Source organism: Lolium rigidum, unplaced genomic scaffold (assembly GCF_022539505.1).
Source record: "Lolium rigidum isolate FL_2022 unplaced genomic scaffold, APGP_CSIRO_Lrig_0.1 contig_14241_1, whole genome shotgun sequence".
Taxonomy (NCBI): domain Eukaryota; kingdom Viridiplantae; phylum Streptophyta; class Magnoliopsida; order Poales; family Poaceae; genus Lolium; species Lolium rigidum.
Window position 1 is genome coordinate 145,153 of NW_025899851.1, and position 72,089 is coordinate 217,241.

The following is a 72,089-nucleotide window of genomic DNA, read 5'->3' on the forward strand; positions in this document are numbered from 1 at the left end:
AAGAAGTTCTTTCTTTATAGCCGTTAAGATGGGCTCAGCAGTTTTAATGATGCACTCGCAAGAAACAAGAGTAGAGGTAAAAGAGAGCATCAAAAAGCAAATCCAAAACACATTTAAGTCTAACATGCTTCCTATGTAAAGGAATCTTGTAAATAAACAAGTTCATGAAAAGCAAAGTAACAAGCATAGGAAGATAAAACAAGTGTAACTTCAAAATTTTAAGCATATAGAGAGGTGTTTTAGTACCATGCAAATTTCTACAACCATATTTTCCTCTCTCATAATAATTTTCAGTAGCTTCATGAATGAACTCAACAATATAACTATCACATGCAGCATAATTTTCATGATCCACAAACGTATAATTTTTATCAAGCTCAAAAATAGTGGAATTAAAACTTTCGAACACACTTTTATCAATAATATAGCAAGATGAATGATCAATCTCAAGAGATATGGGACACATAGATAATGTCAAGAACTCTCCAATCCCATTTTCATTAGTAGTACAATTAATATTATCAAGTAACATAGGACCATCATCTAGAGCTTTATCATAAACATTTGCTAAGCAAAATTCTTTAGTACCATGCATTTCGACATCGAGGCACAAACAAAGCATTATCATAAGATTTATCAAAGTAGCATGGATTATCATATATAACAGTAGCATAATTATTCTCACAAGTTTTACTTATAGGAAATATTTCAAGAGAATCCACAGGAACATAACATTCAACCTCTTTCGGTAAGCATGGAGGACAATCAAATAGTGTAAGAGATAAAGAGTTACTCTCATTAGAAGGTTGGCATGGGTAGCTAATCCATTCTTCCTCCTTTTGTTCATCACTCTCCTCTTCTTTTTCATCGAATGAGCTTTCAGGTTCATCAATTTCTTCTTCCACCGGTTCCTGCAAATTGTGAGTGCATTCTTGTGCATTAATGTGTCTCTCTTTATAATCAAGGATATAAGGATTCCTACTGTAGCATTCTATACAAGAATTAAGGATAGTAGAGACATAATCTTTAAGGTCCTTACAAATAGCACAAGTTTCATAATTCTCAACCATGAATGATTCTATCTCGGAGGCTCCCATAAATAAGACAAATTGTTCTACCTCTTCGAACCCATAATGAATATAGCAATTCCGATTATAGTTCTTAATTAAAAATTCCTCACTAAAGCCACATTGAAATTTAAGATGTTTAGTATCCTGTTGAGAGCAACAGTTTATATCATGGCGTCTAAGCAAGATTCTAGCCATTGTATTCAATTTTTCTATCATAGCACTCATTATTTTACCAGTTCTTGATTCTCTATAATTATTATAACATTCTATAAGCTCCAAGTAGTTTGTTGGTTCTCCCATAACAGCAGTTTTTAATTTTTAGGTTTTTCAAATTTTTATGGATTTTTGGGTATATAGGAAAAGTAAAACAAGACAGAAAGAAACTAAGCAAAAGTAAACTACGGAAAATAATACTAGACAGAAATAAACTAAGCACAAATAAACTAGACAGAAATAAACTAGCAAGACAAAATAAAATAAAAGCAGAGAGAGAGGTAGAGTGTACTCCCCAGGTGAACTTATGAGTAGAGCTATGCCTCCCCGGCAACGGCGCCGAGAAAATAGTCTTGATGACCCACAAGTATAGGGGATCGCAACGAGTCTTCGAGGGAAGTAAAACCCAAATTTATTGATTCGACACAAGGGGAGGTAAAGAATACTTATAAGCCTTAACAACTGAGTTGTCAATTCAGTTGCACCTGGAAAAGCACTAGTAACGAGGGTGATGTGAAAGTAGCGATGATATGAGAGCAGTAGTAACGAGTAACACGGCAGCGAGTAATAGCAATATGAGAGCAATGGCACCGAGAAAATAGTTGATACTACTTCCAATGACATGTAGAACGAGTATATGATGATGCGAGATGGACCGGGGTTCCCAGCTATCTACACTAGTGGTAACTCTCCAATAACAAGTGTTGGGTGAACAAATTACAGTTGGGCAATTGATAGGATTGATAAGGCATTAAGAAAGAACATCAATTCATTGATCATGTAGGCATGTTTTCCATATTTAGTCGTGCGTGCTCGCAATGAGAAACTTGCACAACATCTATTGTCCTACCAGCCGGTGGCAGCCGGGCCTCAAGGGAAACTACTGGATATTAAGGTACTCCTTTTAATAGAGCACCGGAGCAAAGCATTAACACTCCGTGAAAACATGTGTCCCTCACATCACCGCCATCCCCTCCGGTTGTCCCGATTTCGTCACTTCGGGGCCTTTGGTTTCGGACGGTGACATGTGCATACAACTTGTAGATACAATCTAAGCAATAATTATAGAGCTCAAATCTAAGATCATGCCACTCGGGCCCTAGTGACAAGCATTAAGCATAACAAGATTGCAGCAACAATAACTTCACAAACTTTATAGATAGACTAATCATAATGTATCATCCATCGGATCCCAACAAACACAACACCGATTACATCAGATGAATCTCAATCATGTAAGGCAGCTCATGAGATCATTGTATTGAAGTACATGGGGGAGAGATACCAACTAGCTACAGCTAGAACCCGTAGTCCATGGGGGAACTACTCACGGAGCATGATGGAGGCGATGGCGTTGATGGAGATGGCTTCCGGGGGCACTTCCCCGTCCCGGCAGGGTGCCGGGACAGAGACTTCTGTCCCCCGAATTGGAGTTTCGCGATGGCGGCGGCGCCCCAGTAGTCTTTCTGGAGTTTCGTCAAGTGGTCCGGTGTTTTTAGGTCGAAAGGGATTTTATAGGCGAAGAGGCGGCGCAGGGGGGCACCTGGGGGCTCCTCACCACAGGCCGGCGCGGGCCCAGGCCAGGCCGCGCCGCCCTATGGTGTGGTGGCCCTCTGGCCCCTCTCCGACTCTTCTTCGGTGTTCGGAGCCTTCCGGGAAAAATAGGAGGTTTGGTCTTCGTTTCGTCGAATTCGAGAATATTGCCCGAACAGCCTTTACGGAACCAAAAACAGCAGAAAACGAGAAGCGGCACTGTGGCATCTTGTTAATAGGTTAGTTCCGGAAAACGCATAAAAACATCATAAAGTGCAAGCAAAACATGTAAGTATTGTCATAAAACAAGCATGTAACGACAGAAATTATGGATACGTCGGGGACGTATCACATATTAATTAGGAAATAATAAGTATTTCAAGTAGAAACTATTTTCTTTTATGTTTTACTATGGTTCTCAATTGAATTTGCTATTTAAGTATTATATGAATCATAACAAGGTTGGATTGAGTTCCTAGTCATGTAGTGGTTGCATAGTTTGGGTTAGGCAAGGTATATTAAGCAATTAATTATAAATGGTGGCTACCATGGTTAGTTATATCTTACTGGTGATAGATAGCTAGGGTATATAGGTCCTATCAGGTAGGGTTGTTGATTACTCTATATCTACTTCAAAAGAATAACTTTTGAAAAACATATTACTTAAGTAGTAAGAAGTATCTCAATTAAAGTTTATGCGTCCTATGGTTTGCTATTGGATCCACCAAGTAAGGAATAGTTGGGTCCTAAATAGGATGGTTCATAATTATTTAGTGCTTGTAGGGTTTAGTTGGGTATGGTTATGTGACGCAATATATTGGATATGGTTGTTGTTAGAGTGGATCATCATGATGTGATTCTAAACATGGATGGTTAAGGATGATAATTTGGATAATAGGAACTAGGGTTGATCCTATTTGATTATCTAGGTTTTATTATGATGAGTACATGAAATACCAACTTATTAGTAAGAAGGCTTCTATTATTTTATGAGGACATGAACATGTACTTAGTTGTTAATTATGGATCTACAAGTCAAAGGAAAATAGCATGATCATATTTTATCATTTTTAGGGTTTAGGATTAGAAGCAACTCAGGGTTCACATATAAAATTAAGGATTTAGGGTTCTGACATAAAATGATAAGGTTGAAGTTTTATTAAATATGGAATTAGGGTTTCCTATTTGTGATGCAATTCTTAAATTAATAACTTGATTATGAAGTTGAAGTTATTAATAACTTTGAAATGGAAATAATAATGGATTTAGCATTTTAATATTTTTGGAGGATTAATAATTAAGATAAATATTATTTAGGTTTTAAATTCCTCTAATAAGGATTTAATAAGTTAATGATAAAAGAAAATTATTTTTAGTGTATTCTTTATTTAATTAATGTTCTTTATTTAATTTAGAAATTTTTCCTAATTATTGAATTTTATTGGTATTTAGGATAAAATAAAAGGCTTAAATAATAAGGGTTAAATAATTAATCTTTTATTATAAATAAAAATTTCATTTTATATTTTTATTGGATAGATTTTAATTTTATGAGCATTTTGATATCTTATTTAAATTTTTCTGAGTTGAAATGAATTTTATATTTATGTGCAAAATTTCAGGTATTTTCTGGAATTGAAAATAAATAGAACTACTTGTTGTACCCGGGTGGAACCTAACCCAGTCGCAGACATGTGGGGACTGGTCCAGGTCAGCTGCCTCGTTGGCAGTTGACTGGGTCAAACCATTCTTCGGGACGCACGACCACGTTGGCATCATCGACGGCTCAACGCCGGCGAGCCAATGCACGGCGGCGACGCCGTTCTACGGCCTCTCAGGATGTGCTACTAGGTGTTTCCACATCCTCTCGATGTTCTGAGAACGATGGTGGTATCGCCGCTTCCAAAAGGTCACCGGAGATGGCTCCGGCGAGCACCTCTGTGGCGGCGCAACCCCGGCCACCTAGCTACTTCTAGCTACACGTGAGTAGAAACCAGGATAACGAGCTCTAGGGGTGCGCAAGCTCACCTGGATGCTAATGGAGGGCTCAAAGGGCTTGATTGAAGATGGAGGCGATGCCAATGTCTACAACTCCGGCGATAACCGTCGGAAGGGAATCGGCCGATTCGGGCGATTGAAGCTTCCCCTTCCCGATTCATGATATGGGATGATCTACTCGACGTGGCGGAGCTCCTCGTCCACTCCATGGACTCCGGGGTGGTCCTAAACGGTGGCTTCGTGCTCGACTCTAGTATCATGACACATAGGGTTTCTAGGTTTACCGTTGTCCCGATGGCACCCTTTATAGCTCCCGGCGAAGTTGATGGCGGGAGACATAGGTGGTTAGAGAGGGATTGGGGTGGCGCATAGGGTTTCTAGGTTTACCGTTGTCCCGATGGCACCCTTTATAGCTCCCGGCGAAGTTGATTTCGATGGCAAGCATCAGCAACGTGTGGACAGGATACGGAGGTGGTTTGAGGTAGGGTATCGGTGCCCAAATCTTGATGGTCCGACTGGCCGCGGACTTCACGATCATGCGTTAGGATTCTGGGATGGTGCTTGCATCCGGCTCGTCCTTATCGGCGTCGAGGACATGGAGCTAGCCGTCGCGGTAGCGGCCTCGCACCAGTGGAGAAGACGAAGAGGACGACTTCGTCCTCGTGATATTTCTGAATCGGGAAGTGGCGCGGGCTGGTTCTAGCGGTGGGCTTGGCCTTTGGTGGGCTAGTTCGTGGGTTGCTGTGATGGGCTGCTACGGCCGGAAAGCCAGGTATACCCCTTTCCTTTCTTTTATTTATTTTGTATTTTGTATTTTTTATTTGAATCTGATTTGAGTTTCATTTTGAATTCAATTTTATTTAGTTATTTGGAGTGTGTATTATTCAGTCATCTAAAACATTAACATGGAGCTATAAAACATTATGTATGTGTGTTAACACGTTGTTTTTATTACTTGCTATTAGGGTTTGGATTAAACATTCATATGGGAGGAATTTGAATATCACGTTTGAAATATTCAAATTATTTTAAAAAGGATTTTTTACTTTCCTATTGGTGTGAAGGGTTTTTTTATGAAAGAATTTATTTGCAAGGTAAAGCTTATTATCTTGGATTCTTATTTAATATGATGATCTCAAGGACATGATTTCATGTGTTTATTTCTCAGGGCTTGGAAATTATGTTCGGTCTATTTCAAGGTTGTATCTTTTGTTTTCCAAAATCTTGGTTTGAAATGATTAAGATAAATCTTATGTATTTACTCATCATTGATATTTTGGAAATATAACATGTTGGTGTATTCATTATTGATTTTATATTAGGATCATGTTATACTCACCAGATGAAGCATAAACATAATTGAGACATGGTTTAGGGTTTTATTGTGATCACTAACTAATACGAAAGTGAGATTGAGATATGTCCTATGTATGAGTTGACACCATGTTGAATTGACTGTTTTTAGTACCCTCACCACTCATAGGATGGCTCCATCAAGGATCACTTAGGTTGATATAGAGGCTGAACTATACAAAGGGTTGTTACTATTTATTTGTTTCTCTAATTAAAATATTGGAAATGGTTTAGGGTTGCTAGCTAGTAGTCTCCCTATGATTTTATGTGAGGGTTGATGTCTGCTTATCATATTAGAATTTAACTTATCCTCACATATCTCTAAAGCATGATCATGTATTAGACATGATCAACTTATTCTTAATGGCTTCTACTTCAAGTTCTTAAGGTTTATGATCATTACCCAATGTTGATGATCATGCATGGTATGGGCTTCCCAAAGTATCTGTAGAAGTATTTGGATATGGTTATAAAAACTACCTCTCTCACTCCACAAGGACTTGGATTATAATCTAGGGTTCTACTCAAGGAATGATGGTGTGATTATCTAAATATGTGGTCTTCCTAAGAACTCTACCTTGCTATCTTCTGTAGTTTGTTCTTCAGGAATTCTGATAAACCTGCATCTAGTGGCATGCCTCCACCTCCTAGCTAATTCATCTTGATCCTAACTATTTTATGGAGTGGATCAATGTGTTGGTTTCCTTGCATCATGGTACTAGATGATCAAATGGATGAAGTGTGAGGCTCCTTTTATAGGCTTGAGCAAGCTCTAGTATCATGACACATAGGTGGGTGACTCTTGTTTTGATTTGATGAGTAAGGTGCTTGGTTGTCATGCTCTCATCCATAACAATCCTTTAAGGATGAGGTGGCATAGCTTAGGATTTAAGCTATGTACATATTTTCATCCTATGTTGCATGGTTATTATCCTCTCATGTGATTTGTTTTTGGATAGCCAAGTGGCGTTTGTTACTAAATATCTTGGGAATGATTTTATGCTTGTGGTGAGTCACTATATCATATGTGATTGTACGTATATTATAATTGGAACCAAAATGTCAAACCTAAGGATTATACCCCAATTTTGAATGGTGATGTTTGATTTCACCAAGGCATGATCATATGAGTTTCAAAATACTCATAGTTAATTTTATTCAAATATTTTGAACTATAATTCATAATGTAAACGAATTTAGTTTTGTGATATTCCATATATTTAATAAGTTATGATTTAAATAAGAATATGTGGTTTTTATGCATTTTAGACCCTGGGTCTACCATATTTGGTAATAAGTTTAAAATTGAACTAGGTTTAACACAAATGTAATTTCTTAACTTTTAAGTGTTAATGACTTAGAGTTTGAGTCTTATCTATCTGATGATTATAGGCCTCTCCCATCTCCGGGGTTTAATGATAAGCTTGTGTTGGTGTTGAGTTCGAGAGTTTAGTTCAAGAAATACCATGAGGTTCATGGTAGGGATATTTATTAGTTTAAGATATGTAAAGGATAAGTCAAGAATAGTTTCTCCATTTTATTGTTAATTGATTTGTAGTTGAATAGATGTTCATATGTTATGGCAAGTAATACCATATTATGATCTTTTATAAGATCAAGTAGTTGATCCTTGAGTAATGTGTTATTGGGTTAGTTTTAGTTCCATTTGATCTAACCCCTTAGATCAAATCATCTCTACCCCAAACAAGTTTTAGCAAAGGTCACATTGAGGTTAACAGCGCTTGACTTGATGAGCTACTTCAATTCCATCAGGTCAACTGAAACTTCAGTTACCGTGACATGTTTTATGTGAAAGCGCGAAATTTCCCCGGATTTTCTATGCATGAATGCAATGCACACATCTGTTTCCTCTATTTTTGTAACCCCAAATCCTGGGATGTTACACCTTGCCAGGGAAATGGATGGCCAGGTTATTAACTTAGGACGGTATCTGGCAGCAACTATTACGGAAAAAGTATGTGGGTTCAAAAGCAATATCTTAGGTTATTTGGAAACCGAGGGATTCACACTTTTCGGATGGCATTATGGCGACTAAGAAGAAATTTTCCCATATAGTTCTTTCTCCATCAGGAATGGGGCGGACATTAGGTTCTAAGAGGATAAATAGTTGCGAACAACCACTCTTCGCGAACAATATCCAGCCTTATACAATATTGTTCGTCATAAGGGAGATACCTTGCAGAAGGTCATGGAAACTACGCCACCCTCTGTGACGTTTAGGTGTGATCTTATTGTCCCCCGTCTAACTAGTGTGAATGAATTGTTACAGAGGTTAGCTTCAATACAACTAGTTCAAAGGAATGATGAATTCCGATGGAGCCTCGCCAAGACAGGGGTTTTCTGGGTGAAATCCATGTATAAGGCTCTTACTATTCCCAGTCAACTGATTATCAACAATAAATCCATCTGGAAAATGAAGATACCCCTGAAAACAAAAGTCTTTGCGAGGTATCTTCATCGGGGTGTGATACGTCTCCAACGTATCGATAATTTCTTATGTTCCATGCTACTTTATTGATGATACCTACATGTTTTATGCACATTATATGTCGTATTTACGCATTTTCTGGAACTAACCTATTAACAAGATGCCGAAGAGCCGATTCTTTGTTTTCTGCTGTTTTTGGTTTCAGAAATCCTAGTAACGAAATATTCTCGGAATTGGACGAAATCAACGCCCAGGGTCCTATTTTGCCACGAAGCTTCCAGAAGACCGAAGGAGAGTCGAAGTGGGGCCACGAGGTGGCCAGGTGACAGGGCGGCGCGGCCCAGGCCCTGGCCGCGCGGCCCTGTCCCCTGGGCCCCTCGTGCCGCCTCTTGACCTACCCTTCCGCCTACAAATAGCCTCCGTCGCGAAACCCCCAGTACCGAGAGCCACGATACGGAAAACCTTACTGAGACGCCGCCGCCGCGAATCCCATCTCGGGGGATTCAGGAGATCGCCTCCGGCACCCTGCCGGAGAGGGGATTCATCTCCCGGAGCACTCTTCATCGCCATGATCGCCTCCGGAGTGATGAGTGAGTAGTTCACCCCTGGACCATGGGTCCATAGCAGTAGCTAGATGGTCGTCTTCTCCTTATTGTGCTTCATTGTTGGATCTTGTGAGCTGCCTAACATGATCAAGATTATCTATCTGTAATACTATATGTTGTGTTTGTTGGGATCCGATGGATAGAGAATACTATGTTATGGTGATTATCAATCTATTGTTTATGTGTTGTTTATGATCTTGCATGCTCTCCATTATTAGTAAAGGCTCTGGACAAGTTTTTGCTCTTAACTCCAAGAGGGAGTATTTATGCTCGATAGTGGGTTCATGCCTTCATTGATACCTGGGACGTGTGATGAAAGTTCTAAGGTTGTGATGTGTTGTTGCCACTAGGGATAAAACATTGATTCTATGTCTAAGGATGTTGTTGTCGATTACATTACGCACCATACTTAATGCAATTGTATGTTGCTTTGCAACTTAATACTGAATGGGGTTCGGATGATAACCTGAAGGTGGACTTTTTAGGCATAGATGCAGTTGGATGGCGGTCTATGTACTTTGTCGTAATGCCCGGATTAAATCTCACTATATTTATCATATCATGTACATGCATTGTTATGCCCTTTTCTATTTGTCAATTGCCCGACTGTAATTTGTTCACCCAACATGCTTTTATCTTATGGGAGAGACACCTCTAGTGAACTGTGGACCCCGGTCCTATTCTTTACATAGCATACAATCTATCGCAATACTTGTTTACTGTTTTCTTGCAAACAATCATCTTCCACTCGATACGTTTAATCCTTTGTTACAGCAAGCCGGTGAGATTGACAACCTCACTGTTTCGTTGGGACAAAGTACTTGGGTTGTGTTGTGCAGGTTCCACGTTGGCGCCGGAATCCCTGTTGTTGCGCCGCATCACATTTCGCCACCATCAACCTTCAACGTGCTTCTTGGCTCCTACTGGTTCGATTAAACCTTGGTTTCTTTCTGAGGGAAAACTTGCTACTGTGCGCATCATACCTTCCTCTTGGGGTTCCCAACGAACGTGTGAGTTACACGCCATCAGGGTGTGATTCATATGAAAGGCAACCTTGTAAAACGCAACTGCCAGGGCTTTAAGAAATGCGTTTTTTGTTATGAAGATGAGATAATAAAACAACTTTTCTTCAACTGTCGGGTCAATCATTCAGATGGGTACTACCTTACACCCACCTCGGAGCACTGAAAAAATGATAAGGGGTTGCCCAATCTTCTCAGTAAGCACGGTGGTGATGATGATCACGCGATGAACACAGCGGAGATAATACGATGATGACGTAGATGATAACTTGTATGATGCAACGAAGTCTCTCGATTGGTCCCTGTCGCCAATGCAACAGCTCTCAACCCTGCAAGATATTCGCAACTACACACACTTGCGCAAGTAGCCGCCGACCACGAAGCGGTAAGTTGCAACCGTCTAATTCCCAATGGAATAGCAGATCACACAAGACTTTCAGGGTATACACCAAATCAATGCAATATGGTGTAGAAATTCGATAGAGTTGCAAAGCAATCAACTATGAACTAGGGTTTATCTTAAATGTGGTCTTAACCTAATTTGGGGGCATCCTGGGCACTTATATAGGGGTTCAAGACGACTAGGAGTCGAAAAGATACATAGAAAACCAACCCAGATTCGATCTAGTCGAGACAGACTCGGACTCGACCGTTCTGGGGACCGGTCAACCGGGCCAGGGACCGGGTGGTCCGGTTTCAACCGGGCCAGGGACCGGGTGCGGGTCGGGTGGCTCAGTACACCCGCCTGGATGGCATCAGTTGGAGATCCGGTTGGCGCCGTGCTGAACCGGCGTGGCATCCGGTTGGACCGTGCTAGGGACCGGGCGCGCCGGCGTGGCGGCCGGTCAGACCGGGCCTGGCGCCTGCACTGGACTTTGTCTTCTTCCCTCACGCATGCCTCCCTCTCCTCCCTCGCGCTTCCACGGGATGTCTTCATGTCCAGCTTCATGTCTAGCTCCATGTCCAGCTTCACGTCCAGCTGCTCCTCTTCTCCTCGTGCAATATAAAGTTCTCATCGATCAAAGTATCACTTAGGAACAAGTCCACCTGTTGTTTGAGTAGCTTCGCACGAGTCCTTGTAATTGGTCCAATCCTGACTTCATTAGACTTGAGCTTCACAGCAGCATCGTCTTCATCTTGCAATGACGGAGGTAGTAGTGTAGTAGGGATGTCCTCATCATCTCCCCCCCTTCAAAACGCGTCGACCTCGACGCTCCAAGGTCTTCTCCGTCATACGGTGTCAAATCAGCCACATTGAAAGAATTGCTGACACCAAACTCATCAATTGGAAGATCTATCGAGTATGCATTATCATTGATCTTGGCAAGCACTTTGTAAGGACCAGCACCACGAGGAAGCAACTTGGACTTCCGCAGCTTCGGGAACCTATCCTTGCGAAAATGTACCCAAACCATATCACCAGGCTTGAACAACATCTCTTTGCGCTTCTTGTTCACCCTTGCAACATTGTTCTTGCCTTTCTTCTGTATCAACTCTTTAGTCTTCAAATGTATCTTCCGTACAATATCTGCCATCTTTGATGCCTCCATATTGACTCTCTCATGTATAGGCAAAGGCAACAAATCAAGTGGAGTAATGGGTTTGAAACCATACACCACCTCAAAGGGACACAACTATGTGGTAGAATGTACCGCCATGTTGTAAGAAAACTCCACATGCGGCAAAAATCTTCCCACTCCTTCAAGTTCTTATTGATCATGGATCTCAATAGTTGTGACAATGTTCTATTCACCACCTCAGTTTGACCATCAGTTTGGGGATGACAAGTAGTGCTGAAAAGTAGCTTTGTCCCCAGCTTTCTCCATAGTGTCTCCCAGAAGTAGCTCATGAACTTCACGTCACGGTTAGAAACAATAGTCTTCGGGACTCCATGTAGACGTACAATCTCCCTGAAAAACAGGTTAGCAATATGCGACGCATCGTCGCTTTTGTGGCAGGCAATGAAGTGTGACATATTAGAGAATCTATCCACTACCACAAATATAGAATCATGGCCTCTCTTAGTACGCGGAAAACCCAACACAAAATCCATAATAATATCCTCCCATCGTGTAGTAGGTGTCGGTAAAGGAGTATACAAACCGTGAGGCTTCAGCTTGGACTTGGACTTGTTGCAAGTAATGCATCTCTTCACATACCTGTCCACATCCCGCCTCATCTTTGGCCAATAAAAGTGATCAGCGAGCATGAGTAGCATCTTCTCACGCCCAAAGCGACCCATCAAATCTCCAGCATGTGATTCCTGCAATAAGAGCGAACACACAGACGATTCTGGAACACATAGTTTGTTAGCTCTAAACAAGAATCCATCATGTATGTCATATTTCTCCCATGCTTTACCAATAGCACACAAGCGATATGGTTCAGCAAAATCATGATCAGTAGCATACAAATCACATAGTATCTCTAATCCAGGAATTTTAACATCAAGGTGAGTTAATAGCATAGTTTTCCTAGATAGAGCATCATCAACAATATTATCTTTTCCCTTCTTATGGTTAACAATGTATGGAAAAGACTCAATAAACTCAACCCACTTAGCAAGACGCCTATGCAAGTTAGATTCAGCTTTCAGATATTTTAAAGCTTCATTATCAGAATGTATGATTAATTCATTTGGCCACACGTAATGTTGCCAAACCTCAAGAACTCTAATTAAAGCATACAATTCTTTATCATATATAGGATAGTTCAACTTAGCACCAGATAGTTTCTCAGAAAAATATGCAATTGGGCGACCCTCATGCATCAACACACCACCAATTCCAATACCACTAGCATCACATTCAATCTCAAATTGCTTATTGAAATCAGGAAGTGCAAGCAATGGTGCAGAAGTTAACAATCTTTTTAGTTCATCAAAAGCATGATCTTGGGCTGCGCCCCACTCTAATGCAACACCCTTTTTAGTTAATTCATTCAAAGGTGCAGCAATAGTACTAAAATTGGGCACAAATCTTCTATAGAACCCAGCTAGACCATGAAAACTTCTTACTTGACTAACATTCATGGGAGTAGGCCAATTTTGAATGGCTTCAATTTTAGACACATCAACTTCTACTCCATGCTTAGAGACAACATAACCCAGAAATATGACCTTATCTTTGCAAAATGTGCACTTCTCAAGATTACCATAGAGTTTATTATCACGCAACACTTGCAAAACATGTCGAATATGCATAGTATGATCAGATTCATTGCGGCTGTAGATTAATATGTCATCAAAGTACACAACCACAAACTTGCCAATAAAATCAAGCACAACATGGTTCATCAGTCTCATGAAAGTGCTAGGTGCATTAGCTAAACCAAAAGGCATTACTAACCACTTATATAAACCAAATTTTGTTTTAAAGGCTGTTTTCCATTCATCCCCCTCTTTCATCCTAATTTGATGATAACCACTACGCAAATCAATTTTAGAGAAAACATCAGCACCACTTAATTCATCTAACATATCCTCCAAACGGGGAATAGGATGACGATATCGAATAGAAATGTTGTTTATGGCTCTACAATCTACACACATGCGCCATGTACCATCTTTCTTAGGAACTAAAATAACATGAACAACACAAGGACTAAGGCTTATGCGAATATAACCTTTGTCAAGTAGCGCTTGTACTTGCTTTTGTATCTCCTTCATCTCTTCTAGGTTCGTTCTATATGGTGCCCTATTGGGCAGCGAAGCTCCAGGGATCAAGTCAATTTGATGCTCAATACCATGCAATGGTGGTAATCCAGCTGGTACGTCCTCCGGAAACAATCGCTGAATTCCTGCAAAACATTAGAAAGACCAAGAGAAATAGGGGTCATATCGTTAGAAACCAAAACCTCACCCTTGTACATGAGCACAATAGGTATGGCTGTAGGATCCTCACTAAATTATCTCATGTCCTCTTTGGTGGCTAATAAGACTAAGGAATTCACTCTCTCACTTTTCGTTATATCACTCACGGCATTACAATTCTCTCGCCTATCTATAGGTGCACCCTCCAAGTTTACTTCAACTTTTTGACGAGTCCCATTGACAATTTGCTATGGTGATATAGGCTGCAAGTTGATTTTCTTGCCCTTGAACTCCAAGTGATATGTATTGGCACGGCCATTGTGTTGCACAGAATGGTCATAGAGCCATGTCCGACCCAATAGTAGGTGACACACCGTCATAGAAACCACATCAAAATCAATGGAATCCTTATACGGTCCAATCTCAAAATCAACACGCACCATGTGGTTTACCTTCATCTCACCATTTTCGCTCAACCACTGAATATAGTATGGATGCGGGTGCGGTAGATACTTCAGTTTTAGCTTGGTACACAACTCCTTTCTTGCTAAATTGCGGCAACTCCCACCATCAATAAAAACCTTGCAAGCTTTATCAGGACCAACTAGTGCCTTTGTTTGGAATAAATTGCAGCGCTGAGTAGATGCACTTGGCAGCACATTAAGAGCACGCTGAGACACTACAATAGTGCAAGCTTCATACGGATAAGCATCTACACCATCACTGTCATAGTCATCATCTTCTGGAGCATACGGATCAGCATCATCTCCAGTCTCATATTCATTGTCCTCATTAATAATCATGACCTTGTGGTTAGGACAATCTCTCTTGAAGTGACCCTTGCCACCACATGTATGACAAGCCATATCACGGTTACGTGCAGTAGACATGCTAGAACCACTTGTACTTGCAGCAAATTCAGACTTCTTTGTGTTGGACACATTGGAGACCGGCTTGCTAGACGAAGTAGGAAAAGGTGTGGAGCGCGAAGATGGCGCCGGCGCCGTAGATGGAGGCGCCCTAGGCGTGTAGCTCCCAGCTCCCGTAGCACGACCTTTGATTTGTGCTTCTTCAGCTAACTGTGCTTCAGCTTCTCTTGCATGATGTAGCAACTCATTCATAGTAGTGTAACTATGATAACGAACAATGCCTTTGATATCATACTTCAAACCATGTAGAAAACGCTGCATTGTCATCTGAAGTGACTCATGGACACAGCCACGCTGCATAAGCATCTCCATCTCCATGAAATAAGTATCAACAGTCTTCACACCTTGTCTCAAGAGGGTCAACTTATCATATATAGATCGCAAATAATTAGTGGGAACAAAACGAGCTTGCATAATGGCCTTCATCTCGCGCCATGTAAGAACTAGCAATTCGTTCTCTTCCCGACGAGCACGTGTAGCTCCATCCCACCAACGCAATGCATAGCCATCAAATTCAGAGGAAGCAAGTTTAACCTTCCTATCTTCAGTATAGTCATGTAGACGCCACAACTTCTCAATTTTCAGCTCCCAAGTGAGGTATTCTTTAACATCAGCACCTCCTTCAAATTTGGGTATTGAGAACTTTGGCTTACCCAAACCATCGTCTTGCTGTTGTGGATAAGCATGGCGAGCTCCGAGTTCAACAAAACCACGACCACGGTTACCACGTCCAACACCACGACCAACACCAGGTGCTTCATCTTGAAGCTCAACATCTTCATCTTCCTGTTGTTGTTGTAGGGTCAGATTATCAACAGCTAGAGTTAACGCTTGAATACTACGCTGAATATCCGTCATTTGATCTTGCATTTTGTTGACGGTATCATTAGTAGCATCTAGCTTCTGGGCAACCTCCCGAACGGCCCCCTTAAGTTCTTCATCCTGAGTGCGGAATTCACGTCGCATCTCATTACGAAGAGCTTCATACTCCCTCCATGTCATCACATCAGCAGCATCCTTGTTTTTCTGGTTAACAATTTTTCTCATCACTAGAAGACATGGTTAGTAGATTAGTGCACTAAAACAAAAATCTTGGGTGGTACTCTCACAACTCACGCAAACTGACAAGAAAAGGAAATCTTACCGCTCCAAAGTGAATTAGTGTTGCTTACCACTTGTAGTGACAACTAGTGCACGTATATAGCGAAGCAGATATCAAGGGTATAAGAACAAATCACACGACAAAGCAGGATATATGTGGGGCTGTAGGTGGGCTACCTATTTGCACCAATAACAAGGTCTAGCACTGACCGTAGACAACCAATGATACTCACACAAGGCGATAAATGTGGCAATGCAACTATATGGATGAAAAGGTTGCAATGCACTCGAGAGACACTAGCAAAGCTCAACGAAACAGGCACAAGATTGCTCAACTACAGGTGCAGAAAAGTAAACTAGGCCTTCACTTGAATCTTACTAGCACTTTACTTTTTGTTTTTGGATTTTCTCTGTGTAACACACGCAGCTATGAGCTCTTTTTGCTTCCTTTCTATTTTCTTTCTCTTTTTTTGATTTTATGACTCAACTCCTTGATAACACGGCCAACAGAAATTGCAAAGCACCAAAACCCTAACGAGCAGTCTGTCGAGTGGTAAAACTAGTCTCTTCAGGGGAAGTTCCTAGCCACTTATATCGAAAGGCTGTGTCTATGGTTGGGACAAGCACATTGTACGCTGTAACATCCCAAGTTTCAACCAAATAAATAAAGATATGGAATTTCAAATACTCAAAATTCACAACTAACAAAAACTTTTATCATGCATCAAGTGCTACATATAGTATTATGCATATTGTGCATTCTTTATTGTGAGCCATTGCCATGATGAGTGTTTATGTGTTGATCATTTGAGCTTAAACCCTAGTACATGATCAAAGAACCCCATATAGAGAAAAATAAAAGAAATGGAATATTGCACATATCACTCACATACACATATAGCTCAATATGCAAAACTCTAACCAAGGCCATCATTGCTTGTGCCATTGATTGTGAAACACTTATATATCAATAACAAACACAATTGCATCAAAGAAACAAAAATCAAATCAAAGGAAAATTCCATTTTCACTTACATAGGATAATGGTCACTTTGCCCCTTTTTAATATCATGTCCACTTTGCACCCCTGGTTTGGAAGATTCCTAAAATAAAACCCCTCACTTATTTCCACCTCATCCAAGACCATGTCAAGGTGAACATTTTTTATGTTGACCAGTAGTGTTGACTCTGCCTAGTTTGACCATTATAATTGAGACAAGATGCAACATGAGAACAAAGTGTAGATCACCTCAATTTCGAAATCTTGCAAACTAGCACCAAAATGCACACCACCACCACCATTCTACTATCTATAATATTTGAATCAACTTCACCAAAAGAATTTCAAAATTCAACAAAAAGCTTCATGCGGCCATTTCATCGAGCACTTGGCAGTCAACTTTCTAGATTACACACACATCCTTTTATCCAGAGGTTTTTCGACTAAACCCCTTTCCAAAAGAGATGATCATCACTCCTCTGTGTCTCCTGCATCAAGCCATGTACTTGCCCTTGCTGATTAAAGTGAGGAGAGAGCACTTTCCTCACCATGTCGTGCTCATGCCGGCCAACATGCCCCCTCTTTCTCTGCTCCTCTCCTCTACCTTTTACCTTGTCCTAAAGAATCCCCAGACCTTGCTGATCATCACGGTGCACGGCCCTGGCACGCAAGAGGCTGGCATTGGCCAGGCCAGAGCGCGCCCAGACACCCAGAACAGTGCACGCCAGCACACGCGCTCACCGCGTACTGGACGCGCCAGAGCGCCGCTCGCCCCATCGCCTCAGTACTTCCCTACCCCTCTCCTTCTACATCAAGCGACACCACTACACCCTCTAGCTCGTAGAGATCCTCAAATGCACGCGCATGCACCATCGCCGTCGTCCTCGTCGACTTTCCGCCGCCAGTACCGTGGCAGTCACTGCACGCTCCCGATCGATCACTTCATGCTTTTGCTACGCTAGCTAGCCGTTGAGCATCGCCATGATGCCGCCTCCACAACGCCGTCCTTGCCTTGCCCCTTCGCGCCTTGGAACCGCCGCGCCATGCTCGACCTCCACGGGCACCCGCCAGTCACCTCCTCCGCTATAAATAGAGCAGCCCCGCACCCCAACTCTTCACACCATCAGCTTCTCCTCCCTTCCCTGCTTCTCCTCGACCCAGTCCCCCACTCAATCGTCGCCAGAGTAGCCTCAATTCGTCGCCGGAGCCCGCCAGTACCCGGAGATCATCGCCGTCGATTGGAGCTTCCCCACGCCTCACCACTTGTACCAGTCGCCTCGTCGTCATCACCAACGTCGCCGCGCACCTCGCCGTCGACCGCGGGAACGCCGGTAGGCCCTCCGACCCCCTAGGCTCGCCGCCAGAACAATGGCATCTCGTCGGAGACGACGATGCTCGTGCACCGCACGATCGCATTCTAATCCAACGCCTCCTGTCCCTCGTACCGTTTCGCGTTAAGTTAGCCACTGACAGCGGGCCCCACTGTCAGGCAGCCCACCCGCGCGAGATGCGCAGATGGGCTGGCCCAACTTCTCTCCCCCGCTGTGGCCTAGCTTCTTTCCCGCCTAGGCCCGCTCGTTTGAATTCAAATTTCTGGATTTGTTAGAATTTCAATACTGGCACTGTTTTCAAATTTGAATAGTTTCAAATCTACTGAACCAAATCCAGCAAATTTTATATATTTGGAAAGCTTGTGAAATTATCTAAACAATCCCACTGGCCTCACCCTCAGATTCACTGCACAATTTAAATAGTAAAAATAACCAGGCAGGGCCTTTTCAAACATCAAACATTATTTAAAATTCAACCATAATTGATTTTGAGTTGATTCCAACTCTCATACATCACATTTGATGTATTCTAATTGTTTATGCAAAAAAGATAACATAGTTGTTTTGTATGATCATGGACTAGAGCAAAATAATGGCTATGGAGCCATTTCTAGTCCATTTAACTCATTGGAATCAATTTATTTAAATAGTATGAGAGCTACTCTCTCATTTAAATCTTGATATGAGGTGTTGACCTTGGTCAACATATATTCATACCTTATTATTATTTGAAGAGATTAAATCTTAATAGGATTCAATGAGAGGAAATTATTTTCTCCAAAGAATTAAATAGCAAACCAAAGAAATATTTGTAATGAGAGGAAACTATTTTTCTTTAAAAGAAAACCAAGTAAACTCCCATGCCATGAATGATGTGATGCTAGAATAAGCTTGTGTGAACCTTTGGTGTGTTTTAGCCTAGCATGTAAGTTTGGTGTGGTGATTGTATACCTCGTATTCGTGTATAGACGCTAGTACCGAGGAGTACCAGGAGGAGTAAGTCTACTCTCAGGAGGAAGAAGAGAACTTTGATCACTACGCCACTCAAGGAAAGCTAATATTCTAGCAAGCCGCCCTAATGAAAAGCTCCACAAGAGCAAGGCACCATTACATATTACTCTATGTTTAATGATCCTACCCTATGTTTTTACCTTGCAATTATTTTTGCTTTGTATTTCAAAGTTTACTTTTTGATTCATGATTCACTTGGTCTAGAATAGAACAAGAGCATCAAATTTAGTCTAGAGCAAACAAATCTAGATAGCACCCCTCATGACTAGTTGCTATTGCTAAATAAATAAAATTGACTACTCTAGATGGGAACATGTGAAAAGAAATGACTTCGAAAGATTTTGAAGGTGAATGTGACATGAATGACTTGGTGAATTTTGATGAAAACTGATGATTGGGTTCGGATGCGATACCATTCCAATTATACAAGTACCCCCACAATACCTGATTATATATGGGTAGGGCTTAACTAGAAGCTTGTGTAGTTTAGTATGGGTTCCCTCTAAACAAGCATCATAGGGGCTATGCCGAGGCTGCCTTTGTAGCAAGTGAAATGATGTGAATATGAGGTGAATGTACGACCCAAGCCCTGTGCAGTTCCCGGGTTGACGGTTTGTCTTCACTGGGAGGCCAAGCTAATGGGGAGAGGTGCCTATACTAGAGTATATAAGTGAAGGGTTATGGTTGATGATCCGCGTACTGAGTTACGATGATTCAGGGTTATCCCTGACGGATGTAATAAAAAGTTGTGGCACACGAGTACAACCTCTGCAGAGTGTTAAACCCATTCGAATAGCCGTGTCCACGGTTACGGACGATTGGCAAGGCCATACTGTTCCGTTGTCAGAACTTTGTCTTAAAAAGGAATGTTGAATTGAAAGGTGAATTGACTTGAATCACAACTGAGTTGTGGGAATGACACTAATGTTCCCACTTGAGTTAGTCTATAAAAAAATGAGGAGTCTTTACTAAATGTTTATGAACTAAACTTGGCTTTATGCAAATAAACCTAGAGCTTAGCACCCTTTATTAAAATTGATAAGTAATTACATTAGTATTAGTTTGCGAGTACTTTAAAGTACTCATGGCTGTGTCCCTGGCTATTCAAATGCCAGACTACAAAGAGGAGCAGCAGTATCAGGATGACGGACAACAAGACGTCTACGATAACTAGGAGCATCTTCTAACGTCAAGCGTTGCCTGTGGAATAGATAGTCCACTACTACTACGCTTCCGCTACTTGTTATGTTTGTTGATCATGTAGATCAACTATTTGTGTAATATTGGATCATGTGATCTATTGTTGTAAGACGATTATGTGTTGTAATAAATTATGACTCTATGCTACTTAACTATTATGTCTCGCAAAAACAATTATCCTGGGATTGCGAGGTATGGCATAATAGGCATCTGGACTTAAAAATCCGGGTGTTGACAAGTTGGTATCAGAGCCATTGGTTGACCTTAGGAGACCCTAGTTAGAATGGACATCTGAAAAACTTAGTTTCAAATTCAATAAAGTGAATAGTTACGAAAACCTATTCACACCCTTATCTTTGAGATCTTTTCAAAATAATAAATTCATGATTTTCCTTAAGTTACTTAAAATTTTGAACACTTGCACTTCTCTAACTTACTCATCAAATTCCTCTACAGATGGAGCTGTTCATCCAGACCGAGGTTTAACAGCTAGGGAATGGCGGAGACATGATCTTCGAAAGGGACCTTCATGCCCTCTCGGAGATTCTTGGACGCTCGCCTCCTGAGTTCTACGGGGGTCAAGTCAACGACCAGCCCAGAGGAAAGCTGCAGTGGGTCATCATGGCCGACCTCCGCGGGAAGCCTGAGTCCCCCATGTTCTGAAGGATCCAGTTCTCTCTTAGGGAGGACAACTGGGCGGACGGACTCGCACGCGCTCTGCAGGAAGCACTCGTCCATCTGTGCGGGCAGAACGCGATGGCCATCCAAGGGGAACGCTTTGCTCACCTCGCAAGGCACAACTCCCTTGGAGTACCCCTGAACCTGCCGTTCAACCCCGTGCTGAGGCATCATGTGGACCACCTCGACTTCATGCTATGCGAGACTCGCACAGAGCTGGACAACTCCCGCGCCTACGCCAACCACACCTACCTCCAGCTGGCTCAGCAGGCCGAGACCATCAAGTTCATCGCGAAGGAGCGCAGGACTCTTCGCCGCCTGAACGCGAAGAAGGACTACACCATCCACCGCCTCAAGGCAAAGATAGCCTCACTGAAGGAGACTGTCGAAGCCCAGGCCGAACAGCTCCAGGAACTGGAGGGAGAAGGCGAGGGAGAAGACATCCAGGGAGATGGATACTCCTATGTGAGCAACGATGATGACTATGAAGAAGAGGAAGACGAAGACCTGGCCTTCCACCCCTACGTGGATGGCTATGAGCACCTAGAAGCCGGGATGGATAATACCTTCCCAATCAATGTTGATGAAGAGTAGTTTCCCATGAGCACTTGAGTAGGCGTGAGTTGTATCGGTCCCTTGTATCGTAGAACGGTGAAATGGTTCTTCAAACCATCCGGTGTGTTAGTTTGTAATGTGTGCTCCTTGAATGAATAAAAGTGTGTTTATTTTCATCATATCAAGAACTCAAGTTTTAAACTTTGATCTTTACCCAAAAATAAGCCATAGAAATTTCCCTCTCGTTTCATGATCTATCCCCATGTTCAGATGGCACCTCCAACTCGCAGCACCAATCAGGATGCAATAATGCAAATGTTGCAGATGATGATGACAAATAGAGAGGTTGAAAGAGCTGAAAGGCAAGCCAATATCGCCGCGCTGCAACAGATCGCTCAGAACAACGAAGGCCATGGAAACCATGATCACCCGGGATCCAAACTGAAGAACTTCCAGAACACTAACCCACCTGTGTTCAGCAAGACTGAAGAACCCCTTGACGCTGATGATTGGCTCCAAACAATGGAGAACAATCTTGAAGTGGCCGGAGTGGAAGCCAATGATAAGGTGCTGTTTGCTACGCACTACTTGGCAGGACCTGCACGAGCCTGGTGGACGAGTGCCCGTGCATTGAATGCCGGACAAATGATGACTTGGGCAGATTTCAAGCTCAAGTTCAGCAAGTATCACGTGCCACCGGGTCTGATCAAGAAGATGAGGGACGAGTTCAGGGAACTCAAGCAGGGCATAATGACCGTGGTGGAATACCACGACAGATTCCTCACTCTATCAAGGTACGCCCCGGATGAGACCGACACCACCGAGAAGAGGAAGGAGAGATTCCTGAACGGACTGCACGATGAGATGCAGACTGTGCTGGTCAACATTCCTTTTGCTGACCTTGAAGCCCTGGTTGACTCAGCCATCCAGATGGAAGGGAAACTCAACCAAGCCAATGAGAACCGCAAACGCCGCATGATGCACCAGAGTGGGCCCAGCAATACCCCACGGTATCGCCCCAGCTCAAGCGGAGGGTTTGCCCCAAGAAACAACAAGCCCCAGATGCAGATGCCACGTCCGGGTTTTCAAAACCGGAGTTGAGGACACCCTAGGCCAGGAGGCCACAACAACAACCACAACAACCCCCACCATGCCAACACCAACCACTTCAACCGCGCCCCGATGAGAGCCCCCGGCAACAGCAACCCCAATAACTCCAACACTGCTTCGAGGACTGGGAGCAACGCTATCCCCATCACTCCCAAGGACAAGGCCGCAATCAACTGCTACGAATGTGGAATTGTGGGACACTACTCCAACGAGTGCCCCAAAAGGTTAGCCAAGATTGCTGCCAACACCGCTGCACCTGCTTAGCAGCAACGCCGTGTCACCAACGGCAAGAAGTTTGCCCCCAACAACCCCAACAACCCCAACAACCGAAGCGGCCGCCTCTTTCACATGAGTGCGGAAGAAGCCCAGGAAGCGCCAGATGTCGTGCTGGGTATGTTCTCTGTTAATTCCATACCTGCAAGAGTGTTGTTTGATTCTGGAGCATCGCATTCGTTTGTTACTGAAGATTTTGCATGCACTAGTAAGATTCAACCCATCAGTTTGAAGCATGTAATGATAGTTCAAATACCTGGTTCAACTACAAAATCTAGAAAAATTTGCAAAGATGTACCCATCAGAATTTATGAAATAGATTTTTATGCAAATTTGATTGTTCTGGGAGCAAAAGGTTTGGAAGTAGTACTGGGTATGGATTGGATGTCCAAACATCATGGATTGATTGATTGTGCCAAGCAGGCCATCACCATGACTAGTAGCACCGGAGTGTTAGTAGAACACATATCTGAAAGACAGCCCAGAAAGTTTACCTACAACTAGAGTTTAGCCAAGCCCACCTTGGATTAGATCAGGGTCGTCTTTAGATACCTTGATGTGTTTCCTGATGATCTACCCGGTATGCCCCCAGATCGGGATATCGAGTTTATCATTGAGTTAATCCCTGGAACCGGACCCATAGCCCAGAGAGCATACAACATGAACCCGGCAGAGTTAGTGGAGCTGAAGAAGCAACTAGATGATATGCTAGCCAAAGGTTTGATCCAACCAAGTGGATCACCCTGAGATCACCAGTTTTGTTTGTGGATAAGAAGGATGGTGCCAACCGTTTATGTACGGATTACCGTAAGCTTAACGATGTCACCATCAAGAACAAATACCCCTTGCCAAAGATAGAAGAGTTGTTTGACCAGTTGACCGGTGCCACCGTGTTCTCTAAGATTGATCTTAGAACTGGTTATCATCAACTGAAGATTCGTGCAACGGATATCCCCAAAACTGCCTTTACCACCAGATATGGGTTGTATGAGTACAACGTCATGTCATTTGGATTGACCAATGCCCCCGCTTACTTCATGAACCTCATGAATAAGATGTTCATGAACTTCTTGGACAAGTTCGTCGTTGTTTTCATCGATGACATCCTAATCTACTCCAAGTCCGAGGAGGAACATGAGCAACACCTGGAGATCATCCTAGAAACCCTTAGACAGCACACGTTGTATGCCAAGTTCAGCAAGTGTGAGTTTTGGTTGAAGGAAGTAGGATTCCTGGGACACATCTTGTCTGCAGGAGGAATTGCCGTTGATCCCGCAAAGATCAAGACCGTTACAGAATGGACAGCCCCAACCACTCAGACTGAAGTCCGTGCATCTCTCGGATTAGCCGGATACTACCGCAGATTTGTTGAAGGATTCTCAAGCATAGCAAGACCAATGACTCAACTGTTGAAGAAGGACAAGAAGTTTGAATGGACTGACAAATGTGAAAGAGCTTCCAGAAGCTGAAGACAAGGTTAACCAAAGCCCCAATATTGATCATGCCGGACATCACCAAGCCATTTGACGTGTATTGTGACGCCTCCAAGATTGGTCTTGGATGTGTGTTGATGCAAGAAGGCAAAGTGATATCATATCTGTCTAGGCAACTGAAGCAACATGAGCAGAATTATCCAACCCATGACTTAGAGCTTGCAGCAGTTGTATTAGCCCTAAAAGTATGGCGTCATTACCTCATGGGTAATCGATGCGAGATCTATTCGGATCACAAGAGCTTGAAGTATATCTTCACCCAGAAGGAGCTGAATATGAGGCAGAGAAGATGGTTAGAGTTAATCAAGGATTATGATATGGAAATTCACTATCACCCCGGCAAGGCCAATGTGGTAGCGGATGCCTTGGTAGACTGCCGTGTCAGTTAAACTCCATGATCGCAGAAGAGTAACCTAGTTTGCATCAAGAATTTTAGCAGTTTAGAATGGAGCTAGTTAGTGAAGGATTCCTCGCAAGCATTGAACTCCAACCTACCTTTATTAGTCAGATAAAGGAAGCCCATAAGGGAAATGCTAGCATTGACGGAATCAAGAGCCAAATAGCTGCAGGAAAGGCACCGGGATTCACCGAAGATGAAGAAGGAGTACTTTGGTACAACAGACGCCTATGTGTGCCGTCAGATTCAGAGTTGAAGCAAGTTATCCTGAAGGAAGCCCATGACACCCTTTACTCCATTCATCCCGGAGGAACCAAGATGTACCAAGACTTGAAGGAACAATTTTGGTGGCATGGAATGAAGAGAGAAATTGGAAGCTACATCGCCAAGTGTGATATCTGTCAGAGAGTCAAAGCAGAACATCAACGACCCGCAGGATTGCTGCAGCCACTGCAGATTCCCGAATGGAAGTGGGATTCGGTAGGAATGGACTTCATCACCGGATTGCCCAAATCTAGTAAAGGAAATGATTCTATTTGGGTAGTGGTCGATAGATTCACCAAGGTCGCTCATTTCATCCCCGTCAAGACCACCTATCAAGGACCCAGACTCGCTGAATTATATATCTCAAGGATAGTCAGCCTGCACGGAATGCCGAAGTCAATCATGTCAGATAGAGGATCCCAATTCACCTCAAGATTCTGGCAGAAAGTACATGAAGGACTAGGAACCCAGCTGAATTTCAGCACCGCCTATCACCCGCAGACTGATGGACAGACTGAAAGAGTCAATCCGATACTTGAGGACATGTTGAGAACATGTGTGCTTGAGTATGGATCCAAGTGGGAAGACTATCTACCTTACGCAGAATTTTCGTACAACAACAGCTATCAAGCTAGTTTGCAAATGGCCCCCTTTGAAGCACTGTACGGAAGGAAGTGCCCTACCCCTCTGAATTGGTCGGAAGTCAGAGAGAGCCAAGTGTTTGGACCAGATATTCTCCGAGAAGCTGAAGAGAAGGTGCACAAGATTCGCGAGTACCTCAAGACAGCCCAATCAAGGCAGAAGAGCTACGCTGACAAGAGACGCCGAGAGATGACCTTCGAGATCGGAGAGTTTGTGTATCTCAAGGTATCACCCCTTAAAGGAATGCAGAGATTCCAGCTTAGAGGAAAGCTTGCACCCCGCTATGTTGGACCATTCAAAGTACCGAGTCACCGAGGAGAATTGTCTTATCAAATGGAATTACCGAAAGAAATGTCAGCGGTACACAATGTGTTTCACATCTCATTGCTCCGGAAATGCTTGGAAGTGCCGGAAAAGACCGAGGTTTTCAAGAACATCGATCACCGAGTAGTGGATATCAACTCAGACTTGACCTATCGCGAAGTGCCTATTCGCATCTTAGAAGAAGCTTTCAGAACCACCCGCACCAGAAGTATCAAGTTTCTGAAGATCCAATGGAGTAACCATACCGAAGAAGAAGCCACTTGAGAGAGAGAAGACTTCATGAGGACTGAATACCCAGATCTCTTTAGTACCTAGTTTTCTTTAAGATCTCGGGACAAGATCTTTTGTAAGGGGGAAGGGTTTGTAACATCCCAAGTTTCAACCAAATAAATAAAGATATGGAATTTCAAATACTCAAAATTCACAACTAACAAAAACTTTTATCATGCATCAAGTGCTACATATAGTATTATGCATAGTGTGCATTCTTTATTGTGAGCCATTGCCATGATGAGTGTTTATGTGTTGATCATTTGAGCTTAAACCCTAGTACATGATCAAAGAACCCCATATAGAGAAAAATAAAAGAAATGGAATATTGCACATATCACTCACATACACATATAGCTCAATATGCAAAACTCTAACCAAGGCCATCATTGCTTGTGCCATTGATTGTGAAACACTTATATATCAATAACAAACACAATTGCATCAAAGAAACAAAAATCAAATCAAAGGAAAATTCCATTTTCACTTACATAGGATAATGGTCACTTTTCCCCTTTTTAATATCATGTCCACTTTGCACCCCTGGTTTGGAAGATTCCTAAACTAAAACCCCTCACTTATTTCCACCCCATCCAAGACCATGTCAAGGTGAACATTTTTTATGTTGACCAGTGGTGTTGACTCTGCCTAGTTTGACCATTATAATTGAGACAAGATGCAACATGAGAACAAAGTGTAGATCACCTCAATTTCGAAATCTTGCAAACTAGCACCAAAATGCACACCACCACCACCATTCTACTCTCTATAATATTTGAATCAACTTCACCAAAAGAATTTCAAAATTCAACAAAAAGCTTCATGCGGCCATTTCATCGAGCACTTGGCAGGCAACTTTCTGGATTACACACACATCCTTTTATCCAGAGGTTTTTCGACTAAACCCCTTTCCAAAAGAGATGATCATAACTCCTCTGTGTCTCCTGCATCAAGCCATGTACTTGCCCTTGCTGATTAAAGTGAGGAGAGAGCACTTTCCTCACCATGCCGTGCTCATGCCGGCCAACATGCCCCCTCTTTCTCTGCTCCTCTCCTCTACCTTTTACCTTGTCCTGAAGAATCCCCAGACCTTGCTGATCATCACGGTGCACGGCCCTGGCACGCGAGAGGCTGGCATTGGCCAGGCCAGAGCGCGCCCAGACGCCCAGAACCATGCCAGTGCACGCCAGCACGCGCGCTCACCGCGTACTGGACGCGCCAGAGCGCCGCTCGCCCCATCGCCTCAGTACCTCCCTACCCCTCTCCTTCTACATCAAGCGACACCACTACACCCTCTAGCTCGTACGTAGACATCCTCAAATACACGTGCATGCACCGTCGCCGTCGTCCTCGTCGACTTTCCGCCGCCAGTACCGTGGCAGTCACTGCACGCTCCCGATCAATCCCTTCATGCTTTTGCTGCGCCAGCTAGCCGTTGAGCATCGCCATGATGCCGCCTACACAACGCCGTCCTTGCCTTGCCCCTTCGCGCCCTGTAACCGCCGCGCCATGCTCGACCTCCACGGGCACCCGCCAGTCACCTCCTCCGCTATAAATAGAGCAGCCCCGCACCCCAACTCTTCACACCATCAGCTTCTCCTCCCTTCCCTGCTTCTCCTCGACCCATTCTCCCACTCAATTGTCGCCGGAGTAGCCTCAATTCGTCGCTGGAGCCCGCCAGTACCCGGAGATCATCGCCGTCGATTGGAGCTTCCCCACGCCTCGCCACTTGTACCAGTCGCCTCGTCGTCATCACCAACGTCGCCGCGCACCTCACCATGAACCGCGGGAACGTCGGTAGGCCCTCCGACCCCCTAGGCTCGCCGCCAGAACCACGACATCTCGTTAGAGACGACGATGCTCGTGCACCGCACGATCGCGTTGTAATCCAACGCCTCCTGTCCCTCGTACCGTTTCACGTTAAGTTAGCCGCTGACAGCGGGCCCCACTGTCAGGCAGCCCACTCGCGCGAGACGCGCAGATGGGCTGGCCCAACTTCTCTCCCCCGCTGCGGCCCAGCTTCTTTCCCGCCTAGGCCCGCTCGTTTGAATTCAAATTTCTGGATTTGTTAGAATTTCAATACTGGCACTTTTTTCAAATTTGAATAGTTTCAAATCTACTAAACCAAATCCAGCAAATTTTATATATTTGGAAATCTTGTGAAATTATCTAAACAACCCCACTGGCCTCACCCTCAGATTCACTGCAGATTTCAAATAGTAAAAATAACAAGGCAGGGCCTTTTCAAACATCAAACATTATTTAAAATTCAACCATAAGTGATTTTGAGTTGATTCCAACTCTCATACATAACATTTGATGTATTATAATTGTTTATGCAAAAATATAACATAGTTGTTTTGCATGATCATGGACTAGAGCAAAATAATGGCTATAGAGCCATTTCTAGTCCATTTAACTCATTGGAATCAATTTATTTAAATAGTATGAGAGCTACTCTCTCATTTAAATCTTGATCCTAAGTAATTCAATAAGAGGTAATGACCTTAGCCTAATGAACCTCATATTTTATTACTTAGTGATATTAAATCATTACCATGCTATTATTAAAATGCATGAGGTGTAGCACCTCATTTAAATCATACTCTCAAATAATAGATATGAGGTGTTGACCTTGGTCAACATATATTCATACCTTATTATTATTTGAAGAGATTAAATCTTAATAGGATTCAATGAGAGGAAATTATTTTCTCCAAAGAATTAAATAGCAAACCATAGAAATAATTGTAATGAGAGGAAACTATTTTTCTTTAAAAGAAAACCAAGTCAACTCCCATGCCATGAATGATGTGATGCTAGAATAAGCTTGTGTGAACCTTTGGTGTGTTTTAGCCTAGCATGTAAGTTTGGTGTGGTGATTGTATACCTCGTATTCGTGTATAGACGCTAGTACCGAGGAGTACCAGGAGGAGGAAGTCTACTCTCAGGAGGAAGAAGAGAACTTTGATCACTACCCCACTCAAGGCAAGCTAATATTCTTGCAAGCCACCCTAATGCAAAGCTCCACAAGAGCAAGGCACCATTACATATTACTCTATGTTTAATGATCCTACCCTATGTTTTTACCTTGCAATTATTTTTGCTTTGTATTTCAAAGTTTACTTTTTGATTCATGATTCACTTGGTCTAGAATAGAACAAGAGCATCAAATTTAGCCTAGAGCAAACAAAGCTAGATAGCACCCCTCATGACTAGTTGCTATTGCTAAATAAAGAAAATTGACTACTCTAGATGGGAACATGTGAAATGAAATGACTTTGAAAGATTTTGAAGGTGAATGTGACATGAATGACTTGGTGAATTTTGATGAAAACTGATGATTGGGTTCGGATGCGATACCATTCCAATTATACAAGTACCCCCCCCCCCCCAATACCTGATTATGGGTAGGGCTTAACTAGAAGCTTGTGTAGTTTAGTATGGGTTCCCTCTAAACAAGCATCATAGGGGTTATGCCGAGGCTGCCTCCGTAGCAAGTGAAATGATGTGAATATGAGGTGAATGTACGACTCAAGCCCTGTGCAGTTCCCGGTTTGACGGTTTGTCTTCACTGGGAGGCCAAGCTCATGGGGAGAGGTGCCTGTACTAGAGTATATAAGTGAAAGGTTATGGTTGATGATCCGCGTACTGAGTTACGATGATTCAGGGTTATCCCTGACGGATGTAATCAAAAGTTGTGGCACAAGAGTACAACCTCTGCAGAGTGTTAAACCTATTCGAATAGCCGTGTCCACGGGTACAGACGATTGGAAAGGCCATACTGTTCCGTTGTCAGAACTTTGTCTTAAAAAGGAATGTTGAATTGAAAGGTGAATTGACTTGAATCACAACTGAGTTGTGGGAATGACACTAATGTTCCCACTTGAGTTAGTCTAGAAAAAATGAGGAGTCTTTACTAAATGTTTATGAACTAAACTTGGCTTTATGCAAATAAACTTAGAGCTTAGCACCCTTTATTAAAATTGATAAGTAATTACATTAGTATTAGTTTGCGAGTACTTTAAAGTACTCATGGCTGTGTCCCTGGCTATTCAAATGTCAGACTATGAAGAGGAGCAGCAGTATCAGGATGACGGACAACAGGACGTCTACGATAACTAGGAGCATCTTCTAACGTCAAGCGTTGCCTGTGGAATAGATAGTCCACTACTACTACGCTTTCGCTACTTGTTATGTTTGTTGATCATGTAGATCAACTATTTGTGTAATATTGGATCATGTGATCTATTGATGTAAGATGATTATGTGTTGTAATAAATGATGACTCTATGCTACTTAACTATTATGTCTCGCAAAAACAATTATCCTGGGATTGTGGCATAATAGGCATCTGGACTTAAAAATACGGGTGTTGACATACGCTATGTGGACTCGGAGTAACAAAAACTGAAACTAGATGATAGCGGAAACACAAACCCTAACAATACTAGATGGAAGAAAAAGAAACGCAAAAACAACTACGAAAAGCAACTAAAACTCGAAATTAGTGCAATCTAAGGCTATGGCAAACCCTAACCCTAAATTTTTATTGCTTTTTCTGGATAGGAAAACACTCACAACTCAACTATGGGGTGGATTGTGGATGACTTACCGAGGAAACACTGAAATCTGATACCAAGATGATAAGGGGTTGCCCGATCTTCTCAGTAAGCACGACGGTGATGATGATCATGTGATGAACACAACGGAGATAATACGATGATGAAGTGGATGATAACTTGTATGACGCAACGAAGTCTCTCGATTGGTCCCTGTCGCTAATGCAACAGCTCTCAACCCTGCAAGATATTCGCAACTCCACACACTTTCGCCCGTAGTCGCCGACCACGAAGCGGTAAGTTGCAACCGTCTAATTCCCAATGGTACAGCAGATCACACAAGACTTTCAGGGTATACACCAAATCAATGCAATATGGTGTAGAAATTCGATAGAGTTGCAAAGCAATCAACTATGAACTAGGGTTTATCTTAAACATGGTCTTAACCTAATTTGGGGGTGTCCTGGGCACTTATATAGGGGTTCAGGACGAACAGGAGTCGAAAAGATACATAGAAAACCAACCCAGATTGGATCTGGTAGAGACAGACCCGGACTCGGCCGGTCTGGGGGCCAGTCAACCGGGTCAGGGACCGGGTGGTCCGGTTTCAACCGGGCCAGGGACCGGGTGGTGACCGGGTGCGGGTCGGGTGGCTCAGTACACCCGCCCAGATGGCATCAGTTGGAGATCCGGTTGGCGCCGGGCTGACCCGACGTGGTGTCCGGTTGGACCGGCCTGGGGACCGGGCGCGCCGGCTTGGTGGCCGGTCAAACCGGGCCTGACGCCGGCACTGGACTTCGTCTTCTTCCCTCGCGCATGCCTCCCTCTCCTCCCTCATGCTTCCATGGGATGTATTCATGTCCATCTTCATGTCCAGCTCCATGTCCAGCTTCACGTCCAGCTGCTCCTCTTCTTCTCGATACTTGCTCCTTCTTCATACCCGATCATACATAAGTAAGAGGACTTAGGCAGTATAAAGTTCTCATCAATCAAAGTATCACTTAGGAACAAGTTCACATGTTGTTTGAGTACCTTCGCACGAGCCCTTGTAATTGGTCCAGTCCTGACTTCATTGAACTTGAGCTTCACAGCAGCATCGTCTTCATCTTGCAATGACGAAGGTAGTAGTGTAGTAGGGATGTCCTCATCAATTTTTTTTGGCAATTAGCTAAATGTGGTGGATCCTAGGTATAAAACGCTTATCAGAGTGAGCGCGATTGCTGTGGTATGATCGCTTTAACTATGTACAATAACAAGGTTTTTAGTGATAACAATTCTTCTCTTATGCAGGTCATCTACCGATGTACGACTTTGCTCAGTTTATGGTCGCCACTTCGACGATTGGAGGACCGAGACCTCCTTACGGAGATGTTTACATGGTTGGAGAATACGGGCAAGGAGTTTATTACCCAACATGGGTGGCTGCAGACGGATTGAAGCCAATGAAGCTTATTTTAGTTGACTCTCTATGTCTTTCTTTATAAATACTTTTTATTTCAGACTTGACTTTGAACGGCTTTGTGCATCTTAGTTATGCAGAGGCTAGGTGTAATGTTTAATTTTTTTGAGTAATGAAACGCTCTTTATCGAAAAAATATGTTGTCCATTCAAGTTTTTTTTTTAATGTAGAAGATATAAATTCCGCAGCAACGAGCACGGGGTATCATCTAGTTACCTTAGTGTCGCAGCCCGACTCCATACAATGCATGCAACCAAATGCGTCGACAATGCATGCAACCGGGGAAAATTTTGATGGAACCTAAAGGACACCACAACAAAAGGCCTTTAGCCCTCCTCCCTCCCTTTTAACACTTGTCAATGGGTTTGTATTAAGTTTGGAGAGTACTGAATTTGTTGCCTGTCGCTTTTGAATAATGAATTGTACTCCATGTGGGTGTGTGAATGAGTCTAATCTATTGTCTTTAAGAGCAGACGAGTCCCTGCCAGCTCAAAGAAAAGAGAAGCTCCGGATAAGTTCTTCATTTCAGAAAAAAAATATAGAGAGACGATAATGAGGCACTAAATTCTACCGGAATACAAGCACAAGGGGAAAGTCTTGTGGGAAAACTCCCCAAATCACAGGGAATTAGTAAAAGTTAAAGGTGAAGCGTTAGATCATTTAACCTCCCAATACTTTCAGTTTGTATTCATGTGTATATCGGTGGATGGCCAGCAAAATCTGTGACGGTAATTCAGGCTAGCGCACGTACTTACGTGCGGCAGAAATTGAAATTCATTTTGCAATAAAAAAACATATATATACGATGATGCATCGTATTCAGTTCGAGATGCCCCGGATTGAAAAGTACAATATCATGGAATGCATACTGCAACGCTAGGCCTTCTTCTTGAAAGCGGGTAGGCAGGGTTTAGTTTTTATTCTTGACTGCGTTGACCTCGAGCCCATCAGAAGACGCAGTTGCCAAACTCTGCCAAGAGTTGAATAAGCAGCAGTATTGGTAAAAAATCAAAGGAAAAAAGGGTGCGCTAACTGACAGAAGATGTGGTATGTATGTGCACTCACGGGGTCGCTGGTAGACGACGTTGCCGCTGCCGCTGAAGTCGCAAGATTGATCGGACTTGCCGTTTTTCTGGTAGTAGTCGTTCATTGCGTAGGAGGCGTGCGCGACCTTGGTGTTGGGATCAAAGCACCGCCCGCCCCTCTGGATGGCTGTGCAGTCAGCTCCGTGGCCGCAGGCGAAGTCCAGCGCTGCCTGAAGGCGCGCATCTGCTGCCCCCGCCTTGGCCACACACCAGCTATTCGCCGCGGCCCCGTTGCAGGCTACACGCAGATCCAATTCCAAGGTGAGGGGACATACGTATGTAGTACTATATAATAAGCCATGGAGAAGAGGAAGCTTCATTATTATGTTTTTTTTGCGGGTATTATTATGTTGTGTATACCTGCTGGTTTCTGGTAGACGACGGTACCGGCCCCATCGAAGTAGCAGGAGCGGGTGACGCGGTTCATTCTCTGGTAGTAGTCGTTGAAGGCGTAGGACGCGTGCGCGACCAGGGTGTTGGGCTGGTAGCACGGCTTGCCGGGCTGTATGGCGCTGCAGTCCGCCCCGTGGCCGCACGCGTAGTCGAGCGCATCCTGGAGCTTCTTGTTGTCGACGGCCGCGTTCGCCCTGCACCAGCTAGGCGCCGCAGGGGCAGGGTCGACGAAGTCGACGTAATACACTGGTGTGCCGTCCGGGTTGAACAGGCCGAAGTTGCGCTCGTCCTCATCGCCGGTCTTGAGGTCCTCGTTGAAGAGGGAGAAGATGTTGGCGGAGATGGTGGATTTGGGCTTGTACGGTGTGCCACCGCCGTTGAGAATCCTGGTGATGAGGTTAGCGTTGTAGGTTTGGGCGTTCGAGGTGGAGGCCTCATCCTGTCCAATTGAGGACAAGGAGGCGTTGCCGTTGCGCTTCAAAGCCGGTCCAATTGAACCTGTCCCAAACCCCGTCTCCTGAGCCTTGATACTCAGCAACAGATCATCGTTGGAGTCGAGCATCCTCCTACCTGGAGCTGCCTTGCGGGAGCTGCCCAGCTTCTCCACGGCATGGAAAACGGCGTCAACCATGGCATCAAACATGTTGTAGTAGATGAGGCCGTTGTTCGGGTCTGACTGGCCGTTGTTGCTGAGGAACAAAACATAGTTGAGGTCGATTGTTGGGTCCATCTTGTAGGCGAAGTAGGGGTAGATATTGAAGGAGAGGTATGAGCCGGTCTGCTCCAAGAAATCCATCATGGGGCTCATCACCGTCTGTGCGAGATCGCCTCTGAACTCGCCGTCGGACGGCGGGAAAGATTTCTTGAGCGCGTCCATCGCGATGGGTGTGATCACCTTGACGGTCTTGGCCAGGCCAAAGCTGGCCAACGCCGCCTGGATGTTTTTCATGGCCTGGAGGAGATAAGGGGTCGACCCAGGTACCTGGTGAAATACCTCGTTTCCCACCGCCACGGTGTTGATCAGCGTGTTCGGGTATGCCTGCACGTTCTTCTGCACCCACTGGATAGCATACGACGTGTCGCCAGCCGCGTCTCCCAAATATTGATTTGGTAACGACACCCCCACCTTGATGCCGCTGCCGGCCAGCGCAGTGAGCGCTTCCGGGTTGGCGTCGTACAACGTCACCACTTTGATGCCCTTCATTTTCAGCAGCTGCACCACAGCCGGCGGTTTTATCAGGTTGCTAGCCATCATCCCGTAGCACACCCCCAACTCGCCGCCCTCTGTAATAATATATATAGGCACACAAAGATTTGTCAGCGGCTATAACAGCATCACTTTTGTTTCCAGGATAATGTAAACAGATTCACTTTATTCCTGCCCATGACTTATTTACCTGAACCAGAGAAGAAACTAACTGCCCCGACGAGGAGGAAGAGGAGGAGCTGAGTGAGTGACATGCTCTTCGATCTTGTACGTACTAAGAGGTAGAGAAATACAAGGAGTGGTGGAATAAATAAACGCAAGGGTCTGCGCTATCTATTTATAGCCGTTTGGGCAAGCTGCTGTCCGCGCAATTTATTTATTTTTTAGAAAAATAGGGGCCGCGCCCCGATTTCGATTCAATTGAAATGAAATCGCAGCTCGCACATGAACCCGGATGAGTCCCGTATGTACTCCCATCCTCCTACAGTAGTGCGTTTTGCTCAAGTGGGGCTGCAACATGCACCATGGATCTTTCGATTCAATGCGGAATCCATTCAGACTGAAACTAACTTTCCACATGTTCCATGAGACGGAGAGACTATGTAGCTAATTATCCTATGAGTTAGTATTCTAAGCTACTCAAAAATAAATAAATATTTTTTAAGCTTTGGAGATTTGAAAGTTGCACTCTTCACTACTTCACATCTATATATAATTTTGTTAATTTTGCACAGCCCAGAATAAATATTATTTCACATTGATTTCATGCACACTTGTTGACGAGTAAATATCCAACTGGGAAGATCCATAGGTGCGAGTCGCTACAAAACACCAGGGTGGCCCGTGGGATGCGTACTCAGTCGACCCTAATGTACTCGCGCGCTACGTGAAGAGCAAGCTGAATATCCAACAGTAGGTAATCAATTAAGCTTCAAGAGACTTCCCCTTATACTGTAAACACCTAGTCCAGGTCGCTTATGCAAGGCCTCGCTAGAGGATAAAACCCTAGGTAATATTCATTCACGCTTAGTCTTCTCAACATCCTTCGGTGACTTGTGAACTTTTCTATAAGTAGAATAAAAGTAAGAGTAGGTTTTTACCTCCACCAAGGTTCGCACGACCTCTCATCGACCAAGTAATCGATTCTACAGCTGGATGCGAGTTATTATGCTTTCTGAATGCCTACTCGTGTTGCCACCAGATCAAGATGAACATGGAGGACCAAGAGAAGACCTTCTTCATCACCCCCCATGGCGCCTTCTGCTACGTGAAGATGCCATTCGGCCTGAAAAACACTAGGGCAACACACCATAGGTGCATGCACACTGCTTGTTCACACATACATGGAAAAAATCTTCATCTAGTCGAGGAGGCAAGAGGATCTCATCAGTGACTTGAAGCAAATGAGATTTGCATGCCAATCTCCGGCGGTACAATTTGAAGCTCAACCTCACGAAGTGCGTCTTGGGGGTACGTGCGGGCAAGCTACTTTATTTCATTATCTCCGAGCAAGGCACTGAGGTCAACCCAGAGAAAATCAAAGTGTCCTCAACATGTGAGGCCACCCTAGTGATGTCTAGCAACTCGTTGGCTATGTCGCTGCCTTAAGACACTGAATTGCGCGGCTAGGAGAAAAGCCATTCCCTTGTACCGGCTCTTGAAGAAAGCCGACAAGTTCATCTCGAAAGAGGAAGCCAACGCGTCCTTCAAGTCTTTTAACAAGCAACTCTCCTCACCTCCAATATTGGTGGCTTCGTTCCCCAACGTGCCCATGATGCTCTACCTAGCGGCGACTATCCGGATGATTACTGTAATCATCGTGGTCGAGTGCAAGGAAGAAAACAAGGAACTTTCAGTGCAACAGCCAGTTTACTACGTCGGCGAAGTTCTGACGGAATCAAAACAACGCTATCCTCTGCTACCAAAAATTGGCTTACGGGTCTTCATAGCTTCCCGCGAGTTGAAGCACTGCTTTGATGACTAGGTTTATTGCAGCAACCAGGGTTATTGTAGTACTTGTAGTAGAAAATATTATTTAGAAAGTATGTTCCATGGAAGCTTTGCAAATGTAAACTATGCAAACTATGCAACCCGACGATTGTGTTGTCAGCACAACCACGTTCACTCTCAAACCGTGGTTCCGAAATAGCATATTCTATAAATTACTAGAGCAACGATAAATAAGGGTAAACAAGTAGAACAAAATAAACTAATACAGAGAGTAAATAAGAATATGTGAATATGGTAAAAGGGTCCTTAGGGAATGTTAATTCCACCACTAGTATTTGGAATACGAATGATTAGGATAGTTCTAGGCATTCTTTATATGACCAGACATTTGTTCAACCTTCCTCTCATAACACAGCAATGTAAAGGGCAAGCTATCTTAGTATATTACTATTAAGGTTTTCGCTAGGATCACATGACTATGGATCTACGCTCTATGAGTCTTCTCTTATTCCCCAATGACCACGCCATAGAGGATCATCGTGAGGGTGTCACTTGATGCCTCCTCACTACCATATGTCAAAAGGTAATCCCCTCTTTTGTCCTTAAAGGAAAATGTTGCATGGTCGACTTCATACAACATCGATAACACAATGATTAAAATATATTTATTTCAACTAAAATACATTTCTAGAATTTCACCATACCCACAAGAACAAAGATACTACTCAATCTAGAGATACAAGGCATGATCATGGCAGTGATATGAAATGTGTACAAATGCAATCCACAAAGAGTTATATTACAACAATATGAAAGAGGGAATCAATGGCAAGTGTGCAGATGGTGGAGATCTTTGTCGTGGCGGCTATGGAGGCGGTGGAGTGGAAGGGCTCCACCGTGGCGGGGCGGATGGGTCTCCTCTTATCCCTTGGCTCTTCACTCCATTATATAAGCCTAGAAGGATCCCCAATAACCCCCTATACTGCCCCAACGATCTAGGGAAGGTCCAGGGACAATCAGAGGCGGATTATGTGAAAAAATGCGGAACTTCGCGAGGTTTCGGTCGCCTGGAAGACGCAGTACGGCCGGGCCCTATGGCTAAGTTTTGTATGTACCAATGGCCGTCGAACTCTCTGATTGCTTTGGTATTTTGGCCATCATTTTCACGTACAAACTCCGGTTGAGGTTCTTTGGCTTGTTGGACTCGTATGGACGACAGCTACAACACCATGATTTTTTATCTTTATTTTGAGATGATGGAAAAAATCACATTTCCCACCTCTCAAATGGATAAGTCTTGTGCATGTAGCTCCTCCATATTGTCCTCTTTGCTCCTCTTGTCTCCGTTTATCCATAATCTTCTATAACACCTACACATATCAACGACAAGGGAAAGTGATAAATTCTATCTAAAATACATGTTGTGAAACCTCATTTGAAAATAAATGAAAATCTGTAATCATGTATAATCGACATAGTTGTAGATAGATTAAGCTTGAGATGAGTGGTAACTATGCATAAAGTGTGCTCTAAAAGTGTAACATCCCAAGTTTTCAAGAAAATAAATAAAGAAAGGAGAAATTCAAATACTCAAAATTTGCAACAAACAATTTTTTTTATTATGCATATAGTGCCATATATAGTTTTATGCATAGTGTGAATATTTCCTTGTGTGCATTTGCCATGATGAATGTTTTATATGTTGATCACTTGCTCTTAAACCCTAACCCATGATCATAGCATCTCAATTTGAGGGAAATAAAAGAAATACAAAAATGCCAAATACCCTCACATACACATTAGGCCAATTATGCAAATCATCAACCAAGGCCACCATTGCTTGATTTATTGCTTGTAAAACACTTATGTATCAAAAACAAACAAATGCATCAAAGAAACCAAAATCAAATCAAAGAAAAATGCCAAACCAACTTACATATGATAATGGTCAAATTGCCCATTTATAAAATGTTGCCCTCTTTGCACCCCTGGTTTGGAAGATTCATAAACTAAACACCTCTACTTCTTTTCACCTCATCCAAGTTCATGTCAATATGAACAACTTTGATGTTGACCACAAGTGTTGACTCTGCCTAGGTTGACCATGGTAAATAGGACAAGATGCTATATGAGAGTAAAGTGAAGATGACCACATTTTTGAAACTCTGCAAATCAACACCAAAATGAATACCACCACCACCATTCTATCACATTAATTATATAAATGAGTTGCACCAAAAAGAATTTAAAAATTCAAAGAAATTCTTCATGCGGCCATTTCCTCAAACACCTTGCAGGCAATATTTCAGAAACTACACACATCCTATTACACAACAGATTTTGGCCTAAACCTCTTTTGATCTTTGATGATCATTGCTCATCTAGGACCCCTGCATCACTGCCAGTCCTTGCCCTTGCTGATTAAAGAGTGGAGAAAGCCTAAACTACGCCATGCCATGCCCATGCCGGCCACCTTGCCCTCTCTTTCTCTGGCTCTCCCCTCTCTCTCTCACTTTGTCCTGAAGCACGCCATGCACTCCATGATCACCACGGCGCACGGCCCAAGCGCACGCGAGCACGGCATTGGCCAAGGCAGACGCGCCCAGTACCATGCCAGGGCATGCCAGGCACGCGGTGAGCGCGCACTGGACGCGCCAGAGCGTGGCAATGCCCCGTCGACTCAGTCCTCTCCTGCATCCCTACCACTGCAACGAGCACCCCCTCCCTCTCCTCTAGCTGCTAGACACACTCCATCACGCGCAGGAGCCATGTCGTCGTCGTCCTCGTCGGAAAAGCGCCGCAGTACCGCAGCAATCATCACAAGCTCTTGCTCGATCCCGTCAAGCTTTTGCAGCGCCGAAAGCGGGTTGAGCATCGCCATACCGCCGCCCATCGAGTGCAGTACTCACCTTGCCCTTTCACACGCCGGAGACGCCGCACCGTCGACGACCTCTCGCAGCACCCACGGCACCCCCTTGGCCCTATAAATAGAGCACCCCTCCACCCAATCCTTCACACCATCTCACTCCCCTCCCTTCACTGCTTCTCCTCGCACCAATATCTATCTCGATCATCGCCGGAGTCGCTGCAATTTGAAGATCGGAGCCGCCAGTACCCGGAGGTTGCTGCCGCTGATTGGAGCCGCCCCAAGCCTCGCCGCCGGTACCAGGAGCTTCCTCACCCTCGCCAACGTCGCCGCGCACCTCGCCCTCGACCGCGGGAACGCCGGTAGGCCCTCCGACCCCCTAGGCTCGCCGCCAGAGCCTCGGCTTCTCGCTGGAGAAGACGACGATCGTGCACCACACGATCGCGTTCTAATCAAACGTCCCACGCGCCTCATACCATTTCGCTGAGAAACATGCGCTAACAGGTGGAACCCACCCTGTCAGGCGGCCCGCGCGTGTGAGTCACGCTGCTGGGCCGGCCCAGTTCTTTTTCGCCCGTTTAGCCCACCTAGCCTTCCCGCCAAGCCCATCAATTCAAATCTAGATTTTCTGTTTATTTCGAATTCCTTTGCAGATGCATTTTCAAATATAAATAGAATAAAATCCACTGAACCAAATTTAGTAAATTTTATATATTTGGAAAGCTTGTAAAAATATCTACACAACCCCACTGGTCTTACTTGCAGATTATTTGTAGAATTCAAATAGCAAAAATAACAAGGCAGGGCCTTTTCAAACTTCAAATAATTATTAAAAATTATCTAAAATTGATTTTGAGTTGATTCCAACTCTCATGAATCTCATTTGACATACTCTAATTGTTTCTGCAAAAACATAACATAGTTGTTTGTATGATCATGGACTAGAGCAACATAATGGCTATGTGGCCATTTCTAGTGCATTTAAATCATCCCAAATTAATTGTTTAAATAGTATGAGAGCTACTCTCTCATTTAAATTATGATCCTAAGTAATTCAAAGAGAGGTAATGACCTTGGTCTAATAAACCTCATGCTTTGTTACTTAGAGATACTAAATCATTACCATGCTATTATTAAAATGCATCAGGTATAGCCCTCATTTAAATCATACTCCCAAATAATAGATATGAAGTGTTGACCTTGGTCAACATATATTTCATACCTTATTATTATTTGAAGAGATTAAATCCTAATAAGATTCAATGAGAGGAAATTATTTCTCCAAAGAAATAAATAGAAATAATAATCAATATTTATAATGAGAGGAAATTATTTTTCTTTAACATAAAATTTAGTCAATCACCATGTTGATAAAGATGTGATGCTAGCTTAGGCTTGTGTGAACCTTTGGTGTGTTTAGTTAGCCTGTTAAGTTTGTGTGGTGATTGTATCCCTTGTATTCGTGTATAGACGCTAGTACCGAGGAATACCAGGAGGAGGAGGGCTACTCTCAAGAGGAGGAGGAAAACTTTGATTCCTATCCCAACCAAGGCAAGCTAATATTCTTGCAAGCCACCCTAATGCAAAGCTCTTCATGAGCAAGGCACCATTACATGTTACTTTATGCTTAATGATCCTATCCCATGTTTTTACCTTACAACTATTTCACTTATGGTATTTCAAAGTTTACTTTTTGATTCATGATTCACTTGGTCTAGGATACGAACAAGAGTATCAAATTTAGCCTAAGCAAACAAAGCTAGATAGCACCCCTCATGACTAGTTGCTATTGCTAAAGAAATAAAATTGACTACTGATAAGGGAGCGACCCACTGGATCCTCCTACGGTTGATGCCCGATCTTTCACAGCGAGAACCTGGGGTAGAGAATCCTCCCAACAACGCGATGAACGCAGCCTGGAGAAGAGGGAACGAATCCAGCAAGCAACGGATCGATGAACGACCGCCTCAAACCAAGAGCTAGACAATCCTTGATGAACACAAGAACCTTCGCAGCGGATAATAGTATAGATAAACGGCAGCGCCGTACCCCCGGAGGGATGATACACGTGAACACACGCAACTAGGTATAACCTAACTTTTAGACTAAACTTGATCTACCTAAACCCTAGCCGTGCCTCCACCTTATATGAGAGGATGGAGTGGCCGGCCAGCCCTAGTGGGCCTCTCTACCTTGGTTTGGACAGGCCCAAACCAAACTAACTCGATTTATTAAAAACCCTAATTGGCCCACATATGACCATTACCTAAACTAAGATAATTAAGCTGGTGGAGTCCTGAATCTGGGCTCCACATAGGCCTCCATGCCCGTATCATCCTCCCCCCCTTCAAGAAGCGTTGTCCCCAACGCGTGAGGGTCTTCTGGAAAAGGTGACGTGATATGAACATGACACGTCCTCGCCGTCTTCAAGTCTTGCTTGCCTTCCACACCACATCCTCCCTCGCGGCCTGCTTGACTTCATACAACACTTGGCGCCTCCTTTCTTCTCCACATGAGCTTGGACTTCGGCGCCAATTCCTTCTTCTTGCGAGGTTTTGATGGACCCCTGTGTCGCTGCACATGACCCTGCACAAGATGTGTAATTCCTGGGCCACATAGATGTCTCACACGTCCATCCTTGCCTCGATGCATCCGCGGTGTCGCGGAAAACTGGACAGTACTCCTAGCACGGTAGTGCCGCTGCCCACTGTCTCCACTGACGCGCTCGGCCAAAGCCGGTCTAGGCGCCGGTTGACCGGACGGTTGACCGGTCCGGCCGGTCCTGGAGCCGGTCGACCGGCCCTGGCACCGGACTGGAACACCATCAGCAATGGCTTCTCTAACCTGCTCGCCTCCCACTCCTCCCACGCGCATCTGCGCCGTATGCACTGAAACACCATCAGCGCACCCATCATCAGTCTGTGTCTCGACATCAACACAAGCCGGAACTGTAGCACATGCTGCAACATCCACATCAACAACTAGTGTAGCTTCATCCGGCTTGTCACCAACAAGAACTGGCTTGTCATCTACATGCTTGGCTGAAACATCACCAACATCAATGCTCGGAACATCATGCACCTTATGCTGCACATTAGGCTTGTGCAACTTCTCCTTACGCATCACTAACTCCACATCGGACTTGATATGATCATCACCCAAAGGCTTCAAAGTCCGCTGTTTGCCATCATGCATAAAAGAATATGTATTTGCTCGCCCAGCATGTGTAACATTGCGATCATACTGCCAAGGACGCCCAAGTAGCAATCCACACACCTCCAATGGCAACACATCGCAGTCAATCTCATCAACATAGTCATCAACTGTAAATGGCACACGCACCTTGTGAGTAATCTTCAGCATACCACAGCTATTCAACCACTCAAGACGTTTAGGTTCAGGAAGACGCCATGTAGACAACCCCAATGCTGCCACCATCGCCTTGCTAATGCCATTAGTACAGCTACCACCATCAATCATCAACTTGCAAGCCTTGCCCTTGAGAAAGCACTGAGTCTGAAACAAACTCCACCGCTGAACCTTGTCAAGCTGTCTTGCAAGCATCATCTTGTACCTTCTTGAGTTGCATATTCAGCCCGCTCAATGGTACATCCTCCTCAACGATCCACGATAGCGCTCTTGGTATCAGAGCCAGGTTTCCTCTCCTCAGTGACTATCGGAACTGGAACAACCTCCTCCACGGTAGTGTTAGAGCACACCAACTCCTTTGTAGGAGATGGAATAGACATAGCCATATCTTCCTTGGAACATAGCTGCGACCTCGTGCCAACCTCAATTGTCGGTGACACAACCCGAAGTAACGGTTTGAGGGTCTTCACATGCATTGTAGGCTTGTTACCAAACACAAAGCACGCACGTAAGAACTCCCGAAAATCAAACCAAGTTGCAGCCATAATGCCCTTCACACGCATCTCTTTGTTCCACCAACTATGTATCTCCTCATCCACACGACGAACAGCAAGTGCCAACCGTGTAGAACGATCCACGAACTCATAAATACCACACCTTTGCAAACCCTGGTGTATATGACTCTCCCACAACTCATAATCTGAAACTGATGCATAATGAAGAAGTTTCCACTTGACCGGAGTCTCAGCAAATGACACACCGTCTAATATATCAATGAAATCATTGAAAACATCTCCAGACCTTTTGCCCGAAACACACCGCTTCCCGCGAAAATCATCAGGGAATGATATCACCCCGGAAGACGATGTAACAGGAGAAAACACCGGAGACTTCACCGCAGCAGCACTGGTTTTCGTCGCCGAAGAAACAGACATAGCAGCAGGCTGCCCGGCCCAGGGCCCGGTTGGACCGGCCTGTGGACCGGTGATGGCGTGTATTTCACACGTTCGTTGGGCAACCCCAAGAGGAAGGTATGATGAGCACAGCAGCAAGTTTTCCCTCAGAAAGAAACCAAGGTTTATCGAACCAGGAGGAGCCAAGAAGCACGTTGAAGGTTGATGGCGGCGAGATGTAGTGCGGCGCAACACCGGAGATTCCGGCGCCAACGTGGAACCTGCACAACACAACCAAGCTACTTTGCCCCAACGAAACGAGTGAGGTTGTCAATCTCACCGGCTTGCTGTAACAAAGGATTAACCGTATTGTGTGGAATATGATTGTTTGCAGAGAAAACAAGTAGAACAAGTATTGCAGTAGATTGTATTTCAAGTAAAGAGAATTGGACCGGGGTCCACAGCTCACTAGAGGTGTCTCTCCCATAAGACGAACAAGCATGTTGGGTGAACAAATTACGGTTGGGCAATTGACAAATAAAGAGAGCATGACCATGCACATACATATCATGATGAGTATAGTGAGATTTAATTGGGCATTACGACAAAGTACATAGACCGCCATCCAACCGCATCTATGCCTAAAAAGTCCACCTTCGAAGTTATCATCCGAACCCCTCCAGTATTAAGTTGCAAAGCAACGGACAATTGCATTAAGTATGGTGCGTAATGTAATCAACAACTACATCCTTAGACATAGCATCAATGTTTTATCCCTAGTGGCAACAAGCACAACACAACCTTAGAACTTTCTCGTCATCGTCCTGGTGTCAATGCGGCATGAACCCACTATCGAGCATAAGTACTCCCTCTTGGAGTTAAAAGCATCTACTTGGCCGGAGCATCTACTAATAACGGAGAGCATGCAAGATCATAAACAACACATAAGCATAACTTTGATAATCAACATAACAAGTATTCTCTATTCATCGGATCCCAACAAACGCAACATATAGAATTACATATAGATGATCTTGATCATGATAGGCAGCTCACAAGATCCGACAATGATAGCACAATGGGGAGAAGACAACCATCTAGCTACTGCTATGGACCCATAGTCCAGGGGTAGACTACTCACTCATCACTCCGGAGGCGACCATGGCGGCGTAGAGTCCTCCGGGAGATGATTCCCCTCTCCGGCGAGGTGCCGGAGGCGATCTCCGGGATCCCCCGAGATGGGATCGGCGGCGACGGCGTCTCGGTAATGTTTTCCGTATCGTGGCTCTCGGTACCGGGGGTTTCGTCACGGAGGCTATTTGTAGGCGGAAGGGCAGGTCAAGAGGCGGCACAGGGGCCCACACCACAGGCCGGCGCGGCCAAGGGGGGCCGCGCCGCCCTAGGGTTTGGCGCCCTCGTGGCCCCTCTTCGTCTCTCCTTCGGACTTCCGGAAGCTTCGTGAGAAAATAGGCCTCCGGGCTTTTATTTCGTCCAATTCCGAGAATATTTCTTTACTAGGATTTCTGAAACCAAAAACAGCGAGAAAACAACGAATCGGCACTTCGGCATCTTGTTAATAGGTTAGTTCCGTAAAATGCACGAATATGACATAAAGTGTGCATAAAACATGTAGATAACATCAATAATGTGGCATGGAACACAAGAAATTATCGATACGTTGGAGACGTATCAGCATCCCCAAGCTTAGTTCTGCTCGTCCCGAGCAGGTAAAACGATAACAAAGATAATTTCTGGAGTGACATGCCATCATAAACTTGATCATACTATTTGTAAAGCATATGTAGTGAATGCAGCGATCAAAACAATGTGTATGACATGAGTAAACAAGTGAATCATAAAGCAAAGACTTTTCATGAATAGCATTTCAAGACAAGCATCAATAAGTCTTGCATAAGAGTTAACTCATAAAGCAATAATTCAAAGTAAAGGTATTGAAGCAACACAAAAGAAGATTAAGTTTCAGCGGTTGCTTTCAACTTGTAACATGTATATCTCATGGATATTGTCAACATAGAGTAATATAATAAGTGCAATAAGCAAGTATGTAAGAATCAATGCACAGTTCACACAAGTGTTTGCTTCTTGAGGTGGAGAGAAATAGGTGAACCGACTCAACATTGAAAGTAAAAGAATGGTCCTCATAGAGGAAAAGCATCGATTGCTATATTTGTGCTAGAGCTTTGATTTTGAAAACATGAAACAATTTTGTCAACGGTAGTAATAAAGCATATGCATCATGTAAATTATATCTTATAAGTTGCAAGCCTCATGCATAGTGTACTAATAGTGCTCGCACCTTGTCCTAATTAGCTTGGACTACCCGGATTATCACCGCAATACATATGCTTTAACCAAGTATCACAAAGGGGTACCTCTATGCCGCCTGTACAAAGGTCTAAGGAGAAAGCTCGCATTTGGATTTCTCGCTTTTGATTATTCTCAACTTAGACATCCATACCGGGACAACATAGACAACGAGATAATGGACTCCTCTTTTAATGCTTTAAGCATTCAACAACAATTAATTCTTTTCTCATTAGAGATTTGAGGATGTTTGTCCAAAACTGAAACTTCCACCATGGAACATGGCTTTAGTTAGCGGCCCAATGTTCTTCTCTCACAATATGCATGCTCAAACCATTCAACTCAGTGTAGATCGCCCTTACTTCCGACAAGACGAACATGCATAGCAACTCACATGAAATTCAACAACAAGTTGATGGCGTTCCCCAGTAAACATGGTTATCGCACAACAAGCAACTTAATAAGAGATAAAGTGCATAATTACATATTCAATATCACAATAGTTTTTAAGCTATTTGTCCCATGAGCTATATATTGCAAAGGTGAATGATGGAATTTTAAAGGTAGCACTCAAGCAATTTACTTTGGAATGGCTGGAAAATACCATGTAGTAGGTAGGTATGGTGGACACAAATGGCATAGTGGTTGGCTCAAGTATTTTGGATGCATGAGAAGTATTCCCTCTCGATACAAGGTTTAGGCTAGCAAGGTTATTTGAGGCAAACACAAGGATGAACTAGTACAGCAAAACTCACATAAAAGACATATTGAAAGCATTATAATACTCTATACCGTCTTCCTTGTTGTTCAAACTCAAAACTAGAAATTATCTAGACCTTAGAGAAACCAAATATGCAAACCAAATTTTAGCATGCTCTATGTATTTCTTCATTAATGGGTGCAAAGCATATGATGCAAGAGCTTAAACATGAGCACAACAATTGCCAAGTATCACATTACCCAAAACATTTATAGCAATTACTACATGTATCATTTTCCAATTCCAACCATATAACAATTTAACGAAGGAGAAACTTCGCCATGAATACTATGAGTAGAAACCAAGGACATATTTGTCCATATGCTACAGCGGAGTGTGTATCTCTCCCATGAAGTGAATGCTAGGATCCATTTTATTCAAACAAAACAAAAACAAAAACAAAACGACGCTCCAAGAAAAAGCACATAAGATGTGGCCGAATAAAAATGTAGTTTCAGGGGAGGAACCTGATAATTTGTTGATGAAGAAGGGGATGCCTTGGGCATCCCCAAGCTTAGACGCTTGAGTCTTCTTGATATATGCAGGGGTGAACCACCGGGTGCATCCCCAAGCTTAGAGCTTTTCACTCTCCTTGATCATGTTGCATCATACTCCTCTCTTGATCCTTGAAAACTTCCTCCACACCAAACTCGAAACAACTCATTAGAGGGTTAGTGCACAATATAAATTGACATATTCAGAGGTGACACAATCATTCTTAACACTTCTGGACATTGCATAATGCTACTGGACATTAGTGGATCAAAGAAATTCATCCAACATAGCGAAAGAGGCAATGCGAAATAAAAGGCAGAATCTGTCAAAACAGAACAGTTCGTATTGACGAATTTTAAAATGGCACCAGACTTGCTCAAATGAAAATGCTCAAATTGAATGAAAGTTGCGTACATATCTGAGGATCATGCACGTAAATTGGCATAATTTTCTGAGCTTCCTGCAGGGCAGTGGGCTCAGATTCGTGACAGCAAAGAAATCTGGAACTGCGCAGTAATCCAAATCTAGTACTTACTTTTCTATCAACGGCTTAACTTGGCACAACAAAACTCAAAACTAAGATAAGGAGAGGTTGCTACAGTAGTAAACAACTTCCAAGACACAAAATAGAAACAAAGTACTGTAGGTAAAAACATGGGTTGTCTCCCATAAGCGCTTTTCTTAACGCCTTTCAGCTAGGCGCGAAAGTGTGTATCAAGTAACATCGAGAGATGAAGCATCAACATCATAATTTGTTCTAATGATAGAATCATAAGGTACCTTCATTCTCTTTCTAGGGAAGTGTTCCATACCTTTCTTGAGAGGAAATTGATACTTTATATTTCCTTCCCTCATATCAATAATAGCACCAACAGTTCAAGAAAAGGTCTTCCCAATATAATTGGACAAGATGCATTGCATTCAATATCCAAGACAACAAAATCAACGGGAACAAGATTATTGTTAACGGTAATGCGAACATTATCAACTTTACCCAAAGGTTTCTTTGTAGAATGATCAGCAAGATTAACATCCAAATAACAATTTTTCAGCGGTGGCAAGTCAAGCATATTATAAATTTTCTTCGGCATAACGAAATACTTGCACCAAGATCACATAAAGCATTACAATCAAAATCTTTAACCTTCATCTTAATGATGGGCTCCCAACCATCTTCTAGCTTTTTAGGAATAGAGGCTTCACGCTCTAGTTTCTCTTCTCTAGCTTTTATGAGAGCATTTGTAATATGATGCGTGAAAGCCAAATTTATAGCACTAGCATTGGGACTTTTAGCAAGTTTTTGCAAGAACTTTATAACTTCAGAGATGTGGCAATCATCAAAATTCAAACCATTATAATCTAAAGCAATGGGATCATCATCCCCAATGTTGGAAAAAATTTCAGCAGCTTTATCGCAGGCAGTTTCAGCAGTTTTAGCAGTTTCAGGCAGTTTTTCGCGCTTTGCATTAGAAGTGGAAACATTGCTAACACCAATTCTTTTATTAGTATGAGTAGGAGGTGCAGCAACATGTGTAGCATTAGCATTACTAGTGGTGGTAATAGTCCAAACTTTAGCTATATTCTTCTCTTTAGCTAGTTTTTCATTTTCTTCTCTATCCCACCTAGCACGCAGTTCAGCCATTAGTCTTATATTCTCATTAATTCTAACTTGAATGGCATTTGCTGTAGTAGTAATTTTATCATCTAAATCCTCAGGTTTAGCAGCCATTTTATTAATTAAAGAAGATTGTGATGCGGACATGTATGAGATTCGGGTTTCAAGCACTAGCAAGTTTAGTTTGCAACCCCGAGATTTCCCTATTCAGATTTTCAAGTTGATTTCCTATATTCTTCAACAAGGTAGATTGATCATTCATAATTTTAGTAAACAATTTATTTTGCTCATATTGTGATTGCATAAAACTCTTGGTGGATCTTTCAATTTCTAACATCTTTTCTTCATTAGGCGAAGCATATCTACCATAAGAGTTACCATTAGCAGAGTATGGCCTAGAATCATTGTGATTGTTATTTTTAATGAAATTCACATCAACATATTCTTTTTGAGCAACTAATGACGCTAACGGAACATTATTAGAATTAACATTAGGCCTACCATTCACAAGCATAGACATAATAGCATCAATCTTATCACTCAGGGAAGAGGTTTCTTCGACGGAATTTACCTTCTTACCTTGTGGAGCTCTTTCCGTGTGCCATTCAGAGTAATTTATCATCATATCATCAAGAAGTTTTGTAGCCGCCCCCAATGTGATGGACATAAAGGTACCTCCAGCAGCTGAATCCAATAAATTCCGCGAAGAAAAATTTAGTCCCGCATAGAAGGTTTGGATGATCATCCAAGTAGTCAGTCCATGGGTTGGGCAATTTTTAACCAGAGATTTCATTCTTTCCCAAGCTTGAGCAACATGTTCAGTATCTAATTGTTTAAAATTCATTATGCTACTCCTCAAAGATATAATTTTAGCAGGGGATAATATCTACCAATAAAAGCATCCTTGCATTTAGTCCATGAATCAATACTATTCTTAGGCAGAGATAGCAACCAATCTTTAGCTCTTCCTCTTAATGAGAAAGGGAACAATTTTAGTTTAATAATATCACCATCTACATCTTTATATTTTTGCATTTCACATAGTTCAACAAAATTATTGAGATGGGCAGCAAGCATCATCGAACTAACACCGAAAAATTGATGGTTCATAACAAGATTCAAGAAAGCAGGTTTAATTTCAAAGAATTCTGCTGTAGTAGCAGGTGGAGCAATAGGTGTGCATAAGAAATCATTATTATTTGTGGTTGTGAAGTCACACAACTTAGTATTTTCAGCGTTGGCCATTTTAGCAATAGTAAATAAAGCAAACTAGATAAAGTAAATGCAAGTAAACTAATTTTTTTGTGTTTTCGATATAGCAAACAAGATAGCAAATAAAGTAAAACTAGCAACTAATTTTTTTGTATTTTGATATAGTGCAGCAAACAAAGTAGTAAATAAAATAAAGCAAGACAAAAACAAAGTAAAGAGATTGAGAAGTGGAGACTCCCCTTGCAGCGTGTCTTGATCTCCCCGGCAACGGCGCCGTGAAAATATGCTTGATGGCGTGTATTTCACACGTTCGTTGGGCAACCCCAAGAGGAAGGTATGATGAGCACAGCAGCAAGTTTTCCCTCGGAAAGAAACCAAGGTTTATCGAACCAGGAGGAGCCAAGAAGCACGTTGAAGGTTGATGGCGGCGAGATGTAGTGCGGCGCAACACCGGAGATTCCGGCGCCAACGTGGAACCCGCACAACACAACCAAGCTACTTTGCCCCAACGAAACGAGTGAGGTTGTCAATCTCACCGGCTTGCTGTAACAAAGGATTAACCGTATTGTGTGGAATATGATTGTTTGCAGAGAAAACAGTGAGAACAAGTATTGCAAGAGATTGTATTTCAAGTAAAGAGAATTGGACCGGGGTCCACAGTTCACTAGAGGTGTCTCTCCCATAAGACGAACAGCATGTTGGGTGAACAAATTACAGTTGGGCAATTGACAAATAAAGAGAGCATGACAATGCACATACATATCATGATGAGTATAGTGAGATTTAATTGGGCATTACGACAAAGTACATAGACCGCCATCCAACCGCATCTATGCCTAAAAAGTCCACCTTCGAAGTTATCATCCGAACCCCTCCAGTATTAAGTTGCAAAGCAACGAGACAATTGCATTAAGTATGGTGCGTAATGTAATCAACAACTACATCCTTAGACATAGCATCAATGTTTTATCCCTAGTGGCAACAAGCACAACACAACCTTAGAACTTTCTCGTCATCGTCCCGGTGTCAATGCAGGCATGAACCCACTATCGAGCATAAGTACTCCCTCTTGGAGTTAAAAGCATCTACTTGGCCGGAGCATCTACTAATAACGGAGAGCATGCAAGATCATAAACAACACATAAGCATAACTTTGATAATCAACATAACAAGTATTCTCTATTCATCGGATCCCAACAAACGCAACATATAGAATTACATATAGATGATCTTGATCATGATAGGCAGCTCACAAGATCCGACAATGATAGCACAATGGGGAGAAGACAACCATCTAGCTACCGCTATGGACCCATAGTCCAGGGGTAGACTACTCACTCATCACTCCGGAGGCGACCATGGCGGCGTAGAGTCCTCCGGGAGATGATTCCCCTCTCCGGCGAGGTGCCGGAGGCGATCTCCGGGATCCCCCGAGATGGGATCGGCGGCGACGGCGTCTCGCAATGTTTTCCGTATCGTGGCTCTCGGTACCGGGGGTTTCGTCACGGAGGCTATTTGTAGGCGGAAGGGCAGGTCAAGAGGCGGCACAGGGGCCCACACCACAGGCCGGCGCGGCCAAGGGGGGCCGCGCCGCCCTAGGGTTTGGCGCCCCGTGGCCCCTCTTCGTCTCTCCTTCGGACTTCCGGAAGCTTCGTGAGAAAATAGGCCTCTGGGCTTTTATTTCGTCCAATTCCGAGAATATTTCTTTACTAGGATTTCTGAAACCAAAAACAGCAGAAAACAAAGCAATCGGCACTTCGGCATCTTGTTAATAGGTTAGTTCCAGAAAATGCACGAATATGACATAAAGTGTGCATAAAACATGTAGATAACATCAATAATGTGGCATGGAACACAAGAAATTATCGATACGTTGGAGACGTATCAACCGGCCTGTCCGGTCTGCGGCCCGGTTGACCGGGTGCTGCAACCGGAACCAAACCGGACGAAATTTTGCGAACTTCCCGGTTTGCAGCCCGGTTGACCGGATTTTACGCCAGGCTGCCCGGTCACTGGCCCGGTCGGACCGGATTTTTCGCCAGGTTGCCCGGTCACTGGCCCGGTTGGACCGGATTTTACGCCAGGCTGCCCGGTCACTGGCCCGGTTGACCGGATTTCTGACCGGATTTTTCCTGGTCGCGAATTTTCGTCTTCTTCCCGATTCTGGTCGCGATTTTTCGCGATTTTGACCTCCGAAACAGCCATGGATGACCTCCAAACTGCCCCAAACAACTCCAAACTTCCTCCAACCAACCTCCTTCGACCGAGAACCAAACTCCTCCGATCTAAGAACCAATCTTCTCCGCAGCAAACCGATCAAAGAGATCGATCAACAAAACCTCGCCGTGAGCAACCCAGAAAGCTGATACCACATGATAAGGGAGCGACCCACTTGGATCCTCCTACGGTTGATGCCCGATCTTTCACGAGCGAGAACACGGGGTAGAGAATCCTCCCAACAACGCGATGAACGCAGCTCGGAGAAGAGGGAACGAATCCGAGCAAGCAACGGATCGATGAACGACCGCCTCAAACCAAGAGCTAGACAATCCTTGATGAACACAAGAACCTTCGCAGCGGATAATAGTATAGATAAACGGCAGCGCCGTACCCCCGGAGGGATGATACACGTGAACACACGCAACTAGGTATAACCTAACTTTTAGACTAAACTTGATCTACCTAAACCCTAGCCGTGCCTCCACCTTATATGAGAGGATGGAGTGGCCGGCCAGCCCTAGTGGGCCTCTCTACCTTGGTTTGGACAGGCCCAAACCAAACTAACTCGATTTATTAAAAACCCTAATTGGCCCACATATGACCATTACCTAAACTAAGATAATTAAGCTGGTGGAGTCCTGAATCTGGGCTCCACATAGGCCTCCATGCCCGTATCAACTACTCTGGATGGGAACAATGTGAAATGAAATGACTTTGAAAGATTTTGGAAGGTGAATGTGACTTGAATGACTTGGTGAAAGTTTGTGAAAACTGATGATTGGGTTCGGATGTGATACCCTTCCAATTATACAAGTACCCCCACAATACCTGATTATGGGTAGGGCTTAACTATAAACTTATGTAGTTTAGTATGGTTTCCCTCTAAACAAGCATCATAGGGGTTATGCCAAGGCTGCCTCCGTTGATAGTGAAATGATGTGAATATGAGGTGAATGTACGACCCAAGCCCTGTGCAGTTCCCGGGTTGACGGTTTGTTTTCACCGGGGGGCAAGCTCATGGGGAGAGGTGCCTATACTAGGTTATTTAAGCGAAAGGTTATGGTTGATGATCCGCGTACCGAGTTACGATGATTCAGGGTTATCCCTGACGGATGTAATCAAAAGTTGTGGCACAAGAGTACAACCTCTGCAGAGTGTTAAACCTATTCGAATAGCCGTGTCCACGGTTACGGACGATTGGAAAGGCCATACTGTTCCGTTGTCAGAACTTTTCTTGAAAGGGGAATGTTGAATTGAAATGGTGACTTGAATTTGAAACACAACTGAGTTGTGGGAATGACACAAATGTTCCCACTTGAGTTAGTCTAGCGATTCAAGCATCTTTACTAAATGTTTATGAACTAAACTTGGCTTTATGCAAATAAACCTAGAGCTTAGCACCCCCTTAAAATTGATAAGTACTTACACTAATATTAGTTTGCGAGTACTTAAAGTACTCATGGCTATGTCCCTGGCTATTCAAATGCTAGACTATGAAGAGGAGCAACACTATGAGGATGACGGTCAGCAGGATGTCTACCAGAACTAGGATGCTTCTAACGTCAAGCGTTGGCCTGTGGATAGATAGTCCACCTACTATTACGCTTCCGCTACTTGTTATGTTCGTTGATCATTAGATCAACTATTTGTGTAATATTGGATCATGTGATCTATGGATGTAAGAAAATTATGTGTTGTAATAAATGGTGACTCTATGATATTCAACTGTTATGTCTCGCAACAACAATCTTCCTGGGATTGTGATGTACGGTATAATAGGCATCTGGACTTAAAAATCCGGGTGTTGACAAGTTGGTATCAGAGCCATTGTTTGACCTTAGAAGCCCCTAGTTTAGAATGGACGTTCTGAAAATTTTAGTTTCAAAATCAAATGAATTGAATATTTCTGAAAAACCTAGTCACTTTCTTCTCTATGAGACCTTTTCAAAAATGATAAGTCATGCTCTTCCTTATAAATCTACATAAAAATTTGCCACACTGGTTCATCTCTCTAACTTACTTATCCAATTCCATTTCAGATGGAGGGAGCTTACCCCAAGTTTTACCAGCTGGGAAATGGTGGAGACTTGGTTTTCGAGCGGGACTTGGACTCTGTGTCTGAGATGCTCGGACGCCCGCACCCCGAGTTCCACGGAGTCGAGATCCACGACCAGCCCGGAGGGGAACTGCAGTGGGTGATCACCGCTGACTTGAGGGGCAAGATGGAGCCTCCGACTTCTGAGAGGATCCTCTTCTCCATCAAGGAAAGCAACTGGATGGACGAACTTGCTCGTTCCCTTCAGGAGGCACTTGCTCGTGTGTGCGGACAGAACATTGCTGCACTCCAGGGTACCCGCTTCGCACACTTTGCGAGGCATGACACCATTGGAGAGCCCATGGCACTCTCTTCACACCCGGTGCTCAAGCATCACGTGGGGCATTTGTACTTCATGCTTCACGAGACCCGGAAGGAGCTGGACAATGCGCGTATCTACGCCAACCAGACTCACATGGCATTGGCTCACCATGCCGATTCTATCAAGCTACTCGCCAAGGACCGCAAGTCACTCCGCCTGCAGCGTGCCAAGAAGGACGCTACCATTGCATGCCTCCGCGCAAAGATACTCACCTTGGAGGCCACTGTCAAGGCCCAGGAGGACCAGCTGAAGGAGATGGAGGAAGATGGAGAAGACATTCAGGGAGGCGAGAACTTCCTGAGTGATGACGACGACTTTGAGGAGGATGAGTTCACCGATGAGGAGGACTACGAGTTTCTGGAGGCCGCAGAGGATGGGATCATTCCCATCGATGTGGATAAAGATGATGAGGAGTAGTTGCACTAGTTCACATGAGTAGGTGTGAGTTGTATCGGTCCCTTGTATCGTAGTTTGGTGAAAGGGTTCTTCAAACCCTCCGATGTGTTAACTTGTAATGTTTGCTTCATGAAGAATAAATGTTTGTGTGTTATGTTCATTGTCAAAAGACTTCAAGTTTTAAATGTTTTAAAACCTACCCAAAACAAGCCATAGAAAATTCCCTCTTATCTCATGATCTCTCTACCTGTTCAGATGGCCCCTCCAACTCGCAACGCCAATCAGGATGCGATGATGCAAATGCTGCAACTCATGATGGCAGACCGATAGACTGAACGAGTTGAAAGGCAAGCTAATATCGCTGCGCTGCAGCAGATCGCTCAGAACAACCAAGGCCACGGAAACCATGATCATCCGGGGTCCAAGCTAAAGAACTTCCAGAACACCAATCCACCGGTGTTTAGCAAGACCGAGGAACCCCTGGATGCTGACGATTGGCTCCAGACAATGGAGAACAATCTTGAAGTGGCTGGAGTGGAAGCCAATGACAAGGTGCTGTTCGCCACGCACTACCTGGCAGGACCTGCACGTGCTTGGTGGACGAGTGCCCGCGCATTGAATGCGGGGAAAATGATGACTTGGGCAGACTTCAAGCTCAAGTTCAGCAAGTACCACGTGCCACCGGGTCTAATAAAGAAGATAAGGGACGAGTTCAGGGAACTCAAACAGGGCAGAATGACGGTGGTGGAGTACCGCGACAGGTTCCTTACCTTGTCAAGGTACGCCCCGGATGAGACAGATACCTCGTAGAAGAGGAAGGAGAGGTTCTTGAACGGAATGCATGATGAGATGCAGACTGTGCTGGTCAACATCCCTTTTGCTGACCTCGAAGCCCTTGTTGACTCCGCCATCCAGATGGAGGGCAAGCTGAACCAAGCCAATGAGAACCGCAAGCGCCGCATGATGCATCAGAGTGGGCCCAGCAATACCCCGAGGTATCGCCCCAGCTCAAGCGGAGGATTTGCCCCTAGGAACAACAAGCCACCGACCCCGACGTCACGCCCCGGTTTTCAGAACCGGAGTGGAGGAAACCCCAGGCCAGGAGGCCACCACCACAACAACCACATCAACAACAACTATGTTCACCACAACAACAACTTCAACCGCGCTCCGATGAGAGCCCCCGCCAACAACAACACCAACACTGCTCCAAGGACTGGGAGCAACGCTGTTCCAGTCACCCACAAGGACAAGGCCACAATCACTTGCTATGAGTGTGGGGTAGTGGGACATTACTCCAATGAGTGCCCCAAAAGACTTGCCAAGATTGCCGCCAACACCGCTGCACCTGCTCAACAGCAACGCCGTGTCTCCACCGGCAAGAAATTCACCCCCAACAACCCCAACAACCGCAGTGGCCGCCTCTTTCACATGAGTGCGGAAGAAGCCCAGGAAGCGCCAGATGTCGTGCTGGGTATGTTCTCTGTTAACTCAGTACCTGCAAGAGTGTTGTTTGATTCTGGAGCATCGCATTCATTTGTTACGGAAGATTTTGCATGCACTAGTAAGATTCAACCCATCAGTTTGAAGCATGTCATGATAGTTCAAATACCTGGTTCAGCTACAAAAGCTAGAAAAATTTGCAAAGATGTACCCATCAGAATTCATGAAATAGAGTTTTATGCAAATTTGATTGTTCTGGGAACAAAGGGTTTGGAAGTAGTACTGGGTATGGATTGGATGTCCAAGCATCATGGACTGATTGATTGTGCCAAGAAGGCCATCACCATGACTAGTACCACCGGAGTATTAGTTGAGCACATATCTGAAAGGCTGCCCAGAAAGTTTACTTGTAACCAGAGTTTAGCCAAGCCCACCTTGGATCAGATCAGGGTCGTCTGTAGATACCCTGATGTGTTTCATGATGATCTGCCCAGTATGCCCCCAGATCGGGATATCGAGTTTATCATTGAGTTAATCCCTGGAACAGGACCCATAGCCCAGAGAGCTTACAGCATGAACCCAGCAGAGTTAGTGGAACTGAAGAAGCAACTGGATGACATGCTGGAAAAAGGTTTGATCCAACCAAGTGCGTCACCATGGAGATCGCCAGTTTTGTTTGTGGATAAAAAGAACGGTGCCACTCGTTTATGTACGGATTGCCGTAAGCTTAACGATGTCACCATCAAGAATAAGTACCCCTTGCCAAAGATAGAAGACCTGTTTGACCAGTTGACCGGTGCCACCGTGTTCTCTAAGATTGATCTTAGGACAGGTTACCATCAGCTGAAGATCCGTGCAACGGATATCCCAAAGACTGCATTCACCACCAGATATGGGTTGTATGAGTACAACCTCATGTCATTTGGATTGACCAATGCCCCTGCTTACTTCATGAACCTCGTGAACAAGATCTTCATGAACTTCTTGGACATGTTTGTCGTTGTTTTCATCGATGACATCCTAATCTACTCCAAGTCCGAAGAAGAACATGAGCAACACCTAGAGATCATCCTAGAAACCCTTAGACAGCACAAGTTGTACGCCAAGTTCAGCAAGTGCGAGTTTTTGTTGAAGGAAGTTGGATTCCTGGGACACATCTTGTCTGCAGGAGGAATTGCCATGGACCCCGCAAAGATCAAGACTGTTGCAGAATGGCAAGCCCCAACCACTCAGACTGAAGTCCGTGCATTTCTCGGATTGGCGGGATACTACCGTCGGTTCGTGGAAGGATTCTCAAGCATAGCGAGACCAATGACTCAACTATTGAAGAAGGACAAGAAGTTTGACTGGACTGACAAATGTGAAGAGAGCTTCCAGAAGCTCAAGGCAAGATTAACCTCAGCCCCAATCTTGATCATGCCGGACATCACCAAGCCATTTGATGTGTACTGTGACGCCTCCAAGATTGTTCTTGGATGTGTGTTGATGCAAGAAGGAAAAGTGATCTCATATCTGTCAAGACAACTGAAGCGGCATGAGCAGAACTACCCGACCCATGACCTCGAGCTTGCAGCCGTAGTGTTAGCTTTGAAAGTTTGGCGTCATTACCTCATGGGTAATCGATGCGAGATCTATTCGGATCACAAGAGTTTGAAGTATATCTTCACCCAGAAGGAGCTAAACATGAGGCAAAGAAGATGGATTGAGTTAATCAAGGATTATGATCTAGAGATTCACTACCACCCCGGCAAGGCCAATGTGGTAGCGGATGCTTTGAGTCGACAGCCGTGTCAGCTGAACTCCATGATCGCAGAAGTGCAACCTAGTTTGTATCAAGAGTTTGAACAATTTAGACTGGAGCTAGTTAGCGAAGGATATCTCGCAAGCATAGAACTTCAGCCTACCTTGGTTAGTCAAATTAAAGAAACCCAGAAGGGGAATGCTAGTATTGACGGAATCAAGAGCCAAATAGCTGCAGGAAAGACACCGGGATTCACTTTAGATGAAGAAGGAGTGCTTTGGTACAATGGACGCTTGTCCGTGCCGTCAGATTCAGATCTGAAGCAAGTTATTCTGAAGGAGGCCCACGACACCCTTTATTCCATTCACCCCGGAGGTACCAAGATGTACCAAGACTTGAAGGAACAGTTTTGGTGGCATGGAATGAAGCGAGAAATCGGGAGCTACATCGCCAAGTGTGACATATGTCAAAGAGTCAAGGCAGAACATCAACGACCCGCAGGACTGCTACAGCCCCTGCAGATTCCCGAGTGGAAGTGGGATTCGGTAGGAATGGACTTCATCACCGGATTGCCCAAATCTAGTAAAGGAAATGATTCTATCTGGGTAGTGGTCGATAGATTGACCAAGGTCGCCCACTTCATCCCTGTCAAGACCACCTACCAAGGACCAAAGTTAGCTGAGTTGTATATCTCACGGATAGTCACCCTGCACGGAACCCCGAAGTCAATCGTGTCAGATAGAGGATCTCAATTCACCTCAAGATTCTGGCAGAAGGTACATGAAGGGCTAGGCACCCGTCTGATACGTCTCAAACGTATCTATAATTTCTTATGTTCCATGCTACTTTTATGACAATACTTGAATGTTTTATACATACTTTACATCATTATTATACATTTTCCGGCACTAACCTATTAATAAGATGCCGAAGCGCCAGTTGCTGTTTTCTGCAGTTTTTGGTTTCAGAAATCCTACAAAGGAAATATTCTCGGAATTGGACGAAATCAACGCCAAGGGTCCTATTTTTCCACGAAGCTTCCAGAAGACAGAGGGGGAAAGGAAGTGGGGCCACGGGGCGCCGCCACACGAGGGCGGCGCGGCCTAAGGGGGGCCCGCGCGGCCCTAGCATGTGGGGCCCCCGTGACCCCTCCGACTCCGCCCTTCCGCCTACTTAAAGCCTTCGTCGCGAAACCCTCTGTACCGAGAGCCACGATACGGAAAACCTTCCAGAGACGCCGCCACCGCCAATCCCATCTCGGGGGATTCACGAGATCGCCTCCGGCAACCTGCCGGAGAGGGGAATCATCACCGGAGGGCTCTACATCATCATGCCCGCCTCCGGATTGATGCGTGAGTAGTTCATCCTTGGACTATGGGTCCATAGCAGTAGCTAGATGGTTGTCTTCTCCGCTTGTGCTATCATTGTTTAGATCTTGTGAGCTTCCTAACATGATCAAGATCATCTATTTGTAATGCTACATGTTGTGTGATGGCGTGTAACTCACACGTTCGTTGGGAACCCCAAGAGGAAGGTATGATGCGCACAGTAGCAAGTTTTCCCTCAGAAAGAAACCAAGGTTTAATCGAACCAGTAGGAGCCAAGAAGCACGTTGAAGGTTGATGGTCGCGAAATGTGATGCGGCGCAACACCGAGGATTCCGGCGCCAACGCGGAATCTGCACAACACAACCCAAGTACTTTGTCCCAACGAAACAGATGAGGTTGTCAATCTCACCGGCTTGCTGTAACAAAGGATTAAGCGTATCGAGTGGAAGATGTTTGCAAAGAAAACAGTAAACACAATTGCAGTAGATTGTATGCTATGTAAAGAATAGGACCGGGGTCCACAGTTCACTAGAGGTGTCTCTCCCATAAGATAAAAGCATGTTGGGTGAACAAATTACAGTCGGGCAATTGACAAATAGAGAAAGGCATAACAATGCATATACATGATATGATAAATATAGTGAGATTTAATTGGGCATTACGACAAAGTACATAGACCGCCATCCAACCGCATCTATGCCTAAAAAGTCCACCTTCGAGTTATCATCCGAACCCCATTCGGTATTAAGTTGCTAAGCAACAGACAATTGCATTAAGTATGGTGCGTAATGTAATCGACAACTACATCCTTAGACATAGAATCAATGTTTTATCCCTAGTGGCAACATCACATCACAACCTTAGAACTTTCTGTCACTGTCCCAGGTGTCAATGAAGGCATGAACCCACTATCGAGCATAAATACTCCCTCTTGGAGTTAAGAGTAAAAACTTGGCCAGAGCCTCTACTAGTAACGGAGAGCATGCAAGATCATAAACAACACATAAACAATAGATTGATAATCACCATAATCATAGTACTCTCTATCCATCGGATCCCGACAAACACAACATATAGAATTACATATAGATGATCTTGATCATGTTAGGCAGCTCACAAGATCCAACAATGAAGCACAACAAGGAGAAGACGACCATCTAGCTACTGCTATGGACCCATGGTCCAGGGGTGAACTACTCACTCATCACTCCGGAGGCGACCATGGCGGTGTAGAGTCCTCCGGGAGATGAATCCCCTCTCCGGCAGGGTGCCGGAGGCGATCTCCTGAATACCCCGAGATGGGATTCGCGGCGGCGGCGTCTCTGGAAGGTTTTCCGTATCGTGGCTCTCGGTACTGGGGGTTTTGCGACGGAGGCTTTAAGTAGGCGGAAGGGCAACGCGGGGGGCCACACGAGGGCCCCACACCCTAGGTCGGCGCGGCCAGGGCCTGGGCCGCGCCGCCCTATGGTGTCAGCGCCTCGTGGCCCCACTTCCTTCCCTCTTCGGTCTTCTGGAAGCTTCGTGCAAAAATAGGACCCTGGGCGAAGATTTCGTCCAATTCCGAGAATATTTCCTTACTAGGATTTCTGAAACCAAAAACAGCAGAAAACAGCAACTGGCTCTTCGGCATCTTGTTAATAGGTTAGTTTCAGAAAATGCATAAATATGACATATAATGTGCATAAAACATGTAGGTATCATCAATAAAGTAGCATGGAACATAAGAAATTATCGATACGTTGGAGACGTATCATTGTGTTTGGTGGGATCCGATGAATCTAGAATATTATGTCAAGTTGATTATCAATCTATCATATATGTGTTGTTTATGTTCTTGCATGCTCTCCGTTGCTAGTAGAGGCTCTGGCCAAGTTGATACTTGTAACTCCAAGAGGGAGTATTTATGCTCGATAGTGGGTTCATGCCTCCATTTAATCTGGGACGGTGACAGAAAGTTCTAAGGTTGTGGATGTGCTGTTGCTACTAGGGATAAAACATCGATGCTTTGTCTAAGGATATTTGTGTTGATTACATTATGCACCATACTTAATGCAATTATCTGTTGTTTACAACTTAATACTGGAAGGGTGCGGATGCTAACCTGAAGGTGGATTATTTAGGCATAGATGCATGCTGGATAGCGGTCTATGTACTTTGTCGTAATGCCCTGATTAAATCTCATAGTAATCATCGTTGATATGTATTGAATCTTTATTTGTCAATTGCCCACCTGTAATTTGTTCACCCAACATGCTAGTTATCTTATTGGAGAGACACCACTAGTGAACTGTGGACCCCGGTCCATTTTTTTGCATCTGAATACATTCTACTGCAATCATTGTTCTTACTGTTATTTGCAAACAAACACCATCTTCCACTCGATACGCTTAATCCTTTGTTTTCAGCAAGCCGGTGAGATTGACAACCTCACTGTTATGTTGGGCCAAAGTATCTTGATTGTGTTGTGCAGGTTCCACGTTGGCGCCGGTTTCACTGGTGTTGCGCCGCACTACACTCCTCCACCAACAACCTTCACGTGCTTCTTGGCTCCTACTGGTTCGATAACCTTAGTTTCTTTCTGAGGGAAAACTTGCTACTGTGCGCATCACACCTTCCTCTTGGGGTTCCCAACGGACGTGTACATCACGCGCATCAAGCTCTTTTTCTGGCGCCATTGCCGGGGAATCTAAAGAAAAGTTGCACCCAGAAATCTCTAACTCCCACATCAATTACACGCCAGCAGCTCTTTTTCTGGCGCCGTTGCCGGGGAGATCAAGACACGCTGCAAGGGGAGTCTTGATGCGCGTAGATGTACACGTCCATTGGGAACCCCAAGAGGAAGGTGTGATGCGCACATCAGCAAGTTTTCCCTCAGAAAGAAACCAAGGTTATCGAACCAGTAGGAGCCAAGAAGCACGTGAAGGTTGTTGGTGGAGGAATGTAGTGCGGCGCAACACCAGTGAAACCGGCGCCAACGTGGAACCTGCACAACACAATCAAAGTACTTTGCCCCAACGTAACAGTGAGGTTGTCAATCTCACCGGCTTGCTGAAAACAAAGGATTAAACGTATCGAGTGGAAGATGGTGTTTGTTTGCAAAGAACAGTAAGAAATAATGATTGCAGTAGAATGTATTCAGATGTAAAAGAATGGACCGGGATCCACAGTTCACTAGTGGCGTCTCCAATAAAATAACTAACATGCTGGGTGAACAAATTACAGGTGGGCAATTGAAAAATAAAGATTCAATACATATCAATGATGATTACTATGAGATTTAATCAGGGCATTACGACAAAGTACATAGACCGCTATCCAGCATGCATCTATGCCTAAATAATCCACCTTCAGATTATCATCCGAACCCCTTCCAGTATTAAGTTGTAAACAACAGATAATTGCATTAAGTATGGTGCGTAATGTAATCAACACAAATATCCTTAGACAAAGCATCAATGTTTTATCCCTAGTAGCAACAAGCACATCCACAACCTTAGAACTTTCCGTCACCGTCCCAGAAATGGAGGCATGAACCCACTATCGAGCATAATTACTCCCTCTTGGAGTTACAAGTATCAACTTGGCCAGAGCCTCTACTAGCAACAGAGAGCATGCAAGAACATAAACAACACATATATGATAGACTGATAATCAACTTGACATAGTATTCTAGATTCATCGGATCCCACCAAACACAACATGTAGCATTACAAATAGATGATCTTGATCATGTTAGGCAGCTCACAAGATCTAAAATGATAGCACAAGCGGAGAAGACAACCATCTAGCTACTGCTATGGACCCATAGTCCAAGGATGAACTACTCACGCATCAATCCGGAGGCGGGCATGATGATGTAGAGCCCCTCCGGTGATGATTCCCCTCTCCGGCAGGGTGCCGGAGGCGATCTCCCGAATCCCCGAGATGGGATTGGCGGTGGCGGCCTCTCGGCAATGTTTTCCGTATCGTGGCTCTCGGTACGGGGGTTTCGCGATGAAGGCTATTTGTAGGCGGAAGGGTAGGTCGGGGGCGACGCGAGGGGCCCGGACCACGGGGCCGCGCGGCCGGGGCCCGGGCCGCGCCGCCCTGTTTTCGGCCACCTCGTGGCCCCACTTCCTTTCCCCTCGGTCTTCTGGAAGCTTCGTGTAAAAATAGGACCCTGGGCGTTGATTTCGTCCAATTCCGAGAATATTTCCTTACTAGGATTTCTGAAACCAAAAACAGCAGAAAACAGCAACTGGCACTTCGGCATCTTGTTAATAGGTTAGTGCCGGAAAATGTATAATAATGCTGTAAAGTATGTATAAAACATTCAAGTATTGTCGTAAAAGTGGCATGGAACATAAGAAATTATAGATACGTTTGAGACGTATCAAGCATCCCCAAGCTTAGTTCCTACTCGCCCTCGAGTAGGTAAACGATAACACAAATAATTTCTGAAGTGACATGCTACCAACATAATCTTGATCAACATTATTGTAAAGCATATGAGATGAATGGAGTGATCTGAACAAAAGATTGCTAACAAAGATAATGACTAAACAAATGAATCATATAGCAAAACTTTTCATGAATAGTACTTTCAAGACAAGCATCAACAAGACTTGCATAAGAGCTAACTCATAAGCAATAAATTCTAAGTAGAATGAATTGAAGCAACACAAAGGATGATTAAGTTTCAGCAATTGCTTTCAACTTGTAACATGTATATCTCATGGATATTTGTCAACATAGAGTAATATAACAGGTGCAATAGGTAAACATGTAAGAATCAATGCACACAGTTAACACAAGTGTTTGCTTCTAAGATAGAAAGAAGTAGGTAAACTGACTCAACAATAAAGTAAAAGAATGGCCCTTCGCAGAGGGAAGCATGGATTACTATTTTTGTGCTAGAGCTTTTGTTTTGAAAACATAGAAACAATTTTGTCAACGGTAGTAATAATTCATATGTGCTATGCATAATACTTCCTACAAGTTGCAAGTCTCATGCATAGAGTACTAATAGTGCTCGCACCTTGTCCTAATCAGCTCGGAAGACACGGATTATCATCGCATAACATATGTTTCAACCAAGTGTCACAAAGGGGTACCTCTATGCCGCCTGTACAAGTGTCTAAGGAGAAAGCACGCATTGGATTTCTCGCTTTTGATTATTCTCAACTTAGACATCCATACCGGGACAACATAGACAACAGATAATGGACTCCTCCTTTAATGCTTAAGCATTCAACAACAAATAATATTCTCATAAGAGATTGAGGTTGTATGTCCACACTGAAACTTCCACCATGATACATGGCTTTAGTTAGCTGCCCAATGTTCTTCTCTAACATATGCATACTCAAACCATTTGATCATGAAATCGCACTTACTTCAGACAAGACGAACATGCATAGCATCTCACATGATATCCAACAAAGGTAAAAAGTTGATGGCGTCCCCGTAAACATGGTTACCGCTCAACAAGCAACTTATAAGAACTAAGACACATAACTACATATTCATCACCACAATAGTTTTTAAGCTATTTGTCCCATGAGCTATATATTGCAAAGATAAAGGAATGAAATTTTAAAGGTAGCACTCAAGTAATTTACTTTGGAATGGCAGAAAAATACCACATAGTAGGTAGATATGGTGGACACAAATGGCATGGGTTTTGGCTCAAGGTGTTTGGATGCACGAGAAGCATTTCCTCTCAGTACAAGGTTTGGGCTAGCAAGGTTGTTTGAAGCAAACACAAGTATGAACAGGTACAGCAAAACTTACACAAGAACATATTGCAAACATTATAAGACTCTACACTGTCTTCCTTGTTCAAACACTATACCCGAAAATATCTAGACTTAGAGAGACCAATCATGCAAACCAAATTAAACAAGCTCTATGGTAGTTCTTCATTAATAGACTAAACTACATGATGCAAGAGCTTAAACATGATCTATGAGAGCTCAAACAATTGCCAAGTTACCAAACCATATGCAACATTTTCTGATTCCAACCAAATAGCAATTTAACGAAGCAATTTAGCCTTCGCCATGAACATTAAAGCACAATTAAGAACACAAGTGTTCCATATGAAAAAGCGGAGCGTAATATCTCCAATATAAGAATGATGGGATCCAAATTTATTCAAACCAAAACAAAAATAAAAGCAAAAGACGCTCCAAGTAAAGAACATAAGATGTGATGGAATAAAAATATAGTTTCACTAGAAGTGACCTGATAATGTTGTCGATGAAGAAGGGAATGCCTTGGGCATCCCCAAGCTTAGATGCTTGAGTCTTCTTAAATTATGCAGGGATGAACCACCGGGGCATCCCCAAGCTTATACCTTTCACTCTTCTTGATCATAGTATATCATCCTCTTCTCTTGACCCTTGAAAACTTCCTCCACAACAAACTTCAAGCAAACTCATTAGAGGGTTAGTGCATAATCAAAAATTCACATATTCAGAGGTGACACAATCATTCTTAACACTTCTGGACATTGCACAAAGCTTCTGAAAGTTAATGGAACAAAGAAACTCATTCAACATAGCAAAAGCGGCAATGCGAAATAAAAGGCAGAATCTGTCAAAAATAGAACAGTCCGTAAAGATGAATCTGGCAGGGGCACTTAACTTGCTCAAACGGAAAAACTCAAAACTAATGGAAGTTGCGTACATATCTGAGAATCACGCTCGTAAATTTGCAGATTTTTTCGATTTTTTTACAGAGAGCTCTGCGAAAATTCGTGACAGATAGCAATGCTGTTTCTGCGCAGCAATCCAAATAGGCTGGTGCCAATGCATCACCCCACTATAGCCTCGCCACATCAGCTTTTTCCCTCACTCTCACCCCACTCTCACCCCACCTTGCCAATGCATGGGCTATAGTGAGAGCTCTCACGTCTCTCTCCTCCACATCAGCTTTTCTCTCTCCTCGACATTAGCTTTTCTTTTTCAGATTACAACATTAAAAATAATGCAAGGAAATTATTTTATTGAACTAAAATTGTTACCGATTACATCATAAAAAGAAATTACATAAAAATTTGAAAAAACTACATAAAAATTTGAAAAAATTACATAATCTAGGCATTATGAGCCCACACATGCTCAATCAAATCTTGCTGGAGCTGTGTATACACCGGTGAGTCCCTCATTTCGTTGTCCATCTGAATCCTGGCTGCTAGGGTTGGTGGTGCATGGTGGTGTATTGCAGGGCCGACATTGGACTCAACGGTCTCATAGGTGTGCTCCAAATTTGTACCACGCTCATCGTCGATGATCATGTTGTGCAGAATGACACATGCACGCATGATCAACCCAAGAGTATGCCTCGAGTAGGACCGTCCCGGAACTGCTAGAATGTTGAACCTAGCCTTCAGCACTCCAAAGGCACACTCGACATCTTTGCGCCAAGCTGCTTGAGCAGCAGTGAACATTCGCTGCTTTTCACTTTGTGGAAGAGTAACACCTTTCATGAACACCGGCCAGGAGGGGTAGATGCCGTCGGCAAGGTAGTAACCATAGTTGTACTCGTGTCCATTCACCGTGAAGTTCACTACGGGTGCTTCTCCCCTAAGCACATCCGTGAACAACGGCGACCGGTTGAGTACATTGAGGTCGTTGTTGGACCCGGCCACTCCAAAAAGGCATGCCAGATCCAGCGATCATACGACGCAACGGCTTCTAAGATTATGGTAGGGTGTTTGATGTCTCCCCTTGTGAATTGACCAGCAAAAGCAACTGGGCAGTTCCTCCACTGCCAATGCATGCAATCGATGCTCCCTAACATCCCCGGAAAGCCACGCTCCTCGGCTTTCGCTAACAGACGCTGAGTATCCTCGACAGTTGGTCGACGGCAAAACGTCTCCCCGTAACAGGCAATGATGCCTTCACAGAATCTATCTAGACAATCTGATGTAGTTTGTCTAGCTAACTTAAGCCACTCATCTATTGTATCTGCAGAGGCTCCATAAGCTAACAGACGCAAAGCCGCAGTACACTTTTGTACGGGAGAATGACCAGGACGGTTGAGAGCATCAAGACTTTGGGTGAAATACGGAGAGTATTCACCCAATCTATCCACAATGCGCAGGAAAAGGGATCGCCTCATCCGATACCTTCGCCGAAAGAAGCTCGGAGGATAGTTGCAGTCGTCGGCGAAGTAGTCCTCGAAGAGCCGATCGCTTGCACCCAGACGATCACGTCTGATGAACTCTCGGCGGCGTCGCGGCCGTCTTGGCTCCTCCTCCTCATTCAGCATCTCCTCCTCGTACTCCGCCTGGAATGCATCGATCAGATCACCCTCTATTTCGTCGCTCGAACTGATGGACGAAGACATGGCGTTGAGAGGAGTGGAAATGGAGAGTGGAGGAGATGAAATGGGTGTGGAGTGATGAGTGAAACCATATTGGGGTATTTATAGGGGGGATGAAATTTTAGGGTTTTTTGAAGTACCAACGGCTACCCCAACGGCTAGCTGAGGTGGACGAATCAGATCGCGCCACCTCAGCTACTACCGCCCCTCTCTCGCCCGCCTACCGCCCTCCTACCGCCCCACTCCCGCCCGCCTACCGCCCGCTCTCGCCCGCGCTGTCGCCCGCCCCTCTCTCGCGCCGCCCCGCCACCGCGCCGCCCCGCCTATCGCCCCGCTGTCGCCCCCAATGCGGGCGGTAGCCGGGCGGCAGCGGGCGGTACCGCCCGGCGCCAGCCGCACCGCCCCGCGCTCCCGTCCCGCCCCACTCCCGCCCCTCTCTCGCCCGGAGGCGGGCGGTACCGCCCGCGCTGCCGCCCGCGTTGGCACCACCCATGTAGCATCAACTTTAGCATAGAAACTTTACTTGGCACAAAAATATGATAAGGAAAGGTTGCTACAGTAGTAAACAACTTCCAAGACTCAACAATACAGTAAATAAAATAAAACATGGGTTATCTCCCAAGAAGTGCTTTCTTTATAGCCATTAAGATGGGCTCAGTAATTTTAATGATACTCTCGCAATAAATAAGAGTTGAAGCAAAAGAGAGCATCAAGAAGCAAATTCAAAACACATTTAAACCTAACCCACTTCCTATGAAAAGGAATCTTGTACACAAATAAATTCATGAAGAACAAAGTGACAAGCATAGAAAAGCAACACAAGTGCAATTTCAAGATTCTCAACATAAAGAGGGGAAACTTAATATTATTAAGATGCATATAACCATGCTTCCCTCTCTCATAATAATTTTCAGTAGCATCATGAACAAACTCAACAATATAACTATCACATAAAACATTCTTGTCATGAGCCACATGCATAAAATTATTACTCTCCACATAAGCATAATCAATTTTATTAGTTGTAGTGGGAGCAAATTCAACAAAATAGCTATCACTATTATTCTCATCACCATAATCATCATATATAGGAGGCATATTGTAATCATAATTAATTTTCTCCTCAATAGTAGGTGGACTGAAAATATCATATTCATCATTGCAAGCATCATATATAGGAGGTAAAGTATCATCAAAGTAAATTTTCTCCTCCATGCTTGGGGGACTAAAAATATCACAACCAGCTTCCCCAAGCTTAAATTCTTCCATAGCTTTAGCAATAATAGTGTTCAAAGAGTTCATTCTAATAACATTGCTACAACTATTTTGCAAACAAAGTTCCATGGGTTTTTTAATTTTCTCTTAAAACACATCATGTCCTAATTCAAGATAAAGTTTATAAAGATCTCTAATTTTTTTGTTGTTTTCCATTATGCCTAACTAGTGAAAATAAAAACAAGTACATGACTAGACATGATAACAAAATAAATTAAATGCAAGTAACTAATTTTTGTGTGTTTTTGATATAAAGAAGGTAAATAAGACAATAAGTAAAGTAACTAATTTTTTTGTGTTTTTAATATGTAGCAAAAAAGAGAGTAAAATAAAATAAAGTAAAGCAAGACAAAAACAAAGTAAAGAGATTGGAAGTGGAGACTCCCCTTGCAGCGTGTCTTGATCTCCCCGGCAACGGCGCCAGAAAAAGAGCTTGATGCGCGTAGATGTACACGTCCGTTGGGAACCCCAAGAGGAAGGTGTGATGCGCACAACAGCAAGTTTTCCCTCAGAAAGAAACCAAGGTTATCGAACCAGTAGGAGCCAAGAAGCACGTGAAGGTTGTTGGTGGAGGAATGTAGTGCGGCGCAACACCGGTGAAACCGGCGCCAACGTGGAACCTGCACAACACAATCAAAGTACTTTGCCCCAACGTAACAGTGAGGTTGTCAATCTCACCGGCTTGCTGAAAACAGAGGATTAAACGTATCGAGTGGAAGATGGTGTTTGTTTGCAAAGAACAGTAAGAAACAATGATTGCAGTAGAATGTATTCAGATGTAAAAGAATGGACCGGGGTTCACAGTTCACTAGTGGTGTCTCTCCAATAAAATAACTAACATGCTGGGTGAATAAATTACAGGTGGGCAATTGACAAATAAAGATTCAATACATATCAATGATGATTACTATGAGATTTAATCAGGGTATTACGACAAAGTACATAGACCGCTATCCAGCATGCATCTATGCCTAAATAATCCACCTTCAGGTTATCATCCGAACCCCTTCTAGTATTAAGTTGTAAACAACAGATAATTGCATTAAGTATGGTGCGTAATGTAATCAACACAAATATCCTTAGACAAAGCAACAATGTTTTATCCCTAGTAGCAACAGCACATCCACAACCTTAGAACTTTCTATCACTATCCCAGATTAAATGGAGGCATGAACCCACTATCGAGCATAATTACTCCCTCTTGGAGTTATAAGTATCAACTTGGCCAGAGCCTCTACTAGCAATGGAGAGCATGCAAGAACATAAACAACACATATATGATAGATTGATAATCAACTTGACATAGTATTCTAGATTAATCGGATCCCACCAAACACAACATGTAGCATTACAAATAGATGATCTTGATCATGTTAGGCAGCTCACAAGATCTAAACAATGATAGCACAAGCGGAGAAGACAACCATCTAGCTACTGCTATGGACCCATAGTACAAGGATGAACTACTCACGCATCAATCCGGAGGCGGGCATGATGATGTAGAGCCCCTCCGGTGATGATTCCCCTCTCCGGCAGGGTGCCGGAGGCGATCTCCTGAATCCCCCGAGATGGGATTGGCGGCGGCGGCCTCTCAGTAATGTTTTCCGTATCGTGGCTCTCGATACAGGGGGTTTCGCGACGAAGGCTATTTGTAGGCGGAAGGGTAGGTCAGGGGGCGACGCGAGGGGCCCAGACCACAGGGCCGCGCGGCCAGGGCCTGGGCCGCGCCGCCCTGTTGTCTGGCCACCTCGTGGCCCCACTTCCTTTCCCCCTCGGTCTTCTGGAAGCTTCGTGTAAAAATAGGACCCTGGGCGTTGATTTCGTCCAATTCCGAGAATATTTCCTTACTAGGATTTCTGAAACCAAAAACAGCAGAAAACAGCAACTGGCACTTCGGCATCTTGTTATTAGGTTAGTGCCGGAAAATGTATAATAATGCTGTAAAGTATGTATAAAACATTCAAGTATTGTCATAAAAGTAGCATGGAACATAAGAAATTATAGATACGTTTGAGACGTATCAAGTCTCCACATCCAATCTCTTTACTTTGTTTTTGTCTTGCTTTACTTTACTTTATTTACTGTCTTGTTTGCCTTAAATCTAAAAACACAAAAAAATAGTTACTTTACTTTTGT

General features: G+C 43.9%; 1 protein-coding gene across 1 annotated transcript; it reads right to left on the reverse strand.

The window, feature by feature from the left end:
* Positions 1-33,312: 33,312 nt before the first annotated feature.
* Positions 33,313-35,656, reverse strand: LOC124680372 (glucan endo-1,3-beta-glucosidase 13-like). The gene is made up of 4 exons (XM_047215444.1): positions 35,529-35,656; positions 34,099-35,415; positions 33,719-33,976; positions 33,313-33,623 (listed from the first exon to the last, which is right to left on the reverse strand). The coding sequence occupies exons 1-4, from the start codon at positions 35,590-35,592 to the stop codon at positions 33,601-33,603; spliced, it is 1,662 nt and encodes a 553-aa protein (XP_047071400.1). The 5' UTR covers positions 35,593-35,656; the 3' UTR covers positions 33,313-33,600.
* Positions 35,657-72,089: the final 36,433 nt, after the last annotated feature.

Coding starts and splice junctions, on each gene's coding strand:
- LOC124680372 (XM_047215444.1), bottom strand. CDS start 35,592: ATGTCACTCACTCAGCTCCTCCTCTTCCTCCTCGTCGGGGCAGTTAGT. Junction 33,977..34,098: donor CGTCTACCAGAAACCAGCAG/GTATACACAACA, acceptor ATCTGCGTGTAG/CCTGCAACGGGGCCGCGGCG. Junction 33,624..33,718: donor CGTCGTCTACCAGCGACCCC/GTGAGTGCACAT, acceptor AACTCTTGGCAG/AGTTTGGCAACTGCGTCTTC.